Source organism: Halichoerus grypus, chromosome 11 (genome assembly GCF_964656455.1).
Source record: "Halichoerus grypus chromosome 11, mHalGry1.hap1.1, whole genome shotgun sequence".
In the NCBI taxonomy this organism is placed as follows: domain Eukaryota; kingdom Metazoa; phylum Chordata; class Mammalia; order Carnivora; family Phocidae; genus Halichoerus; species Halichoerus grypus.
In genome coordinates this window covers 52,684,872-52,745,819 of record NC_135722.1, presented here as the reverse complement: position 1 = coordinate 52,745,819, position 60,948 = coordinate 52,684,872, and the positions used below count along the sequence as shown (strand labels likewise).

At 45.2% G+C, this 60,948-nt stretch overlaps 2 protein-coding genes and 1 pseudogene across 7 annotated transcripts in view; 1 reads left to right on the top strand and 2 right to left on the bottom strand.

Annotated features, from left to right (window-relative positions):
• Nucleotides 1-5,798: 5,798 nt before the first annotated feature.
• Nucleotides 5,799-19,521, bottom strand: PLEKHB1 (pleckstrin homology domain containing B1). 5 transcript variants are annotated; one of them, XM_036119495.2, is made up of 8 exons: nucleotides 19,402-19,521; nucleotides 16,855-16,930; nucleotides 15,564-15,716; nucleotides 14,893-14,995; nucleotides 13,550-13,589; nucleotides 10,903-11,007; nucleotides 6,700-6,799; nucleotides 5,799-6,135 (listed from the first exon to the last, which is right to left on the bottom strand). In XM_036119495.2, exons 1-8 carry the CDS (start codon nucleotides 19,462-19,464, stop codon nucleotides 5,999-6,001), a joined length of 777 nt encoding a protein of 258 aa, XP_035975388.1. In that variant the 5' UTR covers nucleotides 19,465-19,521; the 3' UTR covers nucleotides 5,799-5,998. The 5 variants fall into 5 exon arrangements, with proteins under 5 accessions (XP_035975388.1, XP_035975390.1, XP_035975392.1 ...); XM_036119497.2 differs by lacking the exon at nucleotides 19,402-19,521 and adding an exon at nucleotides 18,149-18,306; XM_036119499.2 differs by lacking the exon at nucleotides 19,402-19,521 and adding an exon at nucleotides 18,159-18,298.
• A 20,566-nt stretch (nucleotides 19,522-40,087) lies between these two features.
• Nucleotides 40,088-40,976, bottom strand: LOC118552815 (10 kDa heat shock protein, mitochondrial pseudogene; annotated as a pseudogene).
• Nucleotides 40,977-53,628: 12,652 nt separating this feature from the next.
• FAM168A (family with sequence similarity 168 member A) overlaps nucleotides 53,629-60,948 on the top strand; it is a 184,424-nt gene continuing 177,104 nt past the window's right edge. For both annotated transcript variants that reach the window (XM_036119505.2, XM_036119504.2), the window contains exon 1: nucleotides 53,629-53,853. The gene's annotated coding sequence lies outside the window, so the exon portion shown is untranslated. The remainder of the gene's footprint in view (nucleotides 53,854-60,948) is intronic.

Below are 60,948 nucleotides of genomic sequence, written 5' to 3'. Positions count from 1 at the left end.
GGGTCCTGAGAACACACTGTCCCAGCAAGGGTTCCACCCCCACTTTGCCACTGGAGCGACATCCCTCAGTGGAGCATACTTCTAAAAGTTCCAATTTTGTGCTCCGCTGCTCTATCACTTGCCAGTAGCGGCTGACAGAGGCTCCCCCCACACCCCGCGGTCTATCTTCCCAAATATCGCCTTGGATTCACTTCTCCGCAAGTCCTACCTTCCAGAAAGTGGTCGCTTTTCTGTTCATAGAATTGCTGCTATTCTTTTCTTCAATCTCCTGTTGAGTTTGTAGGTGTTCAGAATGGTTTGATAACTATCTAGCTGAGGGGCACCTGGGTGGCTCAGATGGTTAAGCCTCTGCCTTCAGCTCAGGTCATGATCTCAGGGTCCTGGGATTGAGCCCCGCATCGGGCTCCCTGCTCCACGGGGTGTCTGCTTCTCCCCCTCCTTCCTGCTCAAGCTCTCTCTCACTATCTCTGTCTCTCTCAAATAAATACATAAAATATTTAAAACAAACAAAACAAAATAAAACAAAAAAACTATCTAGCTGAATTCCTGGGACCAGACAAAATTTAGGTCTCCTACTCCTCTGCCATCTTGCTCCTTCTCCATTTTATTTTCTATACTCTATTTCATTTATCTCTGCACAGTCTGTATTATTCCCTTCCATCTACCAGCATTTCTTCTTTTTAGTTATATCTGTTTTAATTCTTTTAATATTTTTAGTGGACTTTTTTTTTTTTAAAGTAATCTCTATACCCAGTGTGGGGTTCAAACTCATGACCTCAAGATCAGGAGTTGCATGCTCTACCTACTGAGCCAGCCAGGTACTCCATTCCTTCTGCCAGCTTTGGGTTTGGCCAGAGCACATGAGTTTAGTTTGCTCTTTTTAAAATTCCTTTAGGTGTACAGTTAGGTTACTGATATGAGATCTTTCCTTTTTAATGCATGCATTTACAGCTATAAATCTCTCATGTGACACTACTATCATCTTCCTGATATACTCACCCTTTGTCTTTATGAAATGCCTCTTTAGTTCTAATAATTTTTGTCTTGAAGTCTGTTTTGTCTGATATTAAAATAGCTACTCTAGCCTTCTGATGCTTACTCTTTACATGGCGTATCTTTTCTGTAGAAGGACAGAAGCCTATCTCTGTATTTTATTTTTTATTTATTTATTATTTTTTTTTTTTAAAGATTTTATTTATTTATTTATTTGAGAGAGAGAGAGAGAGCACCAGAGGAAAGAGAGGCAGAGGGAAAGGGAGAAGCAGGCTTCCCGCTGAGCAGGGAGCCCGATGCGGGGCTCGATCCCAGGACTCCGGGATCATGACCTGAGCTGAAGGCAGACGCTTAACGACTGAGCCACCCAGGCGCCCCTCTCTGTATTTTAAAGTACATCTTTTTTTTTTTTTTTTAAGATTTATTTATTTATTTATTTGAGACAGAGAGAATGAGAGAGAGCACATGAGAGGGGAGAGGGTCAGAGGGAGAAGCAGACTCCCTGCCGAGCAGGGAGCCCGATGCGGGACTCAATCCAGGGACTCCAGGATCATGACCTGAGCCGAAGGCAGTTGCTTAACCAACTGAGCCACCCAGGCGTCCCTAAAGTACATCTTTTTTTAAAAAAGATTTTATTAAGAGAGAGAGAGTGAGTGCATGAGTGGGGGGAGGGGCAGAGGGAGAAGGAGAAGCAGACTCCCCACTGAACCCGAAACAGGACTTGATCCCAGGACCTTTGGATCATAATAAAGGCAGACGCTTAACCGACTGAGCCACGCAGGTACCCCTTAAAGTATATCTTTTGTACACAGCATATAGTTGGGTCTTGCTTGCTAATTCATTCTGACAATCTCTGTCTTTGTGGGGGTTTTTTTGTCCACTTAAATTTTTTAAATTTTTTTTAAAGATTTTATTTTTTGACAGAGAGACAGTGAGAGAGAGAACACAAGCAGGGGGAGTGGGAGAGGGAGAAGCAGGCTTCCTGCGGAGCAGGGAGCCCAGTGCGAGGCTCGATCCCAGGACCCTGGGATCATGACCTGAGCCGAAGCAGACAGACACTTAATGACTGAGCCACCCAGGCGCCGCTGTCCACTTACATTTAATGTAATTATTAATATGTTTGGATTTAGGTCTGCCATTTTGGTATTTGTTATCTATTTGCTGCATCTGTTTTTAAATTCCTCTACTGGCATTTTTACTTACCCTCTTTGCATTATATTTTCAGTGGTTGCTGTAGGATTGCAATGTGCATCTTTTTTTATAAAGTTTTTAATTTTAATTCCAGTATAGTTAACATACAGTGTTATATTAGTTTCAGGTGTAAAATATAGTGATTCAACAATTCAATACATTACTCAGTGCTCATCATGATAACTGTACTCCTTAGTCCCCATCATTTATTTCACCCACCACCCCACCTGCCTCCCCTCTGATAACCATCAGTTTGTTCTCTATAGTTAAGAGTCTGGTGTTTGGTTTGTCTCTTTTTTTTTCTTTGGTTTCTTAAATTCCACATATGAGTGAAATCCTATAGTATGTCTTTCTGTGACTGACTTATTTCATTTAGCATTATACTCTCTAGATCCATCCATGTCGTTGCAAAATGGCAATATTTCATTCTTTTTATGGCTGAGTAATATTCCATTGTGTATATATGCCACATCTTCAATATCCATTTGTCTATCAGTGGACACTTGGGCTGCTTCCATAGTTTGGCTATTGTAAATAATGCTGCAACAAACATGGGGGTACATGTATGCCTTTGAAATAGTGTTTTGTATTCTTTGGGTAAATAGCCAGTGGTGTGATTACTGGATCGTAGGGTAGTTCTATTTTTAACTTTTTGAGGAACCTCCATACTGTTTTCCATAGTGGCTGTGCTAGTTTGCATTCCCACCAGCAGTGCATGAAGGTTCCTTTTTCTCCACATCCTCACCAACACTTGTTTTTTCCAGTGTGCATCTTTGACTTACCAGCATATACTTATATTGTACTACTTCACATAAAATTCAGAAAACTTGCCACAGTATAACTCTATTTTCCCATGTTCCCTTCATTCCCCTTGTTCTATTTTTCTGATTCACTCCCAATTTTGCATATACTTATGGGTAATTAGTTCTCATTGAACATTCCATTTTGTGAATAGAATATACCATAAATCCACCTATTCTAGAATTTGAGGTTTTTTTCCACTGCTTTTATACTTTTGTACCTATTACTTTTTGGTAAACATATGTACACATTTCTGTTTGGTGTACCCGAGGAGTATAATTCATGGATTATAAAGTATGCATATACTTGTCTTTACTGATTAGTTTCCAAAGCAGTTGTGCCAATTTACACTCATGTGAGATTTCGATTTGCTCCACATCAGTACTTAATGTTGTCTATCTTTTTCACCTTTAGCTATTTAGGTGGGCATGTAGTAGTATCACATTTTAATTCAAAACTTCTTAAAAACACTGTGTTGACCAAACAAAAGAATATGTGAGCCAGATGTGGTCCATAAGCCACCTCTAGGTCAGACTGTGTTTTCTGAGAATGTCTTAATTTTTGTGTGAATAATTTAATAATTGTCTGCTGGATAGCTGGAAGATTAAAAAGTCATGCTATGATCCTATTAGTGGAGAGATTTTGAAGCAAACTGCATCTGAAGCATCCATTTGTATTTGTCTTGCCCTGTTCAGTGGGGTGAGTGTAAAGAACCAGGGTCTCATTAGGATTATGATAAATGGTAGCCCTGAGGCTGTAGGGGCACAAAGAGCCCTTAACCCAGCTGTGGGAGGTTCTCTATAATACGGCCTCATCTACCATCCCTCCTCACCATGCAATCTGCTGTGACATCAGACTGAACTTCACAGTGTTCTCAAGACCAAAGTCTTGCTCATGCCATTTCTTCCATGTGTTCTTTCTGTGTGGAAAGCTCTCCTTCCCTTCCCTGCTTGTCAAACTCCTACTCATCCTTCAAGGCTCATCCTAAATTTCTACTTCCTGTCCCAGAGCTTTCCCATTTCCTTGGCAGAGCTGGATACCTCTCCTCAGAGCTCCCACTGTCCCATATTCCTCACCTACCTTACCTCATTGAATCATTGGTGTTTATGTCTCCCTCTAAGTTGGTGTCTCTGGGGATATGGCTGGGGCAGACACCCTATGTTTTTGCCACTTCGTTCTCATCTATTTATCCTACTTCTGGCAACGATGCCCCAAACTTGAAAACAAAGTCTAAGGGACACTGTTTGAATCCCTGCATCAAACAGTCTCTGGACTTCTCAGTTATATAACCCAGTGCTTTCCCTTCTTTGGCTTAAATCCGTTTGAGCAGGGGGTTTCTGCTACTTGCAGCCTCAAAAGGCCTGATGCAAGATGGTTGTGTTTCCTTCCCTAGACACCTGCTTTCTATGAGACTAACTCATTGATTCACCTCTAGAAGGATGGGAACCTACTGGAAAAGACCTCTACACCACCAGACTCTCAGTAGACAGGGCATACCTGGATCACCCATCAGATCAGATAACAGAGACCCTGATACAGCCTCTCCCTTTGAGCCCTCAGGGATGGCCACCTTCAACCTATCACCTTATGGGTGGGAAAGGCAAGACCCAGAAAGGTTAAGTGAGTTGCCCCCAAATTGCTCAGTTACATGCTGTCACCAGTTCTACTTGCCCTCAGAATCCACACACTCTTCCCACTACACCAAAGAAGGCACTAGTAGGTGCTGAGTCACTGAGATGTCCTAGGGAAATAAGGCCCATGGGGCGGGGGTGGGGGTGGGGTGGACAAAAAAGCCAGAGCCAGGGCTAGAGCCAATCACATCTTTTATTAGTCTCTGCAGCAGGGTCACTGGAGCCCCTGCCTACAAGGGAACTTCAGCAGGCTACTCTGGCTACTGGGTAGGAACGTTAGCATTTCTGTTAGGACAGGATGGGAAAAGAAATTGGAAGGGAGCCAAATGGAGAGACGGCTGGGCCACCCGACAGGGAGGCACATGTGGGGCTTCCCAGTGGATCAGGCCCGAGAGGTGAACACTGCCATCTCCCCCAGAGTGAAGGAAGAGACAAAGCCCGAGATGGTGACAGCCACAGTTATGGCCAGAGGTCCAAGTTCCTGGGAACCAGGAATGCATTTCCTGATGGAGGCACCATCCTAGGGCTGGAGGTCTCAAACAGAGTTCATCTGTCCCCCAGCAAGGGGACCCCAGGTTCAGCTCAGTTGCTGCCCCAGGCACCCTAACATGGGGAACAGATGTTTTCTGAGCACTGAAGGAACAGGGGACCCAGGAAGGTGGTAGTGGGAAGGACGGGGCTAACTTCAGAGAGTGTTTTGGATTTGAGTATGTGTCAGTATTAACAAAACAGGCAATATATTCATTATAGGCACATTCATGAAACTTCCTTCCGAAAAGCTCCTATCTCACCTTTACCCAGCAAGCTCTTTAGCCTGGAGGGCCATCATGATCTGATCCCAGTCCTCACCCCAGCCTAAATGAACTCTTAATTCCTTGGACATGCCATGATATTCACCGCTCTGCACTCTTGCCAACAACCCTACTCCTAGCCCACCTTCTTCTGCTCTTTACCCTCATGTGTCAAAGGACGGATAACTCTGCCTTGTCAAGTGTTTGTTTACTTCTGTTTTTCCCACCAACCCTGGAGCAGCTGGAGGAAAGAACCTGACTCCTGTGTCTCCAGCACATGGGAACTTGAAGTCACATGAGCTGTGTTTTCTGTGTCCTGGTATATTTGGGGGAAACATGTCCATATATGTCTATAACAAAATCCTGGGGTGTCTGGTAGTAGATATAAGGATTTTGACTATGTTTGTGCCTGGGATGATAGCTTCTTCCAGTATAGAGAGTGGGGGAGTGGGATGGATGATCCAAGTCCAGAAGCAGCTAATGGAGAAGGAGGAGCCGAAGTAGGCAGGGCTTAGATAGCGGAGGGCCGGGTCAAGTAAGAACAGGGGTCTGTTGGTCTATGCACAGGGTCCACGCTCCGAGTCCCAGGGCTCAGAACCAGCAGGGCGACCACATGAGCGAGCCCAGTGCTGCCCCCGTGGCAGCCCCGGCAAGCATGCCCATAGCCAGCGGAGCGCCAGCGCTGTAGCAGGGATCCTCCCGCACTACCACGTGTGTCACGCCGGGGCCTGTGGAGAGAGCCGTGAGGGCTGGGGACTTGAGAGCAGAGAGATCTTCGTCCCTCTCCTCCCCTAGACTCACGCCCAACCCAGGACAAGGGGCTGAGCCCACTCTCCTACACCTCAGTTGGAGAAACTGAGGCCTTGATGCGGGAAGGACTTGCGCGCTCTCCCCGGGGCTTACAAGCTTGAATCTGCCATGGACGTTCTGGGGGCTGCGGATCTAGGGTGCAACAGCGAGGAAACTCCCGGGATCTCTAAGAACCTCCAGGCCACACCAGAGGATGGGCGTTCCCAACCGCCAGCCCTTGGGGCGGGAGGAGGTGGCCGTTCCCGCATTTAGCCACCAGGGGTCGCCACCAGCTCAGAAACGGGTATTGCAGGACAGCCAGTGAAAAGGGGCCGGCCTTGAAAGGAGAGGTCAGCTCTACAGAGCGTGGAGAGCCGCTGGTCCAAGAGTCTCCGGATGGGGAGGGCTCAGTGGAGGGTCCCGCCTGGGAAAATCCGTGGTCACTACAAGAGCGGGGCCTGGCGCCGGATAGGGGCAGAGGGCGGCCCAGGCGGGAGACTTACCTGCATAGGGCGGTCCGTAGTAGCTGCGGATATATGTGGCTTCGTGCGCGTTGGGGGGTACCACCTCATAGTAGTCCTGGTACGGGCTGTAGACACGCACCTGGGGAGCTCCACTGGGTTAGCTGCCCGGGAACTCTCTGGCCCAGGTTTGGTCTCCTACCCAACACACCCGGCTTGTCCTTCTGGGCCCACAAAACCACTTCCCCAAGTTTAGAAATGGTTCCCCAGGAACCAGCAAGCTCCTGGATAAAGGCCCTGCCTCCCCACATGGTCCATGGTCCTTGTCCTCTAAAACCTTAGCCCCTACATCCAGCTCCCAGTGATCCCATTTTCCTGCCCTGGCCTCCTAGCTAGCACTCCCCTGATCAAAAATTCTCCATGGCTCCCAACTTCCCTACACAGTCTAGTGTTTGCTAGCCGCTCCAACGGTCCCATTTGGAGAAATCCAATGGATTTCTCTATTCTCCTAGTCATGGGGTGGGGCACCTGGCCAAGCCCCAGGCCCAGAAGTAAAAGCAGGTTGGGGAGGAAGGAAAGGAAAGGAAGGGTAGGGATGGAAAGTAAAGTATTATCGAGCATCCATCATGTACCAGGTCCTGAGGGAAGTGTCCATATTGTGTTACTTCCTCTAGTCGTTACTGCAGACATTATCGTCGCCTCACCATGGAGCTGGGGACGGGGGCTCAGAGAATGGTCATTGCTCTGTCTGGGAGGGAGGCATGCAGTCTCTCCATTAGAATTTTATCAACCCCTCAAAGCCTAACTCAAAAGTCACCCACTCCAGGGGCGCCTGGGTGGCTCAGTCGGTTAAGCGTCTGCCTTCGGCTCAGGTCATGATCCCAGGGTCCTGGGATCGAGCCCTACATCGGGCTTCCTGCTCAGCAGGAGCCTGCTTCTCCCTCTCCGTCCCACTTATGCCTTCTCTCCTTATCTCTCTCTCTCTCTCAAATAAATAAATAATATCTTTAAAAAAAAAAGAAAAGTCACCCACTCCAGGAAGCCCTTCTGGTTTCAGAAAGAATCCTTTCTTCCTGAGTTCTCTATGGACTCTGCTTGTGCCTTTTGTTCCTGTCTTTCTTCCTGGCCCTTCCTGCCTGCACCCCAAATGTGAGCTACTTATAAGCAAGGACTCTGATTAATTTCTGTTACATGTTATAATGAATAGCAAGAACCAATAAATATATGCTGAATTAAATGGAAGCTCCTAATCCAAGCCTCTCATTTTATCCATGGGGGAGCAGACCTGGAGAGGGGGCAGGATCCCCTTCTCTCCTGGCCCCTTCTTCTTAGCCGCCCCCCTCCACTTTATATCTCTAACTGGGTCACACCTGAATGGTCCAACTCCCTTTAGAAGTCCAGGTGTCTTAAACTCCAATCCCAAAGTGATGTCATCACCATTCCATCTCCCAAACTTGCTCTTCTATAAATGCTTTTACTCTAAATGCCACCACCATGCACTCAAACCAAGACATCAGGTTGGCACCCCTTGACTTCACACACTTGTCTTCCACATCACATCAGCTACCAGGCAGGTCTCATGATTTTAACTTCTAAATATGCTCTTCTGTCCATCTTTTTGGCCAGTGCCAAGAGAATAAGCCATTGGTTTTGGCAACTTGGAAGTTGTGGGTGACCTTGAAAAAACATTTTTCAGAGGAGTGGTTGAGGTAAAAATCCAGACTATGAAGAATTGAAGAATGATTGAGAGGTGAAGGATGGAATCAACATGTCATGACATCTCTTTCAAGAAGTTTGGCTGTAGGGGCGCCTGGGTGGCTCAGTCGGTTAAGCATCTGACTTCGGCTCAGGTCATGATCTTGGGGTCCTGGGATTGAGCCCCACATCAGGGTCCCCACTCAGCAGGGAGTCTGCTCGTCTCTCTCCCTCTGCCCACCCCCCACTCGTGCTCTCCCTCTCTCAAATGAATAAAATTAAAAAAAAAAAGAAGTTTGGCTATAAAGGGGAGTTCTCCAAGCACACCTGTGATTTCAAATCTCCATGCCATTTCTCTTTGATGGGGTTGCCTTTCTCCCCATTTTTCATCAAACTACCTAATTTATCTTTCAGACTGAACCCAAGTATCACCCTCCCTGAACCTCAGGTTCTGATGGGGTCCCATCTGGGGCCCTTAGACTCCCCTTACCACAGCACCAATCACTCTACAGTGTCATTGTTCATATCCCTGTGAGTGTGTATCTCTCCCATCAGACTTGGAGACCCCCACCCCATGAAGTGGGGTCTATTCAGGCCTCATTGGAACATGATAGGTGCCTAATGGACTGAATTTATCTCAAGTGAGTCAAATACCAGTGAGTGACCCAGCTCTAAGTCCAACCTCAAGTTAGGGACAATGACCAGTCCCAGGGTAATGCAGGAGGCTCAGACAAGCAATGCTCAGTCTCAAGTGACTTCCCTCACTGTGCTCTCCCCTAAAGGTGATCCAATCAGGCTTTCTGGTGAGGGTGGCCAGGAACTGAGCTCCATGCCTAGAAGGGCCTAGAGAGAGCCAAGCACTCAGATCCCCACTTTTATTTGTAGAGAACTTGAGGTCTAGAGCCTGCACCTGCCCAGCTGCTGCACAGTGAGCCAGTGGCCCTGTCGGGCCTGAGAGAGAGTGGAAAACACCACCTCATACCCCTTGCGGCACCTGTTGCTACCCTCCGGTCTGGGAGGCCCAGAGGTAAACTCATGTGGGTCACCTGGCAACAGGGCAGGGGATCCTCCAGAGACCTCATGGATAGAACCTAAGGGCTTGATTCCTGATCCTCTCCCTCTCTGTAAGCCCAGCCCCTTTGCAAGCACAGGGTCACCCAGTCAGGAGGTCACATACAAATAGATCCCCTCCCTCAGAAAAGCTGTTGTTACTTGGCTTACAGCTTTTTAAATCCCATTTTTAGGCATCTCCACTTTAAACAAACTTATATCCTCATTTGGGCAAGGGGGAGGTCTCAGAATGCTGGGATAGAAGTCCTAGTCCTGCCACTGAGGAATCAAATGACCTGGTCAAGTTATATCACCTCTCAGAACCTCAGTTTTCACATCTGCAAATGGGAACAGTCTTTCCTACAAATGCCCATTCTAAGGCACAATGAGAATCCAGCTGAGCCACGTCTATGCAACTGGACCTAGGTGGGCCTGGCACTTCTGGGTTCAGTGGTTCTGCACATCAGAATTACCTGAATAAGTTTTTTTTTAACCACAGATTTCCAAGGCCACACTCCAGACCTACAGAATTAGAGCATCCAGAGAGAGGCAGGCTCTGAATGTTTGGATTTTTTTTTTTTTAAGTCCTGACGTGATTCAAAGGCAGAACCCATTGAACACCACGGTGCCAGAAAAGGAGTTCTGAGTTGGCTATAAGAGGACAGGCACTCTAAGACAAGCCTCCCCTGCACCCACCCCATGCCCTGCTGATCCCTGGGGACAGAGAGAGGATTCATCCCCCGATTCCTGCTTTCCAGAGATTCTGGGGTGGGGAAGGGAGCCAGATATGGGCTAAATTATGATACATGGTAGTGATGCCATTAACAGAGAGTTTTCACTCCTCCTTCCTCCCTTTAGTCATTCACTCATTCGCTCATTTGGTGAACAAATACTGCCTGAGACCCACTTGTGCCCTAGCTCCATGCACCAGGAATAAGGGATCAAAACAGACTGTCCTTATCACTGAGCATTCATTGAGCACCTGCTATATACCCAGCACGGTGCCAGGCACCTTAGGGGCAGAGCTGATCAGACCTGGTCGTTACCTTGAAGGAAGTCCCAGGTCTCCTGGGAGAATAGAGACCAGGCCTAGTAAGACAGCTGTGAGTGGACGTCTGGGAAGTCCTCCCTGAGGAGGGGGCAGCCTTTGAAGTGGCTCTTAGGGGCTAAGCATCAGTTTGTCAGGTGAATAAGGAAACTAAGAGTTTTCGCAACAGAGAGAATGGCACGTGCAAAGCCTGGGAAGAGGGAAGAGGTCTGGTGCAGCTGAGAACAGAGCAAACAGCAGAGCACTGGGAGCACAGGGGAGGAGGGGGATGCGGTAGACGAGACTGGCCCAGGCCAGATCCTGAGGGCCTTGAAAATGGGGCTGTGGGTGGTGTCCTGTGGGTGACAGGGAGCCATGGAATGTTTGTGAGCAGGGAAGGGATGTGACTGGGCCCTTTTGGAGGCACAGCCTCGAGGCCAGAACGGAGGCAGGGAGGGCTGAGCCCCACTTACCCAGATCCGCCTTTCAACCTTACAGGGGCTCCACGAGCGGGTCACACACCTGACCTTGGGGCAAATTCGGCGGCTCCTGGGAGGGACGGTGGCTCCAGTTGGGGCCTGCTCAAGCCACAGAAACCCAAGAAGGGGGAGGGAGGGAGGGAGGTGTCAGAGGCCCTCTACATCTGGAGAAACTCAGAGCTTTTGACAGGCCCTACCAGAGCCCTCTGCCAGCTGGGCATGAGAAAGTTGTCCTCCTCCTCCTCAGCCCATGGTAACGGAGGGAGGCTCAGAGGGGTAGTGACTTTGCCAAAGTCACACAGAGAAGGATCAGTAGTGTCTCTCCAGAATTAGCCCACCTTCGCCTCTTTTAGGCTGCTGAGGCTCCCAGTCTCCAGGGAGACAGAACAGTTCTGATCTGCCCTCCCACCCACCTGCCCCCGGCTGTGTCCCTGGCCCCGTGTTCCCTGGAACAGCCTCCATCCAGAAGGGGGTATAAATCTGCAGGACGTGGAGGGACAAAGTGCAGGTCCCTCCTACACAGGCACAGGACGGAGAGAAGCCACACACAGGCATGAACACTCAGAGCCAGGCAGACCCTGGTACAGAGACAGAAGCACAAACACATTCCACTCGAGCAAGCCTGAGGCCAGAGGGGTGGTGTGAAGGGGGGTAGTGGGAGGTGCAGAGAGCACCAGAGCAGGGAGCTGTGGTAAGCAGGGTAGCGGGAAGGTGCGCAGGCAGAGAAGGGGCACGGTAGCTTCATAGAGTCACAGAGCACAGAACGGTCAGCCCTCACCTCCTTCCGCCTCTTTTGGGTGGGACTGATTTGCCCTGCGGGGGGACGATTTGGAGCTCAGAGTCAAGTTAGCCAAGGCTGCTGACTGCTGCCCCAGCCTCCTCACTCCCAGAGTCTAATCCAACCTCCACCCGGAAGCCTGAGTCTGCTCCCCAAAGTCTGGCCACAGTCCTCCCTGCTTAATGCCCTTTATTGCTCCTCAGAGGTCGTCTCTCCCATTTCTTTCCCTCCATGTATTATCATCCCGCCAGGCCAGACTCCGGGCCCTTACACACACACACACACACACACACACGCACATCTCACTTCTCCACCTTCTGCTCATGCAGTTCTTTCTGCAGATAATGCCCTTCCCTCCCAATCTCACTGGCCTTGGTTCCAGTACAGGTTCTTCCACTGACTTAAGACTATGAGGATTTGGATAAGTCACTTCCTCTCTGAACGTCAGCTTCCCTATCTGTAAAATGGGACTAAAAGTACCAACCCTACCAAGGCTATGGGAAGATTAAATGATATAAGCAATGGCAGGTACGAGCATGATGCCCAACCCTCAGCAGGTGCATGCCCAAGAAGGGTTCTAAATGCAAATGTGGTCTTCTGCTGCTTCCCAGCAGACTTTCTCTCTAGATGAGATTGGGCTCCACCGTGCCACAGACAGAAGGAGCAAGCACAGCATGTGGAGTCAGGCAGAGGAGCGAAGCTGGGCCACCCTTGAGCTGCAGGCTTTGGGCAGCTCCTCAAACCCACACTTTCATCAATCACTAAGCTCCATTGACTCTACCTCCTAAATATGTCTTATCCTTATCAGCTCAGTCCAGTCCTCCAGCCAGTCACCAGGACTCTGTCCCAGCCTTCTAACTGGTCTCCTGGCATCTACTCTTAACTCCCTGTTGTCTATTCCCGACCTACCAGCCAGACTATCTTTTTAAAAAAATACAAATCTGATCTGATCTGTTCATCTCCTCCCGCTGCTTCAAAGCTTTCAATGACCTCCTGGTATTCTTAGCAGAAACCAATGTCAGTAACACAGCCCAAAATGCCTGGCCCTACCAACCCTCCTTCTCCCCTGTTCTCCCTCCCTAAGCTCTAGCTGCCCCAGCCTTCATTCTGTTCTCGAACTTGCTAAAGTCATAACCTTTCTCAGGGCCTTTGCTCATGCAGTTCCTCTGCCTGGAAAGCTGTTCCCTTCACCCCACCCTACCCCTTTCACCCAGTCGATTTCTGTTTATCCTTCAGGTCTCATCTTTAGCCTTGTCTGAACTCCCACCGGGATCAGGCCACCAAGGTGGTCACACATTGAATGCACCCAGCACGTCTCTGTCAGAGCAGTTACCACGACCGCAACAGAATCATGAACTGTGATTAGTTGCTTCACACCCGGCTGCCCGCTAGGCTGAGTCCAGGAGGGCAGGGCCTACATCTCGTGACTTAGTTCACCTCTGATCCCTGCCCTTTGGCACGGTGCCCGGCACATAGTAGGAACTCGGTAAATATTTGTTGTGTGGATGAATACAGCTCAATCTTATCATCTGCAGAGAAGGACAATCATCCCCTCCTCAAAGGACTGCTGCGAGGAGCCGCCAGAACTACCCGCGACACGCCGGGCATACAATAGGTGCTCGATAAAAGGCAGCTCCTTCCCCCCAGCTCACATGCCACCTCCTTCCTCCTCTCTTTCCTCCAAGCACCAATTGTCTGTCTTCTGTCCTTTTCCACTCAGGACTCAGCGCACTGGAGTCCACACAAACCTATTCGCTCACATCTAGGGGAATTAAGAACTCCTGCAGGCGGAGACCGAGTCTGAGTCACCCATGATTCCATGGCAGGAAGGGGTGGGGAGGAGAGGAGCGAACGGGGGCTCACCGGGGTGGAGCTCGCCTCCAGCAGTGCCGTCTTCCATGCTCTGCAAAGTGAACCCACCAACCATGAGGAGAGAGCGGGGAGATTAGGCCCCTACATGTAGGCCCCTACTTTCCTCCTCAACCCAGTCTCTTGTAAAGGGGGGAGATCCCCTTGACTCCCTTGGGTAGACAAAGGTGGCCCCCCTCCCACCCCAGTCACACGGACAGAGCCCTCACTTGAGCTAGAGCCTCTTAATTCACTCTTAGCCCACAGTCTTCCCCTCTTCCAGTTTCCCTGTCTAGACGATAGACAGCTGGGCTTGGGTGGTCTCCTCGGGGCCTTCAGATTCTGGCATGCCTGGGCTGGTTCTCTCGCTGCAGCTCACCTCCACACCCCAAACCTACCAACACAGTCCCCCAACACTCTGACCCAGAGCCCGTGAAGGCCCAGTGGACACCGGACAATCGGGCCTTTGTTGGTTGCCATGGCACCTGGCTGGGGTGGACAAGGCGGCTCTGTGCTTTGTCTGCCCAGAGCTCAGCTTCCCCCACTCCCACACACCCCGTCTCTTTCACTCTCCTACAATGCAAAGGCCGACTGAACCTCGGCCAGAGGGTAGGAAGGGAAAGAATGTGAGGAAGCAGGCACACTCAGTCTCGCAGTGTGGATCTGCATCTGACATTGGGTGTCCCCGCAACAATAGTGGGCTGCCATTGTTAGGCGGGTCAGGGTCTGTGCCTCAGATTGAAGGCCACCTGCCAAGGCATCTTCTCAGAACATAGTGGGAAGGGGCGCCTGGGTGGCTCAGTTGGTTAAGCGACTGCCTTCGGCTCAGGTCATGATCCCGGAGTCCCGGGATCGAGTCCCGCATCAGGCTCCCTGCTCAGCAGGGAGTCTGCTTCTCCCTCTGACCTCCTCCCTCTCATGCTCTCTGTCTCTCATTCTCTCTCTCTCAAATAAATAAATAAAATCTTTAAAAAAAAAAAAAAAAAGAACATAGTGGGAAGGAGGGTCCTTTATGGATGTCACAGAGCTGTCTCTTCCTTTGTATCACCCCCAAGTGAGGGTTCATCTCCGAGCCGGCTAAATACATGACTCTGTAGGATCAGGGACCACACACCTGAGGCCGGTGTGCACACTCCTCTCCCAACAGTCCCGAGTTCCATCACATGCTGTGTGAGGACTTTCTTGGGTACCCTACCAGTCACCATCAGCCATTCAAATCCACTCCGCCCAGCCTCCACCATGATGACTAATCTTTGTCCACTCCGCCCCCACCCTTTGGGAATCAGAAGGCCCAGCGAAGAGGAAGCATCTGGTTACATTCCCCAAGATTCCACCCTATCCTCTCCTGGAGGACTCACATGGCATCATCCTTGGTCTCTGCACACAAGTGCAGGCGGGAGCCCTCCCGTAGGTTCACGGTCAGCAGGCCATCTCGGCTCCGGCCCTCTGGGGGCTGCACGTCTAAAGGCAAACACACATATATGGGGTTTCCACGAAGCACAGGCCCAGGTCCCCCAGTAAACCAGAAACAAGAATAGGAACCGACCTCCGGGTCCTGTTTCTTGGCCATTGCCAACCTCCTCTGATCCCACACAATTTCTTTGGGGATTCTGCTTTACTCTTTAGAGCCTTCCAACCTTTCCACATTGCCCATTGCCCTAGTTAGAGACATCTATCAATTACCCTGTTATAACTGCGGCCTGAGTCTTGGCTGAGATTTGCTGTGTGACTCTGGGCCAGTTACTGAACTTCTCTGATCCTCCTTATTTCTTTTCATCTTTATCCCGTTCCTGGCACCTGGAGGGCAGGAACTGTCCGACTCACCTCTGTGATCCCAGCATAGGACCCGGGCCCAGCACAGGGTAGGAACTCAATAAGGAACTCATTTCTTAATTCACACCCACATGAGCTGGAGTTGATAGAGGCCCAGAAGCAATGGCTGTGGAAGCCCTCTGAAGCTGCAAAGAGCCTGATGCAGTGGGAGGGCCATGGCCATAGTCACAACACCAGAGGGAAAATGGCTTCTCACCGTGGCACTCTTGGCCAATCTTTATGTCGCGGATGTTGAACTGGATGAGCACACGATCCTCCTCGTCCTGCGCCGTCTCGTCATGGTAGTAGCCCAGGGTCCCATCCAGCCACAGGGCGAACCAGTTCCGCTTCCAGCGGCGAAGGATGGAGCCTGTGCAATATTCCACCTTTGCTATGCAGGCTGCAGCAGAGCCTGCTGGGGGGCGGGGGGGTGCAGGAGCCCTAGACAGGCTCCCAGAATCCCCTTATCCCCAACCCCCAGTGTTGTGACCACCCCTTTCTTATCTATCTACCTCCTGAAATAATGGCAGGGCCTCTTTCTGTCTTGCTCATCCAGTGCCTCCCATTGGGTCTAACACATAACAGAGACCCCATAAGTGTGCTGAATGGTAAATGAATAACCAGATTCCTTCCTTGGGGGCTTCCAAGGCCAAGCCCCAGGTTTCTTCAAGGACAAAGACCTCTCCCTACACTGAACCTCCATCTTACCTCTTATCTCTGACTTGCGTGACAGTCTTTTGTGTAGCTACCAGACTGGGGGGCCCACAGCTCCCTATACTGGACCTGGCACCCAGCAGGACCTGGGCTCGGTGGTTGCTGAACCGAATGAACTGAGTGTGGTCATGGGTCGTTGGGGAGCTCCTAACCCAAGATAGCTCTTGTTCAGATCACGATTCTGGCCAGAGGTGGGTCTGAAAGCCTGAGCCCTACCTTCAGACATTTTACAATTGAAAATCTTAACACAAAGGGCAAAGACATAAGGCAGCTTCTTAGGGCTTTACAGATTCCAAAGCACAGAGGTGTTTTCATTTTATTCTAAGCCTTGTTCTGTGGCCAGCGCTGGGCTAGGGTGCTGTGGATTTGCAGAGCATCAAACCTGGCCCCTGCTCTTGAGCAGCTCACAGTCTGGGGTCAGTATGGGGTGTGGTGAGACCCATAGGTAAAGGCGGTTCTGTTGTAGGGGGTCAGTGCTATCATGGAGGTATGTATGAAGCGTTGGGAACAGCGTGGGGGGCTCCAACCCAGCTTGGTGCTACAGCAGAGGCTGGAGCGGGGGTTAGGGGAGAAGTCAGAGAAGGCTCCTCACAGAACGGGACCTTTACCAGGCAGTCAGGAACAGGGAGGACATTCCCAGCAGCAGGAAGAATATGGACAAAGGAGGAGAGGGGGAAAGAGGGTCTTGTTTCTTGGGAGAGTGGCTCACTGGGGCACATCCGACAAGCCACTTCCCTCCCCCCTGTCCCTGGACAAGGTACAGACAGACAAGGATTTGGCCCAGGGTCACTCACTCTGTCTCCACAGCCAGCCGCCCTTCACCAGGGCCATTTCTTCAAAAGGACTTTCCAGGGTGGGGTCAGGCGGAACCTGTGAGAGAAGCCACAGGACACACAGGCCTCATCAGCAGCTCCCAGAGAGAAGCCCCAGCCCTGTCCTCGCTGGTCCTCCCTGGGGGAGCCACCGAGGAAACGTTTACAGGAGTGTTCGCAAACAAACAAGGGCAAGCCTGCTTGTCTCCTTCTCCTTCCCTGCTCCAGCAGGATAATGGGAGCACTGTTCTTGTGGGGTTAACAGGGCAGCCACCCATTGTGCGAGGGTGGGAGTGGGGGTCGGGAGCCTGGATTCCAACCTCAGCTCCATAACCTTGACCTTGTCCCTTCTGCCTGGCTTCCATTTCTAGATCCGTGAAAGTGTGTCTATGAGGCCGGTAGAGGCTGGGGTGAGGAACACTTATAGTGTTGGAAACCCTGGAATTTCGAAATGCTGGCAGCACAGAATATTAAAATCATGGCAGTGAATGAGGGACTTTCATGATAAGAAAAGCCTCCCTCCCATTTGCACCTCTCCTGAAGCATTTACAAAGTATGTAAAATGATAGTTCAAAAGCAGCTCTGATTGCCTGAGCATTGTGCCAGGCACGCTTCTCGGTGTTGGCGTCTACTATCTTGGTGAAGCCTCACAAAAATCCTATTACCAGAAAACAGGCATGGTGAGAAGGTTAATCACTCATGCAGATCCCCCTGATTAGTAAGCAGGGGAGGCAGCCTTCACACCCAGCAGTCTCAGTTTCTAACCATTACAGCAGTAGGAGCTTTAAAAACTCTCGATCCCCAGGTCATACGCCATACCAATGAGATCAGGTCTGGGGCTGGGAGGCGAGGACTGGTAGTCTCTAAAGATCCCAGGTGATTCTAATGTGCAGCAAAATTCGGAAATCGCTGCACATCCTACGCTACTTACCTTGTCCCCACTGTAACTCCATTAGATGGGTAGAATCTTTCCTCCTATTTTACAGATGGACAAACTGAGGGACAGCAAATGACTTGTCCATGTATGTGAAGGAGCTTGGACTGGAATCCAGGTTCCCTCTGTTCCTGAGGGCGACTTACTTGCGAGCAGGTGCCTCTGCCCCTCCCCCACCCGCTCACACCTGTTGCTGCGAAGCAATGGCTGGCACACCTGAGTGGAAGGCCCGACTTTGTCCCTGCTTCTCCTGCGGCTCCCTCCCTTCTCCAAGCCCTAACACTGGCCAGACTAGAGGGTCAGTTGCAAACTCCCTCTCCAGCCTCCCCTGCATGCACCCACCTGTCCACACCTCTTGCGGAGGCTGCTGCCGAAACGGCCGCTACTTGCTGCTGCGGCGGCTCCCCAAGCTGCTGCGCCTGCGCTTTGTGTGCCCCAGAACGCCTGGGGCATTTCAATCCCCAGGCTGCGCCCTGGGCCAGGCTACCCCTGGGCCCCGCCCTTTGGCCCCGCCCCACCTCCAGGGAGGGGATGGGTGGGGAGAGATGCGCGCCCACGAGGCTGCTGGGACTTGTAGTCTGCAGCCCTAGAGCTGGGCTCTACAAGGCCTCTCCTGGGTGCTAACCCTGAGCGGACCGGGAGCACAGGTGAGAAGCTGCACCTGTAGTTTTATTTTGCCAAGACATTTGTGCACTCATTTATTATGAAATTCATTTCCTAAGAATCATTAACTCACTCTCTAAAAGAAGTAAGGTTGCAAGGAGGAGCCAGGCTCCTAGTTTTGTCATGTTTTTTCAATACTCAGTTTGTGCCTGGCACTGTACTGGGTGCTAGTGGAGGGCACAAAGGAGCATCCGACAAGGCCTTTCCTCCTTCCTTCCCCAGCTTCCAGTCTGGTGGGGGAGACTAAATGTAAACACAATTAGAGCGCAGCATATGATTTAACGATGGGAGAGAAGAGTCTCACTTTGCCTAAGAGGTTCAGGAAGGCCGCCGGAGGAAGCTAAAAAGGGTTCTTGTGGGTTGAGTAGGAGTTTCCCAGGGGAGAGCTAAGAGAATCATATGAGCACTGATTAGGAAGTTCAAAAGTGTGCCCAGGATTTCAGTGTGTTTGGAAAATAGAGTGCGGGGGGTGGGGGTGGGGGAGGGAGGGCATGGGGAGTGGCAGGGGATGAAGCTGCAGGGTTTGCAAGGACGTAACATGAAGCCTTGGATGACAGGCTCAAGACTTGCTTGGCTCTTATGACATAGTGGCTGGAGCCTGGGGAGTAGGGGTTTCAAGAGTTAGGTGGTCTGATTTGTGGGGTGAAAAGATCTCTTTAGGGCATAGTCCAAAATGATTGAAGGAGGCCTGACTGGAAAAAGAACACCGTTTCTGTATCTACCACCTGGGTCTGCCCCTCCAGGATCACTTCCTTGAATAGCTCAAACCCATCTGCCCCCCCCCCCCTCCTGCAGCTAAGGGCAGCCCAGGATGTCATTCAGAGAACAGGGACTGTCGGGGGCCTGAAGGGCTCTTGGACACAAACCCTATTTGAGAGGAGCACCCACCCTGCCTTGGGCCCTTCTTCCTGTCCCAGAGACCTGTTCCTTACCGGGGCTGCAGGACTCATGGTTCCTGGCCGGCCAGGGTAGCATTTCCCAGAAGGCTCCTGCATTTCCCTGAGCGCCTTAAGAGATAAGGGGATCAGGAAGATGCTACCAAGTGGGAGCCGGAAGGGGGAGGCAAAGAGGAGGCAAACAGTTTCCAGAGAAAATCGTCCTCTCTCTCCCGGCACTCCCCAACCTTCCGGACTTATCTCGACCACCGACCCCGTCATTCAGTTCAGTGGATGACAAATCATCCGTGACTCAGCCGTGGTCTTGGCCTCGTATCTTTTAAGATTCCCGGAGCGGAGGGGCAGGGCTAGTCCTCCTCCCTCGGTTGCAGCGGGGCTAAATCTGCCTTCTCCCGCTTGGCTGACAGTCCATCACCCTAGTCCTGGCAGCACAGCCTGGCTCTTTAAGCTTCCCTCTAGCTTCGGAGTTTCTGTAATCCTGACCCTGAGTCACCCTGGCGCTTCGCCTCTTCGTGCAGTGCGTGCCTTGCTGGGGGATTCGCCATGGCCAATCCTGTTAGCCGCTGAGCTCACAGTCTCTCTGCAGCCCCAGGAACCAGCTCTCCCAAACCACGCTGTTTCTGACCCTGTGCCTTTCTGTCCCTGGAATGTCCCACCCTTGCCTTCTGGCTGAAATTTGAGCCTCACAGTGCAAGGGAGGAAGGGAGGGAAGACAGAAAGACGGAAAGGAGGGGAAGGAAGAGAAGGAAGGAGAGGAAGAAAGGAAGGAAAGAAGGAAGGAAGGAAGAAGGGAGGGAAGGGAGGTAGAAGGGAGGCAAAGAGGGGAAGGAGAAGGAGGAAGTGTGGAAGGATAGAAGGATGGAAGGATGGAAGGAAGGAAGGGAGCTGGCCTCAGGAAATCTGGACCTGGATCCTGCCCCTCTCCCCAGCTCTCCCTGCTCCCCTCTGAAGGACTTTTGGTGTCCATAGAGGAATGGGGGAACAGTGCAGACAGGTTCTAGATGACATTCTCTGGATTTAGTAACTAGATGAAAAAGGGAAGATTCTCCAGCAGCAGTGTGGAATTCAGAGGGAGGACTCCCCCACCAAACTCCCAAAGAGGGGGTGCTATGTCAAGAAAAAAGGGAATGGTACATGGTAAACTAAAACCACAGATCCCATTACAGAATCTAAATGCAGCCCCATCTGGCTTGTGTCTCTAAAATATGGGTCCATGACCCTCTTTGAGAAGCTGATAAGAGGTATAGACTCTGCCCAGGGAAAAAATGCACACACATATCACATTTTGCATATAATTCCTGGGAGTTCGTAGACCTTGAAGCCATGACGATTACTGCTGAGATTATTTTTTAATTTCCAGAGCTGTGTAGACCATTGGAAAGAGTGTAGGTTGACAGGTGAGAGACTCTGAAAGCGTAGCAGGAATCCCAGCTCCCAGAGTCTTGGCTTTGAGAGGTGGTTTGTTTAATCAACTAAAATGTATTGAGACCAACAAGCTAACAAGTAACTCAGGTTTCTCGTGTAACTAGTGCATAGAACCACTGGCAGAGGGGAAAAAAGTATTTTGCTATTTCAAATGTCTCTAGTGGATGAACAGCTCATACAATATATTGTTTAGAGAATAGTGGACTGGCTCATCAAATTAAAATTTGCTACTTATATTTTCTAGAGTATAATATAATGAGAATAACATGCTATCTCCAGTTTAAAATTCTAAAATTTATATTAAGGTGCAATTTGAGCAAAAGTAAAAACCAGTTATGTAAAAGGTTTTTTAATAATAACTTAGTGACATACATACCATAAGATTCAGTATTTTAATTTATTTTTAAATATTTATTTATTTATTTGAAAGAGAATGAGCGGGAGGGGCAGAGGGAGAGGGAGAGAGAAACTCAAGCAGACTCCGTGCTGAGTGGGAGCCAATGCCAGACTTGATCCCACGACCCTGAGATCATGACCTGAGCCGAAACCAAGAGTCGAATGCTTAATGGACTGCACCACCCAGGCACGCCTCAGTCTTTTAAAGTGTACAATTCAGTGTTCTAATATATTCAGAGTTGTGCAACCATTACCACTATCAAATTTCAGGACATTTTCATCCCCCCAAAGAGAAACTCTATACCCTTTAGCAGTCACTCTCAAACCCCTTTCCCCCCAACTTCTGGCAACAACCACTATCTGGTCCCTATGGATTTGTTTATTCTGGACATTTCATATAAATGGAGTCATGCAATATGTGGCCTTTTGTTAACGGGCTTCTTTCACTTAACATGATGTTTTCAAGGTTCATCCATGTTATAGCATGAATCAGTTCTTCATTCCCTTCCATTGACAAATAATATTCCATTGTATGGATATACCATATTTTATTTATCCATCAGTTGTTGGACATTTGGGTAGTTTCCACTTTTTAGCTATTATAAATAGTGCTGCTAAGAACATTGTGAGAATTTTTGTGTGGATATATGTTTTTATTTCTCTTGGGTGTGATATTGCTGGGTCATATGGTAACTCTATGTTTAACATTTTGTGGAACTGTCAAACTATTTTCCAAAATGGCTGCACCATTTTATAATCCCATCAGCAGCCTGTGAGAGTTCCAATTTTGCTGCATCCTCACCAATGTTGTTATTGTCCATCTTTTTTATTATAGCTGTCCTAAGTAGGTGAAAAGTGTTATCTTGTGGTTTTCACGTGCATTTCCTTAATGGCCAAGGATGTTGAGAATCTTTTCATGTGCTTATTAGCCATTTGTACGTCTTCTTTGAAGACACGTTGATTCTAACCTTTTGTCCACTTTTAATTGGATTATTTGTTTTTTATTGTTGGGTTGTAAAAAGTTGTTTAAACTAAAAAAATTGTAGATAATTCAAAAATAATTTTGAAGAAAAATTAAGTGAAATGGTGTAAGGTTCTTCGTGTTTCAGGAGTTTGAGTAGAAGGGTTATGCGGAGGCTCAATGAGCCCAGAAGGTGACATACTTCCATTTCTTGGATGGGAGCATCCAGAGAAAAACCCAGCCCTTGAGTGAGGATAAGGAGCACAACAACTTCTTGGTGGAAAGCCACCTGGGGGAGGGGGGGGTTCATCCAGTCTTTGTGGAACAGAGGGGTTAGTTTTATGTGTCAACCTGGCTAGGCTATAGTACCCAGTTATTCAATCAAACACTAATCTAGGTGTTGCTGTGAGGTGTTTTGTGGATGTGGTTAACCTCTATAATCAGTTGACTTTAAGTAAAGGAGATTATCCTCAATGATCATCCAATTAATTGAAGGGCCTTAAGAGAAACACCTAGGTTTTCCTGAGGAAGAAGACTGCATTTATAGTCAGTCTATGTATTATAGCTTAAGCCCCTGCCTGAGAGTTTTCAGCCTGCATGCCTGCCTTACACATTTCAGACTTGCCAGAACTCAAAGTCATAGAAGCCAATTCCTTGAGATAACTCTTTATATATGTATGCATAGGTAGGCTACTGGTTGTGTTTCTCTGCAGAACTCTCACTGATACAGGGAGGAAGTACATGTCTTCTTGTCCTGAACTTCCCATTTGAATCTATTGGAAACACCAGATTTGTCTGACAGGAGGGGGCACCAAGACCCTCCCATCTCAGAAGACACAGCACCCCACACCCAGAGCAACTGCTCCCTGAAAACTGCTCCAACTGGATCATCATCTAGAAGCTCAAGTTTAATTATTGCTTCCACTGTTCTTTGTCTCATGCTTGCAATCTCTTGTCTTGAGATAAAAAGGTTTCTTTCAGCCTCCTGTGCTCTTGTCCAATGATCATGACCTTTTAGTTCAAGGGAAGTAATTGAGTTTTGAGAAGGATAAATGATGCTTTCCAGCTTTTCTTCAAGGTCTTTGACTTGCACTCTGAAGGTCTTCAGCGCTTCATTTGCATGCTCATCTTGTCATTTGCTTTAGGACTTTCCTTCTCTTGCTCCAAGTAATGATCTTCCTGGACTGATAATTTCTCAAGAGACTCCATTTCTTTCTCTTGACAGGTTCAGTCACTTCATTTCCTCTCCCCTGAAGATTTTGATCTGCACTTTTTCAGTGGAGGTTTGCTCAGCCTGAAGAATTTTTTTTTAAGATTTATTTATTTATTTTAGAGAGAGCAGGGAAGAGGCAGAGGGAGAGGGAGAGAATCTCAAGCGGACATCCCGCTGAGCCTGACGCTCAGTCCCATGACCCTGAGATCATGACCCAAGCCAAGATCAAGAGTTGGATGCTCAACCAACTGAGCCACCCAGGCGCCCCTCATCCTGAAGACTTTTAAGATGATCTGTCATGTTGGCTTTTCTGTTCCCTTCTTCAGCAATGTTGATGTAGAATTAATGTCTCTCTCCATCTTGGATGTTTAAATGCACACTCGACTTTTCAACATCAGTCAGTATCCTCCTGGCTCCTCTTGTCTGGTCATAAATACTGTTTCCACCTCCTGATTCCAACCTATTACCCATGTTCCTTTCTCCAAGGTGAGCTATCAGGTCTTTCATCTTTAGCTAACATTCCTCCAGAGACTTGATCTGACTCGTCACACATGCTGTGGAGTTCTGTATGAAGGTCCTGAGTCTTCCTTTTGTTGCCCATATGGTTTTAAATTTGCTTTTGCGTTTTCCACCTGTACTTTTATAGATTTGGTTTCTCTGTATGGATTTGGCTTTTTATGGATTTTGGATCTTTCTCATGATATAAGAGATTGGCTTATCTTGATCTGAATATTGAGATTTTTTTTTCCTAGCTGGCTTGCTATTGGGCAGAAGATGGACCAAATCATGGGGTTAGATGTACCAGGGCATCAGGCACTTCTGGGCTTTTATCTTCTTTCATCTCAGGGTGAAACTGACAGGAACTTTCATTTTACTAAACTATGCTGAATTGTTAATGCTGTGTTCCTTGACTCTAAGTCCTCCTCCTCCTCCTCTTTCTCTTCCTCCTCCTCCTCTTCTTCTTCTTCTTTTTCTTCTTCTTCTTCTTCTCCTCCTCCTCCTCCCCCTCCTCCTTCTCCTTCTTCTCTTCCTCCTCCTCCTCCTCCTTCTTCTCCTTCTCTCCTCCTCCTCCTCTTTCTTCTTCTTCTGGAATTGACAAAGGAAGTATGAAAAATAAGAACAGGGGAGGAGACTTGCTCTCCAGAAAACAGGATTGCCTAGAAAGCCAATGTAATCAGAGCAATATGTGGCAGAAGCTGCTAGTTTACCCCCAATATACATTTTTCTTTTTTTTTTTTTTTAAGATTTTACTTATTTGACAGAGAGAGACACAGCGAGAGAGGGAACACAGTGGGAGAGGGAGAAGCAGGCTTCCCGTGGAGTAGGGAGCCCGATGCAGGACTTGATCCCAGGATCCTGGGATCATGACCTGAGCCAAAGGCAGACGCTTAGCGACTGAGCCACCCAGGTGCCCCACATTCTTCTTCTCTTCCTTAGTAGAACCCTAGATTTACATTGGGACACATAGCCATTTGGAATTAAGACCACCTCTCTCAGCATATCTTCCAGCTTATTGTGGCCATGTGATTAATTCTGGCAAATGAGATATAGGTAGAAGTGTCCTGTGCAACTTCAGGAAATGTCCTTTGAGGGAGAACATATCTTTCTTTGTCCCTTTCACCTTCTGTTAGTTGAGAGGCAGCCATATGGCTGAAGCTTAAGCAGCCATCTTGGATCAGGAGAGAAAAGCCATCTGTTGAGGATGGTGGAACAAGAGAAAAAGAGCCTGGGTCCCTGAAACGGTGGAGGGTCAAGTCAGCTCTAGATTACTTATCTCTGGACTACACTTATGTGAGAGAGAAATAAATTTTTATTTAGTTTAAGCCACTACCACTTTAATTTTTCTGTCAGTGGTAAACCTAATTCTAATTAATGTTGTATTTGGTATCTAGAAATAGGGCACTGCAAGTGACAAAACTGAGGTGCTTAATGAATGAGTGCGTTGGGTTGCAGATGGCAAGGACTCAGGCATTGCAGACTGGAAAGCTTGTGACTCTTGTTATACGGTAGCAAAACATTTGATCAAAAAATTGTGTGTTAGTTGCGTATTAATGTGTGGCAAACCATCCCCAAACTTGATGGGTTAAAACAATGAACATTTTACTACCTCTCATGATTCTTTGGGTTGACTGTGATGGTTCCAACTGGGTGGTTCTTCTGCTGGTCTCACAGGGGTCTTTGATGAGTCAGATGGTGGCTGGTGATGGAATATCCAAGGATTTCATCGCATATTTGAGTGGGATGACTGGAAAGGCTGTGACCTCTTTCTCCATGTGACTGAGCTTGGGCTTCTTTATGTGGTAGCTGGATCCCAATTAGGCAAACGTGAAAGCTGCCAGACCTTCTTAAGGTTTTAAAATTAGTCAAGGACAAGCCCAGATTTAAAGGGAGGGTACTACATGGTTGTGAATACTGGAAGAGGTGGTTCATTGGAGGTAAGTTTCAGGCACCAGCTACCTCACCTTGAAAGGCAAATCATAGACTACTTGAGGTAGCAATGCATCATAGCAATGTAGAAAGATAGGGAAATTTAGTATGTTGATGTTTTCTGGCTCCTTCTTGCTACTTTTAGCAAAATCCTACTAGAGAGAAAGAAATACAGAAACTCAAATTGGAGCTAGCTACCCTGTAGAGCTTTACTAAGGGAGGAACGCTTTGCTATTACCTATAATCTGGGTTGACCAAGACTCCTTTAATTTTGAGTCTTGTAGAGTTTTTGCAGGAGCCAATTGCTTCTGCACCGAAGCACTTAAGAGGGTTAACTGCAAAGTGACAGTCGTAGGAGGAGTTAAGACAAGTGCCCTCTTCAGAAAAGCAGTGGGCCTGTTGGCAAGGAAGGATGGTTCTTTCCCACCCAAGTGTGTTGTTTCAGATGGTCTGAAGAGAGCCATCATCCAGTTGGGAGAATGGCCAATAAGGAAAAGATCAGAGTTTTCAGGCTTGAAAAACATGTCCAGATAAGGTCTTTGGCTGTGGTTACTCACATTGGAACTGACTAGAACCAAATAGACCAAAGGTCTACTAAATTTTTAAGGAATTGTGCTATCAAGGAAACCTCAAACCCACCCTGTAGAAGCCTCTGATTGCTCAACCCTCACAATACTCCTTGGGTCCTTGAACCTGCGCTAGGCGGAAGTAGACTTGGATGACTGAATTTTTCAAAAAGGGTTCAAAGAACTCTCTCATGTTCTTTGTGGATGTGGCTATCCAGCCCTGCATGTATGCTGCTTCTCAGAAATGTGGCTGATCTAGGAATTAAGTGAGGACTACTGATTTACTTATTAGTTTAACCAAATTTTACCAAATGCTTCTTTGTATCAGATATTACATTAGTGCTGGGGATGCAGTTGTAAAAGAAAGGAGAGGCAGCTGAGAGTCCAGAAGGCCTGGTAGGACCCATATTCACTCAGACTCTTCATCTATGGCCATGTCTCCTCAGTGAGGCCTTTTTGAAAGACTCCAGAAGTCCCCACATCTGTCCCTTTTGCTGATCTCAGTGATGTGTATCCCAGCTGCACCAGCTTCCTTGGTCAGTCTTGTTGGATTTTTCCATGTCATGTCTGTATCTGGGCCTGCCATTGACATTTCCAATACACTGGTTGGCTAGGGTGCAGAGGTTAGGACTCATGGTCCTGGTGTTTTCTAGGCAAAGGGTGACACTGGACCCTGGTGTCTTGAAAAAGACATCCCCTCTTTTTACCCCTTGATCTGGTTCCTGGGAAGGAAGCAGAAAAATTCACCTTCCAGTCAAGGAACCTCCCAGAAGCAGTGAAGTCACATCATTACAACATTCTTAGTTGATGGAAGTGGGTACTAACTGAGCTCTGCCTGCAAAAAAAGACACCAAGGCCCCAATTCCCTTGCATTAGGACATGGGTCGCTGTCCTGCCACAACTCATGGCTGGAGTTAGAGCTCTGTACTCCATCTCTCCATGTAGAGAAGATTTATGTGTTTTGACAGGGCTCCTGGGTGGCTCAGTTGGTTAAGCATCTGACTCTTGATGTCGGCTCATGTCATGATCTCAGGGTCATGAGATCGAGCCCCATGTTGGGCTCCACACTGACTGTGGAGCCTGCTTAAGATTCTCTCTCTCTTTCCCTCTGCCCCTCTTTCCCCGCTCACTCATGTGTGCTCTCTCTCTCTCTCTTTAATATGTGTGTGTGTGTACGTGCATTTATGGTTTTGAGAACAGTAACTGAACATGAGAAGGGAATGCAAAGAACTCAGTGTGCCCATCAGATTCAGAGTGACACCAGCAGGAGGGCCTGACCCCCTGAAAGGTCCCTGTGGCCTGTGTAAGGATCTGAAGCAGCATGAGTATCATGCCAGCAACAGTCAAGGGTGTCTTCACAAGCACAAGAAAAGATGGTGAGAAGTGGATGGATTTCGTGTGTATTTTGGAGTTTTATTAGCTTACTGATGGACTGGATATAGATCTTGAGGGAAAGGGAGAATTTAGGAAACACTCTTAGTTTCTAACTTGAAGTGGAGGCATTTGCATATATATGAATTTATGTATACATTTGCATATATATGAATTTTATATAAATATTATATACATATATATATACACACACACATATATATATTGGGGCACCTGGGTGGCTCAGTTGGTTAAGCGTCCGACTCTTAGTTTCAGCTCAGGTCTTGATCTTCGGGTCATGAGTTCAAACCCTGCATTGGGCTCCATGCTGGGCATGGGCCTACTTAAAAAAACACAACATATATACATATATATACACACACACATATATATACATATATATGTATATATGCATTTGTTTAAATATATGCAAAATACTTCTAGAGGGCTATATAAGAATTTCCATGGGAGATGTGATAGATTGCAAAAAGATGGCCACAAATTCCTCCCAATCCTTGTGTGCCTGGCCTTTTGCAATTTGACTTTGCTGTTCCTCCCATCAAGAGGTGGAGCCTGCTTTTTCCCACTCTCAAATCTGTCTGGCCAGGTAACTTGCTTTAACCAATAGAATGGAACTGAAGTGATGTCAGAGCTCTGGGCCCAGGGGGCCTTGCAGTTTCCCTTTCTTACCACCAGGCAGAGAAGCCTCCTTGAGGATGAGAGATCACAGGGAAAGAGAGGCCCCCAGAGAGCCAGCCTGAACAGCCACACATGTGAGTGAGGCCATCTTAGACCTTGTAGCCCCAGTCCATCAGCCATTGGAGCGAAGCAGCATGATTCATGCCAGGCCAGGCCAGACCAGCAGAAGCACCGCCCAGCTGCGTCCAGCCCAAATTACTGACCCACAGAGTCGAGAGCAAATACAGTGGTTGTTGCTTTAAGCCACTGAGTTTTGGGCTACTTTATTGCACGGTAATAGATAACTGTTACAGGAGGTAACTGAGTGGCTGAAGAACAGGAATAGGAGAGATTTTCATTTACCCTTTTGTATCATTTGAGTTTTGAAACTCGTGAATATATTACCTATTAATCTTCAAACACTTTTGTCACATTCGATGAACAAATCTCTTACTTTGAACATAAAGAGTATAGTGTTTGACTCATCATTACCATTGATTTTTTTTAAAGATTTATTTATTTATTTTAGAGAGAGAGAGGAAGGAGAGTGTGCATGCAACTAGGGGGAGGGGCAGAGGGAGAGGGAGAGAATCCTAAGCCCACTCACCACTGAGCATGGAACCAACTTGGGGTTCCGTCTCACCACCCATAAGCTCACAACCCAAGCTGAAATCATGAGTTGGATGCTTAAGGGTGACCTGAGTCACCCATGTGCCCCACCATTGATTTTTAAATAAACTTTTCTTGAGGCATAACATACCTACAGAAAGGTACACAAATCATAATAGTACAGCTTGATGAACTTTCACAAAGTGAACATACCTGTGTAACTGGCACCCAGATCAAGAAACACCACCAGTCTCCCTCATGCCCCTCCTAGTTGCTACCCACAAGGAGTGTATATATATGTGTGTGTGTGTAATATATATATATTTACTTATATTTATAAATGTATTTACATATATTGCTACTCACGAGGATAAATATATATATATATTTACTTATATTGCTATCCACAAAGGTAAACATGTATCTTTACTTCTATTTATAAATGTATTTACATATATATTTTTTGTTTTTTATTTATTTAGAAAAACAGTTTCTTTTCCTCACCACTAAATATATTTGAACAAATATTTAAAGAATGTCATTTTAAAGGCACATGGAGTTATCTGCCTTCACGAGAGCACCCGCAGATCACCTTCTGGCCCTTCTGCTTTAGCCATGTGAAAACCTCGGAGCTGTTCCTGGTTGAAACCAAACCCCTGCCACTAGGAAGATGCGTTCCTTCCCTCTTGTGGCCATATTTGGCTACTGCACCCAAGCTAGGCACCCAGGTCAGCCGAGGACTTTTCCAAAGCTTAAGCCAGGGTGCAGAACCAGATAAGCTGGGCTCCGTTCTGGGCTGGCATTTTAGAGCAACTCTTTTGGCGAAGTGACCTGACCGTCCCCAGCTTGGGTAGCACCTACAAGGTTGCCTCTGTGGTTGGTAGATGGTTTCACGGGGAGGAGATGGTTAGAACGGGGAGTGGGGAGGGGCAGCTGAAGGTTCCTCCTGAAAGACAACCAGTTGTTAGAGATTGAGGCCTTGGCATTCTCAGAACACAGTATTTGGGAGGCCCCTGGGTGTCCCTATGTGGCTGAAGCCCTGAAGCCCTGCTTCTCTGGAGTTTCTCCCGCCTGCCAGGTGCCGTGGGAGAAGGCGAGGTGTGTGGGAAGCTTCAGTAAGAACCAGGGGCCTGCTGCTGAGACCTGGGACTTCTAGGGTACGGCCCACCCGGGTGAGCCGGCAGAGGCGGGAAGACAGGACCTAACACAGACTGAGTGTGATGGAAAGCTGGCAAAGAAATGACATGATGTGATTCCTGTCTTTAAAATTCTCATTTGGGAGAGAGCTCACTCTTTGGGGAGGTGGAAGGAACTGGTGACTTCTCCAGAGGAGACCTGGTAGAGGAGGGCCATGAGAAGTGGACCCGCCGGGGAGGTCTCCACAAGCAGGCCTCGCCTCCCGCCGCTCACACCTGGGGCTGGTCCAGAGGACAGAACCAGTTGCAATCTATAAATATTGACGTTGGTCAATTCTAGTTTATGTCTGTTTTACTGTCCCGATCTTTCGGTTTCCTCCTTGTGTAATATTTTGTCATGTATGGGACCCGCACCACTAGCCCTACTCAGGAGTGCAGCTACAAGTAGGGTATGAGAGGGGGACCCATCCAGGCCAAGAGTAGGGCACGGGCAGCCCCTGGAACTCATTTCCCACGGCACTGTCGCCAGAGTCCCAGTAGAAAGGGTCCTGTTCCAATAATGTTGAAATGGAGGAGGAACGTATTTTGATGATGTTAGTGATTTAAAAAAAAAGTGGGGGGAGCTTTTAAATAGAGTGGGTATGGGGAGGAAACAGCTAGGTGACGAGGCCACCTTGGAAGTACTACTGTCTAGCAAATAGCCTAGTTAGAAAGGGGGCGCCCCTAGAACCTAGTGGCTGATATTATTGGGCTAATTCACACATACTGAGCTTGCTGTCTGGGGAGATGAATGAGCCTCTAAGGTCACCAGATATATCTCTCCTCACACTTGAAAAAATATTCTGCATCAATTAGGATGTTTTTGGCTGTAATTGAGTCTTCCTAACCAAAATTGACTTAAGGCATGTCTGGCTGACTCAGTCAGAAGAGTGTGTGATTCTTGATCTCAGGGTCGTGGGTTTGAGCCCCAACTGCATGTAGAGATTACTAAAAAAAATAAACTTTATTTATTAAAGATTTATTTATTTATTTGAGAGAGAGAGAGAGCATGAGTGGGAGGGGCAGAGAGGGAGAGGGAATCTCAAGCAGAGCCCCAAGCGGGGCTCCATCCCAGGACCCAGAGATCATGACTGAGCCGAACCCAAGAGTTAGAGGCTTAACCAACTGTGCCATCCAGGTGCCCACAAAAATAAATAAACTTTAAAACAAAACAAAACCGACTTAAGCTGTAGAATTTTCATAATCTTGCTTAACAAGAAGCCAGCAGAACAGTCCCTAGATTGACTCAGTGGCTTAGCCTGTCCCCCAGGACTTTGCCATCTCTCCCCTCACCCACCCTCCTTGGCAACATCTTCCCTCAAGGTTGCAAGGTGGCTGCTGCAGATCCAAATATCACACTATCGTGCAACAACATCCCAAATCTTCCCTCCTTCTCTCCTCTTTTTTCTTTTTTAATCACAGAGGGCAATCTTTCTTAAAAGCCCACCCCCACCTCCCACCAGGAGACGTCCCCTTTCACTTCACTGGTCAGAACTGGGGCACACAGGCTCCGCTGATCCAGCCGCAGGGAACATGTGGTGGCGTGGGCCATGATTCATCCTATCAACAGGGAAGAGGGAATGCTTGCTGGGAAGTGACCCCCTGTGTCTGCCATTACAGTTTTGTTCTTTTCTCTGATTCCAGGAGTCATATATGTCCAGTGTAGACAATTTAGGAAATCCAGAGAAGGATGAAGTAGAAAATAAAATCGCATACTCTATCACCTGGATCCAAGCACTGTCTTATCCCTTTGCACTGCTTTTATCCCTCTCTGCGCTCTGCTCCGCCCCGCCCCCTCCATCCTGCTCTTGCACCAGCCCTTCATCTCTGCCCACCCACTCCCAAACCACCTTCGGTTCAGCACGGAAACACTTGCTGTTGGCATTGACCCCAAATTCCTCCCTCGCTTTTTTTTAAAGCTGTGAAAAAAATCGTAAATAACAGAGTATGTAAAATGGACGCGTATGGTTTAAATAATGATGTGATGAAGGCTTGTGAACCCACCACTCAGTCTGAATGCTTTGAAGCCCTCATCACATCCCCTCCTGAAGTGGCTGTTACTTATTGCATTAATCATTTGTGGCCACAAAAATGCCACGTATTGTCTCAAAACTCAACAAGCATTCATCTCACTCTCATGGTCTGCAGGTTGCCCTAATCTAGATTGGGCTTGGTGGGGTGGCTCTGCTTCAGGTGGTGGGTTGTCTGGGTTTGGCTCCAGACTGCAGGCTGGACCCAGGTCTGCTCCACATGTCTCTCATCCTACTAGGATCAGAGTGTACCTGGTGCATATTCTCCTCCTGGCAGCTCACTGACATGGGAGAACCACGTCCAACAGCAGCATAAGCACGTTTAAGGCACTGCTCAAGTCACGTTTACTAACGTTCTGCTGGCCAACGCAAATCATATGGCCAAGCCCAGCCTCAGCGGGACAGGGAAGTGCGCTCCCTTCACAGCAGAGGGAGGGACCCCGAACATTTGCTAAACCATAAGCCAGACTGCCACAAACATGCCTTTGGTTTTCTTCATGGTTTTGTCAGAAAGGGATGTATCTCTGCGTAATATATTAGTTGGTTTCCTCTGGTTTTGAATTTTATTTTTTATTTCTTATTTTTTATTTTTTAAAAGATTTTATTTATTTATTTGACAGAGAGAGACACAGTGAGAGGGAACACAAGCAGGGGGAGTGGGAGAAGGAGAAGCAGGCTTCCTGCCGAGCAGGGAGCCCGATGCGGGGCTCGATCCCAGGACCCTGGGATCATGACCTGAGCTGAAGGCAGACGCTTAACCAACTGAACCACCCAGGCGCCCCTAATGGTTTTTTTTTTTTTTTTTTAAGATTTTATTTATTTATTTGACAGAGAGAGAGAGCACAAGCAGGGGGAGCTGTAGGCAGAGGGAGAGGGAGAAGCAGGCTTCCTGCTCAGCAGGGAGCCCGATGCGGGGCTCGATTCCAGGACCCTGGGATCATGACCTGAGCTGAAGGCAGACGCTTAATGACTGAGCCACCCAGGCACCCCTGGTTTTCAGTTTTATATAAATGGATTCTGAGTGGATATATTTTCTCGGAGTTATGTTTCTCCTCCCTTCTCCTTACTTTGTTTTCTCCCTGTTTTATCAGTCAGGAAGTTTGGTTGTGAAAACAGACACCAATTCTGGCTCACTTAAAGGAAAGGAATTTATTGGAAGGTTGGGTGGTTCACAGAATTGATGGGCAGGTTGGATGGAGAACCAGGCTCAGGAAGTGGACAGGATACAGATGAGTAGTTGCCTGGGGCTGGAGATGGAGGGTCCCTCTACAGGGAACTCCCTGTAAAGGGGCACAAAGAAACCTTTTCGGTTGATGAAAATATTTTGTATCTTGATTGTGAGAGTGGTCATATGGGATTAGTCAAAACTCATCAAAACTATACACTTCAAATGCGTGCAGTTTATTATATGTAAATTATACATCACCTTGATATAAAAAAGAGGACCTGCTTCATTTAATAATAATTTTTAAGTCTGTAGTGGCTAGTGCTTGACAAAACAACTGTGGGGTTCTCCCCAGACCAGTTTTACATGATTTGGGTGCTATTTCTGGCTCTGTACCTGGTTCTCTAGGCCTCTTGTTGATTCTGTGAGCTCCCCAATAGCACTTTTTGTTTTTGAAATATAAACAGATATATCTCAAGAAACAATTCAGTGATTTAAGTATATTCACAGAATTGTGACACCATCACCACAATCAATTTTAGAACATTTCATCACCCAAAAAGAAAGGCCATTACTCTGGCAGTCATATAGTGCTGCCATAACAAAGTGTCCGGGTGGCCTAAAGCAACAGAAATGGATCCTCTCACAGTTCTGGAGGCAAGGAGTCCCAAACAAGGTGCTGGTAGGACCATGCTTTCTCTGCAGGCTCTCGGGAAGAATCTGTTCCATGCCTTTCTCTTAGCTTCTCATGCTGCCAGCGTTCCTCGGTGCTCCTTGGCTGCCAGGCACATCACTGCAAGTTGCTGCCTCTGCGGCCACGTGACGTTCTCCTCTGTGTCTCATGGTTTCACATGTCCTTCTTTTCTCTTTGTGCATCGCTCTGTGTGTCTGTCCTCTTCTTATAAAGACATCAGTCATATTAGATGAAGAACATACTCTACTCTCATATGACCTTATCTTAGTTTACATCTTGATTATGTTTGCAAAGACCCTATTTCCCAAAAAGGCCACATTCACAGGTACCAGGGGTTAGGACTTTAGCATACCTGTTAGGGGGACATAATTCAGCCCGCAACACCTTCTCATCCCTAGGCAGCCACTGAGCTGCGATCTGTATTTATGGATTTACCTACTCTGGACACTTCATATAAATGTAATCATACAATATGTAGTCTTTTGTGACTACTTTCCTTCACATAGCATAATGTTCTCAAGGTTCATCCATGTTGTAGCATATTGTATTAGTACTCCATTACTTTTTATTTGAAATAACATTCCATTGTATAGATATACTGTATTTTGTCTATTCATTCCTTAATTGATGGACATTTGGGTTGTTTCCATTCTTTGGCTATCACGAATGGTGCTGCTGTGAACATTCTTTTACATATTTTTGTGTGAACATATTTTTTTTTTAAAGATTTGTTTATTTATTTGACACAGAGAGAGAGACAGCGAGAGAGGGAACACAAGCAGGGGGAGTGGGAGAGAGAGAAGCAGGCTTCCCGCTGAGCAGGAGCCCAATGCAGGGCTCAATCCCAGGACCCTGGGATCATGACCTGAGCCGAAGGCAGACACTTAACGACTGAGCCACCCCGGCACCCCGTGAACATGTTTTAATTTCTCTTGGATATATACCTAGGAGTGTAATTGTTGGGTCATATGGCTCCTCTATGTTTAATTATGAGGACCTGCCAGTCTGTTTTCCAAAGAAGCTACACCATTTTACATCCCTACCAACAATGTATGGGGTTTCCAATTTCTCCATATCTTTGCCAACACTTGTTATTATCTATCTTTTAAATTATTAGTCATTCCAGTGAGTTGGAAGTATTTCGTTGTGCTTTCAATTTAGCATTTCTGTAACAACTACTGATGTTGAGCACCTTTTCATGTGCTTATTCTCATTTTTTTTTTTTAAGATTTTATTTATTTGTTTGTCAGAGAGAAAGGGAGAGAGAGAGAGCACAAGCAGGGGGAGCGGCAGGCAGAAGGAGAAGCAGAATCCCCACTGAGCAAGGAGCCCAAGCAGGACTCAATCCCAGGACCCTGGGATCATGACCTGAGCTGAAGGAAGACAGTTAACCAACTGAGCCATCCAGGTGCCCTTCCTTTTTTTTTTTTTTTTTTTTTTTAAGTAGGCTCCATGCCTAGCATGGAGCCCAATGCGGGGCTTGAACTCATAGCTGTGAGGTAGAGACCTGAGCTCAGACCAAGAGTCGGATGCTTAACGGACTAAGCCACCTAGGTGCTCCTCCCATATTCTTTTAATGAATTCCTTCTCTTAAATCAGCCAGAAATTTTTGTCATGTTTTTGTTGCTTGACACCTGCAAACAACAAAACCATGAATCCCTGAAACTTTCCTGAAAGTCTCCTTAAGAGGTATCTGTCTTCTGAGTTGGTTGTGGGTCTAACAAAGGAGTTCTCCAGGGGTCCTTTGAGTTTTACTTTAAGGTCCCTTGAAGACCCCAAGGGTCCAGGAGTTCCATTTCACAGGGGCCCTCAAAATTCACCAAGGCCCTCAGGGGTGAGAGGTTGCTTCCAAACTCATTAAATCATTTAGAAAACACTCATTCACTCTCCTTACTTGTCCCAGGCCTGGCTTGGTGCCTAGGGTCCTTCAAGGAGCTCATCATCTGCTACAGAAGGCAGACATGGACATAGCCAGTTTCTGCTCAGAGTGACCAGTGCTGCTGCAGAAGAAAACAAGGTCTCTCTGTCCCTGGGAACAGGATGCTTCTTAGAGATGGCAATAGCTGAGATAAGTCCTGGAGGATGAGTGGGAGATAGCCAGGTGAAAGGTGGGATGTGTGATGATGCTCGAGAAATGGCTCAGTCAAAGGGACAGCTTTGTATTAGTGATGATGTAAGTTCAACTGCTATAATAGTAATCCTCTGTGATGTAAATAGGTATAGATCTTTAAAGTTCAACTGTGAGCTATCCTAGTGGGAATATAAATTATGTTTACCAAAACTTAGTGGCTTGAAACAATGGACATTACCAAAACTTAGTGGCTTGAAACAATGGACATTTATTGTCTCACATGTTATCTGTGGTCAAGGATTTGGAAATGGCTTACCAGGTGGTTCTTACTCAAGGTTCTCATGAAGTTGCAGTCAAGACATGAGCCAGGGCTGTGGTCATCCAAAGGCTCGACAGGAAGCTTGGTTATTGGCAGGAGGTCTTAATTCTTCATAATGTGGATCTGTTCTCATGACATGGCAGCCGGCTTCTGCCAGAGCAAGTGATCTAAGAAAGAGTGAAGCGGAAGCCACAATGCTTTTTATTATATAGTCTCAGAAGTCACCCTCTGTCAGGGATATGAATACCAGGAGGTAAGAATCATGGGGCCCATCTTGGAGGTTGGATAACATAATCTGCCTTTTAAAAAAAATATTTTATTATTTATTTGAGAGAAAGAGTGAGCGAGAGAGTGAGAGAAAGAGAGAGAGAGCATGAACAGGGGGAGAGGGAGAGGGAGAAGCAGGCTCCCCGCTAAGCAGGGAGCCCAACATGGGGCTTTATCCCACAACCCTGGGATCATGACCTGAGCTGAAGGCAGACACCCAACCGACTGAGCCACCCAGGTGCCCCTATAATCTGCCTTTTTGACCCCAATGATTTATGTCTCTCCTACATGCAAAATATTCTCACCTTCCCCTAAGGCCCTAAAAGTCTCATCCTGTCACAGCATCAACTTGAAATCCTGAATTTTGTCACATTACTCAAGTTCCGATGAAAACAAGTCTCCTTAGAAGTAGTTCCTTAAGTATTCTCATCAACTACAGAGTTCTGCTTTATCCAAACACCTGCAAATGAGAGACAAGTTATCTGTTCTCTACCTGCCCAACACACAAGCAGGCCCAAGGTAACTGCTATGGACCCTCCTGCTGAAATAGGGAGGAAACAGGCGTACAGGAGTCACTGTCCGTAGCGATTCTGAAATCAAGCAGTTCTATGATTCAGATCAAACTTAGGACTACTTCTCTGTGGGTCTTCGTTCTGTCCTCTGAATCATCCTTCCTTTCTCATGAAAGGTGGCCAGTGTTTGTAGCTGAGTAGTTGTTTCAGCCTATTTCCTAAACTGTTGTATAAGTTAAGGAATCTGCAGTTCTCTTTTCATTTTATATTGTCCCTGGCCCTTTCAAATGTAGACATTTGAGTTTGTGACACATGGTTTAGACAAAGTTCTTATAGGGAAAAACAAAATCTGTACTCAGGGAACATCCAGGAGTTCAGTATGACCAAAATATTGGGTGTTCCCTGGGTTTCTCTCTGCTAGAATGTCTAAACACATACCCACAGTTATTGTAGAATTATGTGTCAACCCTCATATCTGACTGTGAGAACCTCTAGGGCAGGGCCTATTTCTCAAGAAGAAATAGACAAATCCATTATGCTGGGATATTTTAATACAACTGATAGAATATGCAAATAAAAACATCAATAAGAACACAGAAAATTTGAATAACATGCTTCAAGACTTTGACCTAATTGACATAATAGAACACTGGATCCAATAACCATAGAACACATAATTCTTTTCAAGAGCACATCAAATATATATCAATATGCTCAGCCATAATGTAAGTCTAACCAAATTTCAAAGAGCTAAAATCGTATAGAGTATGTTCAATGACCACAGTTGGATTATGCTAATCATCAAAATCAAAAAGAAAACTAGAAAATCCCAAAATATTTGGAAATTGAATAGCACACTAGTAAATAACCCAAAGGTCAAAAAAGAAATCACAGTAGAAAGTAGAAAATATTTTGTTCAAATGTAATGAAAATATAATATGTTAAAACTTGTAGAATGTAGCTAAAGCCATGTTTAGAGTGAAATTTGTGGCTTTAAATGAATATATTTCCCCCAAAAATGGCTGAAAATCAACTATCTAAATATCTACCTCAAGTAGTTAGGAAAAACATTCAGAAATTAAACCCAAATAAAGTAGAAGGAAGAAAATAATAAAGTTGACAGGATAAGTTATTAAAATAGAAAATGAAGATATGGGGGCACCTGGTTGGCTCAGTTGGTTAAGTGTCTGCCTTCGGCTTAGGTCATGATCCCAGGGTCCTGGGATCAAGCCCCACATCGGGCTCCTTGCTTAGTGGGGAGTCTGTTTCTCCCCTCTCTCTGTCTCTGCCCCTGCTTGTGCGCGCTCTCTCTCTCTCAAATAAATAAATAAAATCTTAAAAAAAAAAAGAAAAAGAAAATGAAGATATGAAAGAGGAATCAAAGAACCAAAAGTTAATTTTCTGATAAAACTACTAAAATTGATAAACTTTTGGCTAGACAGATGAAGGACAAAAAGAGGAGATACAATTATCACTTTAGAAATGAAAAGAGTGCCATCACTACAGATCCCACATGAATCAAAAAGATAGTGAGAGGATATTGTAAATAACTATATCCCAACAAACTTGAAATTCAAACGACGTGAACAGATAACTAGAAAAACACAAACTGACACAGGAAGAAATAGGAAAACTGAGTAGTCCTGTTTCTATTAAAGAAATTGAATCTTTTGTTAAAAAAAAAATCTTCCTACAAAGAAAACTCCAGGTCCAGATGCTTCCAGAGAATAGAAAAAGTAGGAGTGCTTCTCAATTTATTTTATGGGATCAGCATTACCTAGATACAAAAACCTAACAAGGGCATTATAAGGAAGGAAAATTAGAGGCCAAACAAAGATGCAAAAATTCTAGGGGCGCCTGCGTGGCTCAGTCATTAAGCATCTGCCTTCGGCTCAGGTCATGATCCCAGGGTCCTGGGATCAAGCCCCACATCAGGCTCCCTGCTCAGCGGGGAGCCTGCTTCTCCCTCTCCCACTCCCCCTGCTTGTGTTCCCTCTCTCGCTGTGTCTCTCTCTGTCAAATAAATAAAATCTTTAAAAAACAAAAACAAAAACAAAAAAAACACAAAGATGCAAAAATTCTAAACAAAATATCAGCAAACCAAACCCAAAGATCTAGAAGTAGGATAATACTACACAACCAAGTTGTGTTAACTCCAGGGATACAAAGTTGACTTGACATTTGAAAATTAATCAATATAACTCACCACTTTAACAGAATAAAGTTAAGAAACCATAGGATCATCTCAAGAGATGTAGAAAAATTTATAAAGTTACCACCCATTTATGGTAAAAACCTTTCAAACTAAGAATAGAAGGGAACTTCCTTCATCTGATAAAGGACATGCACAAAAAAACCTACAACCAACATCATACTTACTGATGAAATATAAAAACCTTCCCTCCTGAGATGGGAATGAGAAAAGGGTGCCCACTATCACCTCTTCTATTCAACATTGTGCTGTCCCTTATGAAATAACAAGAAAGAGTATAGGACCAGAAAAAAATAATTAAAATTATAATTATTTGAGGTCAGGGGCTTGGCTTGATTTTTCTGCTGGGACCCGGCACAGAGTAGGTGTTTGTTTGGTGGGTAATTGTTGAGTGGACAGATGGAGCAATGGATGTTAAGTAGTGGGGGCCCAAGGCTGGGGCCTATGCTAGAGGGGCACTGACCACTACATAATCAACAGAAAAAATAAAACAACAGTGAAATTGCACATGGCGGAATTTTTTATTGATAAAAAACTGATGGAAGAATCAGGGAAACCTTCCTGATAAAATATAGATCAGCAAAGTCTTGGCCACTGTGTCCATTTCTTTTTTCTCTCTAGGAGCTTTAGTAGAGAGGTAAGGATATTTGGCCCCTGCTTTGACCCTAAGGATTTAAAAATTCCTTAACAATTTTTTTTTAATTTTAAGGATTTTTATTTTTACTTTTTTTTTTTTTTAAAGATTTTATTTATTTATTTGACAGAGAGAGACATAGTGAGAGAGGGAACACAAGCAGGGGGAGTGGGAAAGGGAGAAGAAGGCTTCCCGCCGAGCTGGGAGCCCGATGCGGGGCTCGATCCCAGGACTCTGGGATCATGACCTGAGCCAAAGGCAGATGCTTAACGACTGAGCCACCCAGATGCCCCCTTTATTTTACCATTTTTTAAAAAGATTTATTTATTTATTTATTTATTTATTTATTTTCATTTATGCATTTTTATTTGCTAATGTTTATATCAGTACACTAAAACTAAATTTTAGAGACACTGGATATCATTAGTTTGGATACCATTAGTTTATTATAAAAGAGAGACATGAAAATTATTTACATGATGAAAGATTTCACTAATTCACTGGAATGGGCAGTTTCACTTCATGCCATTTTAATAATGATTTCTGTCCACATACTATCCGAGAATGTCACCATCTCTAAATAAGAAAGAATCTTTGTCATCTAGAACTACTTTGGTGCCTCCATATTCTGGGAGAAGAACTTTATCTCCAACTTTCACACTAACTGGTTCAATCTCTTCACCCTTTCCTTTAGAGCCCAATCCAACAACTACTACTGTTGCTTGCAACACTTTTCCTTGAGATTTTTCTGGAAGCATAATACCTCCTTTGGTTACAGTTTCAGCTGCGCTCCTTTCAACTAAAACTCGGTCAAAGAGGGGAAGAAACTTTCTAAACGCTTGCCCTGCCATGACTCCGGCCGCCACAGTTCACACTCTGCTCTGGAGCTGCCGCCGCTGCAAGGAGACCCGCAGTCCGACGCTATTTACTTATTTTTTTAAAAGATTTTATTTATTTCTTTGAGATAGAGAGTGAGAGAGAGAGAACACGAACGGGGGCGGGGACAGAGGGAGAGGGAGAAGCAGGTTCCCCACCGAGCGGGGAGCCCGATATGGGGCTTGATCCCAGGACTCTGGGATCATGACCTGAGCCAAATGTAGATGCTTAACCAACTGATCCACCCAGGCACCCCTAATTTACTTATTTTAGAGAGAGAGAAGAAGAGAGAGAGACAGAGCATGTGGTGGGGAGGGGCAGAGAGAGAGGGAGAGAGAGAGAATCCCAAGCTGACTCCCCTGAGTGCAGAGCTGGAAGGGGGCTTGATCCCACAACCCCAAGATCATGACCTGAACTGAAATCAAGAGTTGGCCACTCAACTGAATGAGCCACCCAGGTGCCCCTAAAGATTTTTTTTTTTAGATTTTTATTTATTTATTTGACACACAGAGAGAGATAGTGAGAGAGAGAGCACAAGTAGGGGCAGCGGCAGGCAGGAAGAGGGAGAAGCAGGCCTCCTGCAGAGCAGGGAGCCCAATGGAGGGCTCGATTCCAAGACCCCGGGATCATGACCTGAGCTTAACTGACTGAGCCACGCAGGTGCCCCATGAATACAAATTTTTGATGGAATTATATCATATTGATTACTTTTCACGGAGAAAATATTTCCCAGGACAAATCCCATTAAGTCAGTACAATACCTTTGATTTTTCTACACAGCTATTAAATCTATTTCCAACTTATTCATTTTCCCTTAAATTGAGCTATAATTATCTTCATCTGAAAAATAATTTTCTGTATAAATTTCATAATGATGATTTGTGTTATCAGTCAATTTAAAAAATCCATATCACAGTTTAATAATTATAGCTTCTGCCATTGTAAGTTATCTTTTGTGGTCATTATTTCTATATTCTATGAAGTTCACTTTTCCTGGGATGAATTTTGCAGATCTACATTTTGTCAAGAAGACTTATTTGACTTTTTCATAAATTTTTAGTCAACGAGTAATTTCACTGCATGCAATTTAGATGTTGTCAGTTTTATTTTTTCTGTTGATTATATAGTGGGTATGAATCTGACTCCACAAAGTTAGGGAAGTAAAAAATGACATATTACTTCATTCAATCTAAATCAAATTAAGTCCAATTCAGAACTTACATTATATGGGCTCCTTCCCTTGCAAAGGATACGGTCTTTTGTAGAGAAAAATATTTCATGAGTCCCCTCCCATGCTTAATGGATACTGATGTACTTCTGTCTACCATATGCTGTCCCTCCTTCACCTCTAGAGAGTAGGCCACACATATGGCCAAGCCCCGGACCTTCCTAGTTCTGGGAATCTCCTCTATTTCACTACCCTTAAAGGCATTGGCTCCTTCATGGCCTTTCCAGAAGATAGCCTCCCAAGCTTTCTTGGGTGAGAAGCAGACAAATTTCATTTCCTGTTAATTCATCCAGGTTGGGATTAGAATATCTCAAGAGCAATTTAGGAGAAAACAAAATTCCTAGAAGAAAATGTGAGAGCTGCAAGGGATGGATTTGGTGGAGGAGCACAAATTTCTCCTCTTTGAAATCAGCTTTGACTGTCAAAGGGTGATTGTCCACAATATATGAAGATTTTCTAAAATTAGAGAAAAAAGGGACAACCCCCCCTTAAGACCACAATGAGCGCGGACTAGTGGGTAGACAGGTGGTTGCTATTCTATTCTCAGAACTTTTCCATCTCTTTCATTTCATTAACAACATGGCAGGCCGTAGGTATTTGGACAGAGAGCCTCTGCCTTTGTGGGTACCCTGACTTCTAGGCTTTCCCCACCCCCCCCCACCCCCGGGATTTCCTGCCTCAGTCCTGCTCTCTCTGCACTGTTTTGCTTACCTAAAGTGTATTCTCTGAGAAGTGCTAAGATCACTCTTTCCTGAGACAACTTCTCCTCTGCCTAATCTTGTCTACTTTGCTCTATTCATCCTTGCTACCCACAAGTGCCTCCTGCCAACCTTTCTAGAGCTTTCGTCTCTCATAAAGAACCAAAACAATACAGTTGTAAACAAAGCAAAACAAAATGCAAAATCCTTGTCTCTATATAGAGTTGTAGGGTTAAAGAGAAATTTACATGAGACTCTCATAATAGCTCCGTAGGGTCTGTATGAATATCCACATTTTGCAGAAAGATGAAATGACTTGCCCAAGGTCACACAGCTTGTGAGGATGGAGATGGGAAGGAGGATTGGAATTCAATTCTGTCTGGCTTGTCAGTCTCTGCCAACTCCATCCCATTACCTTTTCAACCCCACACTCCATTAAAAATTCCTATCACAGACACAAGCCCCAGTCTTTGTCATCCCTTCCTACATACTCTACATTCTAGTTCAACTACTTGGGACAGAGGTCCTTAGCCTGGGGCCTGAGAGCCAGTGGGCTGTGATGATGGATGGGAGAGTTACATTTTTTTTTTTTAAAGTAAACTTCATGCCCCGTGTAGAGCCCAACTCGGGGCTCAAACTCACAACCCTGAGATCAAGACCCCAGCCGAGATCAAGACGTGAGCTGAGATCAAGAGCTGGATACTTAACCAACTGAGCCACCCAGTCACCCTGGGAGAGCTACGTTTTATATTCATTAATCTTTACAGAAATTCATTTTTCTTTCCATTTTGAATGTAGGTAACAAACCACAGATTTAGCAGTACTTGTGACTTTGTCATCAACAGAAATCACAGATGTTCCCCTATCACATTACAGTTGTTGGAAAACATCTTGAAATATTGTTTGTATTCATCACCACTTTGAAATTGTGCAGTTATTAGACAGGCAGTGAGATCTTATTATTTAATTTGTTAATGAATATATGTATTACTGATGAGATTTTAAAATATTTTGATAACGGTATTTCAGTGTAAATGGTTTCATTTGTAATTCTTGTATTTAAGTTATGCACTTAAAATCATTTTTTTAAAGATTTTATTTATTTATTTGACAGAGAGAGAGATAATGAAAGCAGGAACACAAACGGAGAGTGGGGGAGGGAGAAGCAGGCTTCCCGCTGAGCGGGGAGCCTGATGTGGGCCTTGATCCCAGGGTCCTGGGATCATGACCTGAGCTGAAGGCAGACGCTTAATGACTGAGCCACCCAGGTGCCCTTCAAATCATTATTTTGAGAGGGGCTTCATAGGCTTCACCAGACTGCTTAAAGGGTCCAGCACAAAAAAGTTTGAGAACCCCTGATTTAAGTTTTCCTGAGCTCAGGGGACGCTTCCTCTGCCCTCAACAGGCTCCTTCACTATCTGCTGAGTTCCTCTTCATCCTTCACCGTGTAATTCACGAGTTTCCGCTTTGGTAAACGTTCCCAAAGGACCTAGGTCCGGAAGGGAATTTGATAACTAGAGTGCCAGTGACCCCTCTCTTGGCCGCTGTTCCATCCAACCCTCGGGCAGCCATTGCAGGAGTTACTGTGTGGAGCAGCCTATTTGTTTGGCAGTGCAAGGGGCTTCGCTTTGCTGGTGATCCTTTATAGAGTCCGAAGTTGGAGAAAGGTCTTGGCTGAGGCTCCAGGTCTGAGAGCCTTGACTGCTTGGGGGCTCAGGTGACTGTGGACAGCACAGGGCTGGGGAGAGGACCCATCTGTCCTCTTCTGAATGGAATCTGGTGCTTTCCTGGAGCCTGCGGCTGAGCTAAGGGGACATCAACACAGGGCACAGGGGAGCTGGGCCAGGGTGGAGAGATCATGGGGATTACATGGGGAACATCTTTTGTTCTCTTAGACCGTGAATTTCATGAAATCTTGTCTGTTCGGCACACAGAATCTGATATCATGTCTGGCAAATGGTGGGTATTCAGGAAAGCCTGATGAATAAATGAATGAATGAATATGAGATTATACCTGTGGGGGTGAACAGTTGAAAGGGCTTTGTAGGGGCAGGAAGTCCTGTGTGATGTGACTTAATTTATATTCATTCACATGATAAATATTACTGAATGATTACTACATGCCTGGCACTGTTGCTGTGCTGGGGACACAGCTGTAAACTGGATAAAAATCCTGGAACGTCCTAGAGCTTATAATGTCTTGAGGAGAATCTGCAGGTGGTAACCCTGGGCTTCTACTTGACCTCTTGGCCTGGGTTAGGCTTTCCTTCTAGGTTCCCACAGCCCCTTTCTTTCTTCCACTATGGCACTGATCACACTGAGATGTAACTATTCCCCCAGACTGTGAGCAAAAGATCTGGGATCAATATCTTTTTTTTTTTTTTTTTAAGATTTTTTTATTTATTTGACAGAGACACAGCGAGAGAGGGAACACAAGCAGGGGGAGCGGGAGAGGGAGAAGCAGGCTTCCTGCGGAGCAGGGAGCCCGATGCGGGGCTCGATCCCAGGACCCCAGGATCATGACCTGAGCCGAAGGCAGACGCTTAACGACTGAGCCACCCAGGTGCCCCTGGGATCAATATCTTAAAGTAAGTCAGTACCTTATGCTCAAGGAATAATGAATAAGTATACAACATTGTCCATGTTCTTCCATGGGGGTCCATAGACCCCCACCCAGAGGAAACTCAGCTCTTCTGGGAATAAAAGTACTTTTGTTCTTCCCGTCTTTCTGGAAAGCTTTCCCACCTTCTAGTTGAAATGAAAACTGGTGACTCCTTTCCCCTTCCCCCACCATCCAAACATCGCCCAAATAAAAAGAAAGAAAAGATCTCTATTGCCCTCTGGACAAGGCAAAGTTATGAAACTCCTGGGTCAGGCACTGTACGTTTCATGAATTAACTCATTTCACCCTATGAAGGAGATGATATTAGTCACATCTTACAGTGGAGGACATGAAGTTTCAATAAGGACAAGTGATTTTCCCAGTGTTGTAGGCTTTAAGTGACTGAGCTGGGATATGAACCCAGATCTGGTCTCCTATGTCTGTACAGTTCATATGACACCAGAGCTCCTCCTACTTATTTGAAGTATGGGCCACTCCCGGAGACAGGTCAAGAGCTAAGAGTTAAAAAGAGAAAGGGCACAGGTTCAAAGACAATGGATATCAACACAAATTTTCCATAGTTGCTGTTAGAGATGACAAATTAAGTGGAACTGATAAACATTTCCCAAAATATACTCTTCTGAATCTATTTGGGGTTCTCAACATCTTTGCTAATTACTTGATTACTTAGGTTTCCAGCTTAACTGGTATATTGGTCTCCTAGGACTGCCTTAACAAATTACCACAAGCTGGTGGCTTCAAACAACAGAAATTTATTCTCTCACAGTTGAGAGGCCAGATGTCTGAAATCAGGGTGTTAACAAGGTTGGTTCCTCTTGGAGGCCGAGGGAGAATCCTTCTATGCCTCCCTCCTAGCTTCTAGTGGCTGCCAGAGGTCCTTGATGTTTCTTAGCTTGGGGCTGCCTGACTAATCTCTGCCTTTATCTTCACATGGCCTTCCCATTTAGTGTCTCTGTGTCTCAGACCTCTTCTCTTTGCTCTCATAAAGACAACTCTGCTTTAGGGCGCCTGGGTGGCTCCGTTGGTTAAGCGACTGCCTTCGGCTCAGGTCATGATCCTGGAGTGTCGGGATCGAGTCCCACATCGGGCTCCCTGCTCGGCGGGGAGTCTGCTTCTCCCTCTCCCGCTCCCCCCTCTTGTGCTCTCTCTCTCTCAAATTAAAAAAAAAAAAAATCTTTAAAAGACAGCTCTGCTTTAGGGGCCTTTAGGGGACCCTAAATCCAGGATGGATCTCATCCTAAGATTTTTAACAGCCAAGATTCTACTTTCTTTTTTGTTTTTTAAAGATTTATTTATTTATTATTTTAGAGAAGGCAGAAGGGGCAGAGGGAGAGAGAGAGAGAATCTCAAGCAGACTCCCCGCTGACCGCAGAGCCCAACATGGAGCTTTATCCCACGACCCTGAGATCATGACCTGAGTCGAAATCAAAAGTCCGGTATGAGGGTTAAAACTGGACTATCTTTTTGGGAGACATAGTTTAACCCACTATAATTGGAATGCTTTTTTTTTTTAAGTTTATGAACTTGAGCAGCTTTATGTAAAGAATCCTCCTAAATGTAAATTTCCCTCCTAATTCTCTTCTGGTCTTTGTCAATAACAATCCTCACTTCTGTCAGCTTTTCAGAGCACACAAAACATCTGGTACCTTAATTAATTCTTTTATCTGCCCTGGGGGTTTCTGTAAGGTCAGCCATTTTATGGATAAGAAAACAGGTGTAGGAGGGGAAGTGACTTGACACCCAATCCCGGTTGAGTTAGGATTTGGATCCAGGATGTTAAGGCTCTTTCCTCCCACTGCCTGCTGCTGCACGGAAGCTTCGGGAGCTGTCATCAGTTTGTGCAGATTCATTTATGACTTACCTTTGCCTTAATTTTATTTAATGTGCACTTTTCCCTTGTCCTTTAAAAAAAATTATTTCCCCCAGCGTTATTGTTATTTCCCTTGTCATTTTATTTTATTTAATTTTAATTTATTTATTTTTAAAGATTTTATTTATTCATTTGACAGAAAAAGAGAGCGCACAAGCAGGGGGAGCAGCAGAGGCAGAGGGAGAAGCAGATTCCCTGCTGAGCAGGGAGCCCGATGAGAGGCTCGATCCCAGGACCCTGGGATCATGACCTGAGCCAGAGACAGACATTTAACATACTGAGCCACCCAGGTGCCCCTCCCCTGTCATTTTAATTGATTATATATTCTATATACTTATCATGTCAATTAATTAGTTTAAAAAATAAACTTCCTTAGTTTTTTTTTTAAGATTTTATTTTTAAGTGATCTCTACACTCAGTGTGGGGCTCAAATTCACAACCCTGAGATCAAGAGTTACATGCTCTACCAATTGAGCCAGCCAGGTGCCCCTAATTGATTGATTTATTCGTTCATTCAATCACTATTTACTGAAGGCTTACACTGTCAGAAACCCAAGGCTGAACTGATTTAGGTGGGCCACAGAGATGAACCAGACCACCTTGGTCCTTGTCCTTGAGGACAGTAAACAGTGAACATATGGTGTGAGCAGTTTAGGGGAGCCCAGTAGGCTTCTAACCTCACCTGATGTCTGAATTGGGTCTTAAAGGATAGGCAGGATGCAATCTTATTCCTTTAATCCTGGTTGTTAGAATTAAATAACAGGGTGGTCATTTGATACCCACCTATTAAATGTTACTATGTTAATCATTTTCTAGCACCCTGTCAAGGTGCATAACAGGTTTATATAACAGCCTGCATCACAAATGGCAGTAACTTCCACTTGCTCAGTATTTGGTCATTTACATAACATTTTCACACTCCTTGTCTCGTTTGTGGTCACAAAAATCTCTTGTTAATACATTTTTAAAACATTTAATTCCAGTATAGGGGCGCCTGGGTGGCTCAGTCGTTAAGCATCTGCCTTCCTCTCAGGTCATGATCCCGGGGTCCTGGGATCGAGCCCCGCATCGGGCTCCCTGCTCAGCGGGAAGCCTGCTTCTCCCTCTCCCACTGCCCCTGCTTGTGTTCCCTCTCTCGCTTTGTCTCTCTCTGTCAAATAAATAAATAAAATCTTTAAAAAAACCATTTAATTCCAGTATAATTAACAGTGTTATATTAGTTTCAGATGTACAATATCGTCACTCAGTGCTCATCAAGATAAGTGTACTCTTAATCCCCTTCACCTGTTTCACCCCCACCTCCCCTCTGGCAAACTTCAGTTTGTTCTCTATAAAGTCCGGTTTTTTGTTTGTTTCTTTCTTTTGTTTCCTAAATTCTACATACGCGTGAAATCCTATGGTGTTTGCCTTTCTCTGACGTATTTCACTTAGCATTATACTGTCTAGATCCATCCATGTTGTTGTAAATGGCAAGATTTCATTCTTTTTTATGGCTGAGTACTATTCCATTGTATATATATACCACATCTTCTTTATCCATTCATTTATCAAAGGACACTTGGGCTGCTTCCATATTTTGGTTATTGGTTTTTTTTAAAGATTTTATTTATTCATTTGAGACACAGAGATACAGACAGAAAGAGAGAGCATGAGCAGGGGGAGAGGCAAACAGAGAGGGAGACGGAGAGGGAGAAGCAGGCTCCCCGCTGAGCCAGGAGCCTGATGTGGGGCTCGATCCCAAGACCCTGGGATCAGGACTTGAGCTGAAGGCAGACGCTTAACCATCTGAGCCACCCAGGCACCCCATATTTTGGTTATTGTAACTAATGCTGCAATAAACACAGGGGTGCATATATCTTTTTGAATCAGTGTTTTATTTTCTTTGGGTAAATACCCAGCAGGGGAATTACTGGATCATATGTTAATTCTACTTTTAATTTACAAAAGCTCTTTGAGAATGCTTTGTTTATATTCATGTATTTCTCTTGTTTATCTTAGCTAAACTCAAAAATCATAATTTAATTTTCCATTAAGATGATTGCAAAAGTTAAAAATTAAATTACATAACTTTAGAACTTATAAACATTCAAGCTGCACTGAGTGTTAAATCAGGGCCTGGTTTCTGATCCTAATTTGGCTTCTCTTTCTTTCTCTCTGAGTCTTAAATTTCTCTACTAGAAAGTGGGCATGTGAAGGAAATTTAGGCTGAAGGATTAAATGAGATAATGGATCTAGATGCCAGCACAGTATCTGGCTCGTTAAAGATTGGTTCTCCTAACATGGTCTCTAATGTCCATTTTCCTACAATTCTTTTTTTTTTCTTTTTTTAAAGATTTATTTATTTTAGGGACACCTGGTTGGCTCAGTCCATTATGCATCTGCCTTCGGCTCAGGTCATGATCCCGGGATCCTGGGATTGAGTCCTGTTTTGGGAATCCTTGCTCAGCGGGGAGCCTGCTTCTCCCTCTCTTGCCGCTCCTCCTGCTGTGCTCTGTCTCTCTCACTCCCTCTGAGAAATAAATAAATAAATAACATCTTTAAAAAAAAGATTTATTTATTTTAGAGAGAGAGAGGGAGCAAGCAGGGAGAGGGGCAGAGGGAGAGAGAGAATCCTGAAGCAGATTCCCTGCTGAGCATGGAGCCCAATATGGGGCTTGATCCCAGGACCCTGAGATCATGACCTGAGCCGAAATCAAGATTCGGCCGCTTAATCAACTGAGCCACCCAGGCGCCCCTAAAGCAATTCTTAAAGTAACAGTCCAGCTCACACATATGTGTCAATGCTCTTAAAGAGATGCTCTGAGAGAAAAAGAGAGCTCAAACAAACTCATTAACATAGCTGATACAAAACCACCTCATAGTCCCAGTTAATCAGATAGTAACAGGCAAAGGATAGTGTTTTGACACTGTCATTTTGTCCCTGAGTTTGTCTGGGTTGGGTTGCAGAGAAAAAAAAATAGATGTGGTAGAAATAATCAACACAAAATAAAACTGACAATGGCTAAAACTACATGTGGTAAAAATTTATAATGGATGGAAAAGCAAACTGAATGATCCCATCTTTGTTGGTAACATTAAACATTGCAAAGTTGACCCCTGGGAAAATTCCACTTGGTAGAAATAATCACCACAAAATAAAAATGACAATGGCTCAACTCTCTTCCAGGAAAAGGTGGCATTGGTGGAAATAATGACCAGAAACTTCAAAATAGCTGAAGCAATAATCAGTGAAAATTGATAAAGATACAAGATAACCAATAGGGCGCCTGGGTGGCTCAGATGGTTAAGCGTCTGCCTTCGGCTCAGGTCATGATCTCAGGGTCCTGGGATCGAGTCCCGCATCGGGCTCCCTGCTCCTTGGGAGCCTGCTTCTCCCTCTGCCTCTCTCTCTCTCTCATGAATAAATAAATAAAATCTTTAAAAAAAAAAAAAAGATAACCAATAAATCTAACCTTTCTTGTAAAATTGATAAGAGAAAAATAGATCTTGATGACAATCCATATAGAAAAAAAATCTCGAGAAGTTAGAAATTGTTTAACTGTGCCATATACAAAATTTATCAAGGGATAAAATTGGCTTAATAGAGTTGATTCCTGAAATACTTTAATAAGTTCATTAGTAATGGTATAATTCTGAGTAAATAGTTTACCTGCCAACACTTGGCAGGGATTTGGAGAGAGAATCCTCAAATTAGATGAAAGGTTTGGACTATAAATGCCACCTTACAGTCTTCAAAGGACTTTCATACTCATTGCTTTATTGGATTCTCCTAAAAACCTTTTGAGGTGACAGGGCAGGAATCTTTCCTTCCATTTTACAGATGTAAACACTGAGATTCAGAAAAGTTAAGAGATTTACTAAAGGTCACTCAGCATGTTCATAGCAAAGTCTGATTTAGGATCTGATTCCCAGATTCCTAGTCTGGTAAACTTCCTCATACCTATGCCCCTAACTCTGCTAATGCTTTACATGCGTGCCAGATCAGATCCCTTCTAATTCTGATCTTCACCCAGCCCCCACTTTCTGCCAGTAGGAGAAGTGGGAAAAAGGAGGAGGAGAGGGAGTAAAGAGAGTTAGAAGAGGGCATGGCCAATGCAACACTTAGAGAGGGGAAGGGACTTGCCTGTCACATAGCCAACATGTCATAAGCACTTTTCTTATTCTCAGAAAAGGGAGCAGAGGAGCTAGGATTTTTTGAGGGGTGTGGGGGGACTGGGATTTTAAGGCTGGGCTAATAGGTTGAAAAATGAGACAAGCAGTTTGAAAATGACAGTGCCTGATATACTTGGGGAAAGTGAGTCATAAGGAATAGGAGTGTAACTAGAGTAGGTGGAGTGAAGCTGAAGAGATTGGCGGCAGCAGGGCTGTGGACCACGTTAACCTCTGATATAGGAGAACTGGCCTTTCTCAGGTACGCCCGAGGTTCTCCAGCGGGCTGGCTAGTGGAGCTTGAATGTTCTGGTGTTCAGAACATCAAGGAATAATGACATATAAAATCTAAAGTACTGTAACTGAATACAGGATTTATGCTACATCGTCTGATGCCATATTCCATATGCTAGGAGAGCTGGACACAGAAGAAAGAAAAAATTTTTTTTTAAGTATAAGACTTACTTATTCAGTCTATAGACAATGTTTTGTTTAAGTAGAGTTTTGCCGACCCTTTACAATAACTCTGTTCCTCCCTCCTCACTCCCCGTCTCCATAGAGATATCTGGCCCACAGATTAAAAACCAGTGCTATAAGAATTCAGATACAAGGAAGATCAATGTGCCTAAAATATGTTCTAGGGAAAGTAGGACTTTGGCTTGAGTTTCAAGAATGAGGAGAAAAGGAGGAAATGGCTGTGGAAAGAACAGAAGGAGGAAAATTTTGAGAATAGAGAACATTCTTTCTACTGATTTAATGGTCTTTTATGAATTGTAAGTTACCACCATTATTCGTTTTAATAGTGGAACTGTTGAGCTCACAGAAAAACCAGACAGACCTCTTCCTGGAGCACCACTGAGGGCAATAGGAAGCCGTAGTAAGCTTTTTAGGCAGCAAAGTATGGTTGTTGGATTTGGAAATTACATTTTTTGAAAATAGTCTTATAACTTAAAAAACTATGTGCTCTTTTTAAACAATTCAGGCAATAAGAGAATAAAAATTACTTGAAATCTGACACCCTTTGCTCCAAGATAATCACTAATAATATTTTGGAGAACCTCTTTCCTGAAATCTCTTTATGCTTATAGAATATCGTCTCAAACATCACATAAATTATGCCATTTTAAACATGCTGTTCTGTAATCAATTTGTTTCCCTCGAGAATAAATTGTGAATAGCTTTTCATGTCAATAAATAGATCTATATCATCATTTTGAATAGCTGCTTACTACTGTATTGTTTGTATATATAATTTAACTAGCCCTTATTGACGGACATTTGCATTACCCCTGTTATCAACAATCCCATATAACCACCTCATGCATTCATCTTTCCCAAAATGTTTCATTCTCTTTTTAAGGTAAAAATTGGAAAGTAATGGAGCGGGGTCAAGATCTTCTTTTCACACTTGGATTTCAGTTGCCAAATCGTCCTCTGATTTGCAGGGAGACCAGGAGGAAGCTGCTGCATTAGTTCTGGTGTGACAGTGGCAACGGGGATGGCGAAGAGAGTACAGACTCAGGTGATCTATCCCATCTAGGCCTATCCTCAGTGGGTTGGCATATTCCTACCCTTTTTCCTCTCTTTCACTTCTTTTTCTTAACATGGAGGAAGAACTGAGAACTGCATCTCCCAGCATTTCGCAGGCACCACACCCCCCTGGGAACTGTAGTACCGCGTTTGAGAAGGGTCCGGAAAGAGGGCGGGAGACTGTGGGGCATGCTGGGAAATGTAGTCCAGCGGAGGGGGACGGCCGCGGCGCGTGTATGTGTGAGTGTAAAAAGGTTGGAGACGCCGCAAACATCGCTACTCGGAGAAGAGGGCATTTAACTTTCCTCACAAATGGTCTCTGAGTCTACAAAAGCCGCCGGCGGATGGTGGACTTTACTCCATTGTCCGTAACCGGGGAGGGTTCGGCCCCTCGGCATAAGGCGCGCGGCTGGCAGCGCAGGCCTGCGGGCTGGAGCAGGGCATGCCGGGAGTTGTGGTTCCGGCGAGCGGAGGCTGTGGGACGTGTCGCGGCACCGCGCTGGCTCCTCCTTCCCCGCCCTTCTTAGCGGTCCCCCGCCCCCTCCCTCCGCCTCCTCCTCCCTCGCCCGCAGCCGAGCGTCCCCTCCCCCCACCCGTCGGGCTCTTCGTCGGCTACTGCAGAGGATTCAGAGCCTAGTCTGAGGAGGAGGCTCCCGTTCCCAGCGCGCCATCCGCCACCTTACTGGACACCGGCGAGGGAGCGAGAGCGTCGCCACTGTAGCCTCCAGAGAAGACAAGGGCATCGCCCCCTCCGCCGCCGCCGTCGTCTTCGCCTGCAGCGGCCAGCCGGTGAGGAGACCCCCCCCCCCCTTCCCTGGTCCGCTCTCCCGGAGCCTGGGCCGGTGGTACTTACGGAGAATGAGAGTGGGGGCTGCGGACACCCCGCGCGGGTTGGGGGAAGGGGGTTGAGGTCGCGATGGAACGGCGGGTTGGCAGGGGAGACTTGTCCTGGCGCGGGGCTGGGGGTGGGGTGAGGGTGGGACCCAAGCAGGTTGGGGGGGGCGACAAGGGAAGGGGACTTTTAATAGCGATTGACCCGATATGGGACCGGAGCGTGAGGTTGGGAGGTCGGGGTGGAATTTGGGATGGTTCTGGGCGAGATGGATGATGAGAGTGGAGTGGGATGGCTTTTAATGGGGGAGGGGACTGAATGAGGGTGATGGATTTGGGGTTGGCTTGGAGCAGTTGACAGCTTGGGATCCAGCCGGGGTGCAGGGTAGGGGGATGATTTAAATAGACAGTGGGATTTCAGGTTTGGATAGGACCCTGGGGGAGGGGTGTTAATTCACGAGGGTGGAATTTGGGGTGGACCTAAGGCAGACTGATGGATGATGGAGGTGGTAGGAGCTGGGAGTAAGGGGCTTGGCATGGGTTGAGACCTGAGCTTGAAGTGGGCGTTTGCCATCTCTGGGTGGTGGAATTTGTGGAGACTTATGGAATAGCGTGGGTTAGGAGAGCAGAGGAGGTAGAATTTGGGGTTTTTTTGGGGAGTGCTATTGGAGGTTGGAATAGGAGCTGGTGGGGGTGGGACTTTCAATGAGAGGAGTGTGATGGTGAGCTGGCAGGAGGGGGTAAATTAGAAGTTAGGCCCAAAATGGGCAGGCAGAGATTGAAATTGGAGGGGGGCACAGGGGATGGGATTTAGTGTGATTTTAGAACAACTGCAAAAGGCATGGTGGCTCCCTGGGTTCAGGCTTGAGGCAGAGGGCTCAGAAGACGCTGCTGGGCTAGACTCACTGAAAGAATAGTGGCAGGTGGTGAACAAGGTTGGGGGATGGTATCTTGAAGAAAATGTCCCTTGGCCGAGGTGGCAGAGGGAGTTTTGGAGAAGGAGTGTCTGAGATGAACTGGTAGGACTGGAGAGGTGGTTGCTGATAATAAGGTGGCAAAGAGGCTATTTAAGGAGTGGGAAACCTGGAGTTGTAGGTATGGATGGGGCAGGGAGGATGCAGTGGGGCAGGGAGCAGGGCTGGGAAGAGGTGCATTGAATGATTCTAGAGAGGAAGGATTCTGATGTCCTCCAAGAGACACAAGAGGGTAAGGGGTTGGATTTAAATGGACAGCTTTGGAGGCTGTGGTTGGGGGAGGGACAGTAATCAGAGGGGACTTTGCAGGGGACAGAGAAGGTACATTAAAGACTCTTTTTCCTAGAGGACATCCTAAGCTGTTAGTTCAATCTTTTTGTTTCATTTGTATTAGTATCATTAGCAAATCAACCCGAAGGGTAAAGTTAAGAGGAGCTTCAGTTAAAGTAGAATTAAGCAGGGGGAGGGTCTTTTCTATTCATTTATTATAAAAAGTTTGGGGGAGAAAACCTACTCCTGAACTAAAGGTGGAGAAGATAAAACCGGAACGTGATAGGTATCTTTCTATATGATGTCTCTGCCTTCTCCTTTCTGCCCTCCCCTTGGTGCATTTAAAAATTAGTCCTGGAATTTGGAATTAAATAGATTTGATGAGCTTGAGGTATTTAAGGGAGCATTCTTTGCTTGAGAACCCATGAATGAAACTGAAAAATATGAGGCTGAATTTATTTCCTAGTCAGGCAGCGTGCACGTATGTAGAAAGAGCTTAGGCCTTTTTTTTTCTCCTCTTAAAATTGATTGTCTGAAGACTCCATTTATTGGTGTCCTGGTTTGCAAGGCAATTAGGCCCATCATTGTATTGCAGGCTAATAATCCTGAGATGAATCTTGGCACCACTGCTTTATGTAAACAGAGAGAAGACAGGAAATATGGAAATGTCATAAATATTCATTGGTGAAATGGTTTGGTATTGATGGAGTTTTTCATTTGATTCTCTTTTGGCATTACTTGATAAGATTTAAAATAATTGGACTATATTTCTATAGATTGAATTTTCTTCTAAAGGAATTCAGGTGGTCAGAATTCTGTCAGATGTGGATTAAGCATATAGAATCATTTTTATTTTATTTTTTAGGGGTTGGTGTTGATGTAGGCATATTGCATTAACTGCAGCAACAATGTCTCCCATCTATTCATCAGCAATTTTATTTAAAGCTTCATGATATGTTCATTCTTACGGCAGAATGGTGATGCTGGAAGGTAGAGAGGGGTGTGACTGGGGGAAACAGCTTTAGGGAAACAATTTTCTGCACTTAATTGCATTAACTATGATATGTTAAACATGAAGTGGCTGTTGATTAGAGCTCAGACTGAGAAAACGTGGGGAGGGATGTAAAGAGGATAAAATTGGCATCAGCAGGATCAAATGATTCTGTTTTTGTTCCAGCTTCAGAGTTCATCTTGTAAACAAACCATTTTCTTTGGTTTGACAGTTGAGCACATAAAAATGCCCAATATTTAGGATCCTTATTTTATTTTATTTTTGTAGTTCCAAAATGGGCAGAATGATGGAAGGTTGGCCTTATCCTTGGAATTGGAAGTGTTTTGTTATAAGGAAGCTTTATTATAATAAAGACGAGGCTTGAGCAGTTACCTGTAATTTGATGAGAGCGTAATCTAACTAATGCAAGCATTTCTCCTCATAACTTTACTCTGGGGTCCAGACATTGCTTTTGTGGATCTGCAGGCTTGAGCTAGAGGTGAGATATTTATATTAAAGCTCTGGCTTTTGAAAGCTCAAAATGAAAAGTAATCGCCTGGAAGAAATGTCTTGGAGGATTTTTTTCGCCCCTCACAGCTGTGGGTACCTGTACAGTGGAAATGTATATAAAGTGTTTGTTTGATTCTTCTGATGTTCTGGTAAGAAGGAGAGAGCAGATGGAGGTGCTGGTAGACAGGCCCCTTGGTAATGAATGGCCTGTGAATTTAGAGGTGGAGAGTCCTGACTTCAAATTTCTCATTCCACCACTTGATAGCTGAGTGATTTCAGTAACATCATTAAAAATCTTTCATACTTAGTGCTAATGGTTGCACAACATTGTGTATGTACTTACTTCTCCTGAATTGTACACTTAAATATGGTTAAAATAGTAGAAACAAAAACTTTTATACTTCACAAGGCTGTCAAGGGAAACAAATCAGTTCATGTCCTAAAATAACTTTATGACCTGAAAACACTGTACATATATGACCTATTCAATATTTATTTACTTATTACCTGCTAAATATCAGGGGGAATGAAAATGAACAAAAAACAGTTGTCAAGGAGTTTTCATTGTCGGGAGAGAGATGATTTAAGTATAGTGAGAAGTCAGGCATAACTAATGTGATTAAAGGTGTGGATTCTGAAGTGGGTCCACCATTCACTGCTAGCTGTGTGACCTTGGGCACAATGGTCTTATCTGTAAAGTGGGCATAAGAGAGTAATTTCGTAGGGTTGTTTTGAGGATTTAACAAAATAATCCATGGAAAGTATTTAACACTGTGGGTTGGTTACATAGTACACATTAAAAAATATTGTTGCCATTATTATGAGACAGGAAGATACTAGAATGGGAATAGCCTTGTATGTCCTATCATTGGGTTTTTGGTATTGTGTTCTATAATTTATTAAAGAGGGATTACTTTGTATTATCATCTCACAGTTTATCTGCATATTTGCATGTTTACATATTTGCATATTTGTAGTCGAGGAACTTTAATCAGTAAAGTACTAAACATATGTCTTAGCTGTTAGCTCCCTCATCTAGAAAATAAGAAGAAAAACTGCTCTGAGGGTTTAAATGACTTGCTTAAGGTTACACAGTAAGTGGAAGAGTCTGGGTTACAGCTCCCAAATTCTGATTTCTCAACCCTGTTTGTATCTTTTTAAATTGTGAATTAAACCATATGTATAAAAGTGCATATAACATACATCTTTAAGGAGTGGAACAAATTGAAGATCGATGTTTTTCCTACTTGGCTTAAAAAGGAAATTTGTAGTACCTTTAAAGCCTCTGTGATTCCCTGCCTGATTGAATGTCTCTCCTCTCTTCCTCATAAGTAACCACTTTCCTGAATTTTGTGTGAATCATTCCCTTTCTTGTCTTTATAGTTTTACCAAACAAGTGCATATCCTAAACAATATATATATTTTTTATCTCTGCAACTTTTTATAAATAGAATCGATAGTGTAAGTATTCTTCTGTGACTTGCTTTATTTTATCTATTATTATTTTTTTAAAGGGTTTTATTTACTTATTTGAGAGAGAGAGCGCACATGAGCGGGGAGGAAAGGCAGAGGGAGAGAAGCAGGCTCCCTGTCCAGCAGGGAGCCCAATGTGGGACTCGATCCCAGGACCCCGGGATCACGACCTGAGCCGAAGGCAGACGCTTAACCGACTGAGCCACCCAGGTGCCCCAATTTTTATCTATTATGTTTTAACTTTAAAAGAGCTTTATTTCTGGGGTGCCTGAGTGGCTCAGTCATTAAGCGTCTGCCTTCGGCTCAGGTCATGATCCCAGGGTCCTGGGATTGAGCCCCGCATCGGGCTCCCTGCTCCACGGGAAGCCTGCTTCTCCCTCTCCCACTCCCCCTGCTTGTGTTCCCTCTCTCGCTGTGTCTCTCTCTGTCAAATAAATAAATAAAATCTTTAAAAAAAAAAAAAGAGCTTTATTTCTTCCACCGTTAAAATAACATATGCACATGGTAGAAATTGGAAATTACAAAAAGTAAAAGGAAGCAAAATTATTGTCTATAATCCCATTATCTGGCAATACTTCTTATTTATATGTATGCGTAAATAAAAAAAATATATATATATTAGTAGATGTATGTGTACACATACATACACACACAGGTAGTCTAGATAGCAAGAGGAAGCCAGTTTGCATTTATGGCTGATCAAATTATCCAGATGTGGATCAATCATACTTGGAAATAGGAATGGGAGGGGGTAAATAGCAGCCTTTGTGAGCTTTGAAACAGCACTTTCTTAGAGCTTTAACCTCCTTGGCAGTTCTTTATTTACTAGATACTAATTCTTTGTTATATCACCTTAGCACTTCATTTCATATTTTAATAAGTCACTTAACTCTTGTGGTCAGAATTTTTGTGCATCTTTCTTTTTGCAGAAATGCTGCCTAGTACATTGATCCTTTCCTGATTGTCCAGGAGGGTCTGTCATCTCATGTACAGAGAGTGCCATGAATAGGAAGTCCTCACTTATACATACCAAAATTCAGTAATCTAAACACAAAGAATTTTTTGTCTAAGGGACGTGAAATCCAAATTCATTAATAATCTGTTGGAGCTTCAGTTTACTTATCTGTAAAATGGGTTTCAAATGGGATAATAAAAGTGAAAATATGTTTTAAGCTGTAAAGGATTATATAAATGTTTTTCCTCTTAGTTTACAAAATTGAAATCCCCACGCAGAGGTAAAAAGCTTGTTATATTTGGTTTATTGCTTTTCTGAAGGGTTCTTGGAGGGAGGGAGTATATGGACAGTTCACAGTTTCTCTCTTGAAACTTGAAGATTGTTGGATATAGTGGGACAGAGAATGTGCTAGAGGACTTTCTCCAAGTGAATTTATGGGACTTTGTTCCACTGTAACTGTGCTGGCTGGCCCAAAATGAAATAATTGAGGCTATATTGAAGTGGGGAATGTAGTATACAATGTTTGCTCTTCATTATCCTGACAATACTCAGTTTTCTACCTGTAACTTATTACCAAGACAGAGTAGTACAGTGAGATAAATTATCTGTGCATATGTAAAAGGGAGATAATACTCCATTGTTGATTTGTTGTATGGGTTAAATGAGATAAGAAGGACAGAGAACCTGGAACCCTGACTGGCACATATATAATTGGTGCTTAATATGGTAGCTATGACTATTATTTTTATTTTACTTATGAATTGTTTAAATTTTTCCTATAGGCTGTTCTTTTGTTATTCAGTGTTTCCCTGGGCTGTATCTCCTCACACTCATTTTACATTTGGAGTATACATTTATTTTTTTTTATTTTTAAAGATTTTATTTATTTATTTGACAGAGACAGACACAGTGAGAGAGGGAACACAAGCAGTGGGAATGAGAGAGGGAGAAGCAGGCTTCCTGCGGAGCATGGAGCCCGATGTGGGGCTCGATCCCAGGACCCTGGGATCATGACCTGAGCTGAAGGCAGACGCTTAACGACTGAGCCACCCAGGCGCCCCTGGAGTATACATTTATTTTAATATTATCACAAGTAAAGCAAAACAAGAACATAAATCCACAGCTGCAGTGCATTGCAAGGCCAAAGAGCTAGTAGTCTTGTCTGCCTCAGATATGTTTAAGACATCTGTCCAACAAATACATATTGAGTGATTATTAGATGGCAGTGAAGGAGTGCTGGAAGTATGGGAGACAAAAATTAAATTTCCCAGCTCTTAAGGAGTTTATAGTCAATTTATCAGGGAGGTAGACATGCCACACATTGCCGTAGCATAGTGTAGTAGGATAAGTGCTACAATGGGGGCATGAACAAGGGGCATGGGGAAGATGGTGGTTGGTGTGGCCTGATATGCCTGGGGGAGCAGGGATGAGAGAGATGCTTGGAGGAGTTAATGCGTGAGCTGAGACTTGAAGGAGATTTGGATGTGTTGCGGAAGGAGAGCTTAAGAACGGTTCATGAAGTCAAACCACAGTCTTCCTTGATAGTTCCCTCCTGGTGTTCTTGTAGGCCTTAGTTTGTACCCCTTGTTAAGGCCTTTCTAGCATTTATACCTACTGTACCAAATAAGCAAATCCCCAAACATACTGTACTGTCATGCTCCTGTTCTTTTTGTATGCTATTCCTCCTACATGGAAAGCCCTCTCCTACTGAATTTCTTAATCTTTACTTTGTCCATTAGATAAGCTGTACTAATGAACACGTTTTGTGGTTTTTGTTCTTCCCAGTTTGTTGTTTAGCAGGAAGAGATTTTTGAAGCTGTTGAAACTAGCTGGTATTTAAGAAGAGATCTTTATTGTTTTTGCTTTCTTAGTGAATGTTG

Bases quoted from the DNA above. Each gene is read 5' to 3' on its own strand.
- PLEKHB1 (XM_036119497.2), bottom strand. From the start codon at position 18,259: ATGCCCCAGGCGTTCTGGGGCACACAAAGCGCAGGCGCAGCAGCTTGG. The intron at 16,931-18,148 runs GTGGGTGCATGC...CTTCTCTCACAG, and splicing joins TCCGCAAGAGGTGTGGACAG to GTTCCGCCTGACCCCACCCT. The intron at 15,717-16,854 runs GTGAGTGACCCT...AATATTGCACAG, and splicing joins CGGCTGGCTGTGGAGACAGA to GCTCCATCCTTCGCCGCTGG.